The sequence below is a fragment of the Bombina bombina genome, chromosome 6, assembly GCF_027579735.1.
Source record: "Bombina bombina isolate aBomBom1 chromosome 6, aBomBom1.pri, whole genome shotgun sequence".
NCBI classification, from domain to species: domain Eukaryota; kingdom Metazoa; phylum Chordata; class Amphibia; order Anura; family Bombinatoridae; genus Bombina; species Bombina bombina.
In genome coordinates this window covers 520,702,316-520,774,404 of record NC_069504.1, presented here as the reverse complement: position 1 = coordinate 520,774,404, position 72,089 = coordinate 520,702,316, and positions in this window count along the sequence as shown.

Below are 72,089 nucleotides of genomic sequence, written 5' to 3'. Positions count from 1 at the left end.
GTCGTGAAGCTCCTTTGGAACTGCTAACAGTCATACAATAATATTTTTAAATAGGATATTGTCGTCTTTATGTCAATTACCTATTAATGAGAGGTGTATGAGATCACTTACTGTAAAACTGAGTGTATGAGATCACTTACTGTAAAACTGAACTTATGGACACTCTGTGATCTAAAAGGAAATCCTCCTCCCTATCAAATCATTCCCTGGTGCATAATGGGGGCAGGTGAACACTATTATGATCTAAATCACCTGATAGAGAGGCATGCGACCCCCTCATTAGAAAAAGGAGAATCCCCTCTTACAAATGACATTTCATATACCTCTAATGAAATCACTGTCCCTGTTTATCAATAGGATACCTTTTTTATGATCACCTACATCATAGAGGGACAAGTGATTCTCCTTTCAAATGAGGGGTTACTTGTCCCACTATCACAAAGAGGGAGGCTATAGGGCACTTACACATCTTATTGATCCATTTTTGGTATGTCTATATCATATAGACTAACTCCCCAGTTTTATATAATTGACAGGTACAAGCCTAAAACTAACTGGCAGAAATCTATCAGGTGACACATGATTTGTAATTTACTATCTAATGATATTTCTACTGAATTCACCATTAAAGTCTTAGGGACTTTTGAAGCAAAATCATCTAATAAACTTTTCTAAAGGACTGTGAATGACCCCTTGAAGGTGAATTAGTGCACAATTGTGTATATAGAAACTAACATACAAATTACTATACATATTATTTTATAATTATTGCAAATTATTAATTTTGGTTATAGATTTTTTATACAAATAATAAGCAAGCAGGCGTGTAAGCTGAAAAAAGAAAAACTACAATGCATATATTTTCTGTAATAGGTGTAAATACTATAATTATCTTGTGACTACATACAATGTAAGGACATTTATGAGACTGAATCACTCGGTGTGTTTTGCAGCAGATAGACCCAGAAAGCCCCTACTGATGCTTTAAAAACATGTGAGGTATGTGTATGACAGGTTCCTACCCATCCTGTAATGTGTCAGAGTGCATCTTTTTGTGGTGCATGGTCAATGGAAAAACTTGTAAGGGGCAGCTATGTCCCTATATTGGCGAAAACGGGCTTCCTGGGACATCCTACCCCCTGTAGATGTGGTTTCCTCTGCATCTTTCATTTTTTGTAGTAACAGTTTTTGTGTCCTTATCAGATCCTGTTTCCCTCACTTGTGCACTAGCATTCAGTTGGCTACAAATCCCTTGAACATTTAAGGTGGACTAGAAAAGTTGCTGTCTGTTTTTATCAATAAGTGATTTTGAAGAACAGTCTAGCTAAAGCTGAAATGTACATCAATGCATTTCAATTTTGATTCTAATACATTTTGCAATACACTTTTCTTAGCAAAAATTGCTCTAGTAAAATCTATCACTGTTTCTGTACACAGCTTTTGCTTTGCACATGCTTATTGCATCTTTTCAGAGAGCCTGTGTTGACACATCGTTGCCCACTTATACCGCCGTCTGTAGCAGATACCATTGTTGAATATGAATGCATGTAAGCCGCGGCAGAATGCTCTGCACACAATAAAAGCTTTTATGTTAGATTTTTTTTCTTTACCCTTCACATTGATTAATCCTCAACCTCTATACAGTACTCCATGTTTAATTTGACCTATATCTTTGACCAAATAGCTCATAGCATACTGAACCTAGGACCCTTGAAGCACAACAACTTGTTAAAGAAACACCAACAATATGGGACTATGAGCCAATTGATCTAAATTTGTCAGCCTGGCAAGAAATATCAAGCCGACCCTCGCATGGGCAGACCTCACAGAATGATCTAAGAAAAAGGGTTGAAATAGGAATTTTCTGCAAGTTGAAAGCTCACTTCCATAGAAAGTTATGGCACTCACTAGAATGCAGATTCTTGCAGGGGAGAGTGAATATGACAGGAAGCACCCAGCACTGATTTTTTTTGAAGCACATACAAATCATATTACACTATTTTCACTTTGTATTAGTTTTGCTAACATGTCTTTTTTCTTCACTTACATAAACACAATGCATATTTTGAAACAAACACTCTGGCATTCACTAACCACAAGACTTTCAGGCGTAATGTGCTTAGATAATTTCGATACAAATGGTGAAGAAATTATATACACGCCATGGAACAGCCAATTCAACCCCCTCGCCAATGTTGAAGACTCATTTCACAATAGAAATATAAGAAACCATTCAAATATTGACATGTTTAAAATGTAAAATATGTTTCGTAAATGACTGTGTACCTTACATACAAGTTTTACCTTTTAAATTGGATATGATTTTTTCTGTGTAATTTAACCCCTTAACTGCTGAGCAATTTTCACCCATGTGCTGAGCTGTTTTGGAGTTTTAGATGCTGCTCACATTTAATCCCCATTGTAGGCCATTTTTCAGTGAGAAACCCACACATATATATTGTATTTTTTTGTGTGAGAACTGCACAAAAAAGGTGTATTTTTTTGTATATGTATTAAAATTTAAAAAAATAAGGTTACAACCAATAGTGTGTGTTTTTAAAACTCTATAGTCAAAAGGAAAAAAGGGGGTATTCGCATATAAATAAGGGCATTTTGGTATAGCTATGTAACTTTGATCTGTACCTAGGGGCTCTATGCATATAAATGTACATTTATTCATGCCAGGTGATCACTATTACCACAGTGAATATCTTGCTATCATAACTTATATATGTGCTTTATTGTAAAGAGGGGCTTCTGGGCTTCAAAACAAAGGGGTCCTGGTGGTCTCTAGGCCTTTTTAATGACCTGTTATAAGTACCTAGAGACCCCTCATTACAAAAATGTATTCACATTTTAATAAGCAGGGTTGTAAACAAAAGTCTTTTGCTTTTTTCTAAACTGTATAGTGAAAAGAAGGGTTATTTTCATATAAATTAGCGCCTATATATATATAAAACTTTCATATTCACGAGGCAGCTCCATGAGCCTCTGCTCAAATAAATGCACATTTATTTACAGCGGTTGATCACTATTAACCACAGTGATTACCTGGCTATTAAAACTGATTTTGGGGCTTTATTATAAAAAGGGACCTTTAGGCTTTAAAATAAAAGGACATGTGGGTCTCTAGGCCTTTTTGATGGCCTCTAATAATGTGATTAAATATGTTTATTTTATTTATTAATTTTTATTTTACTTATATGTTATACCCCCAAGAGACTCACACTGTTTGAAAGAGCAAGCAATTATCTTTCAAATGGTTGGGGATCTCTATGGCTTAAAGGGACACTGAACCCAAATTTTTTCTTTCGTGATTCAGATAGAGCATGGAATTTTAAGGAACTTTCTAATTTACTCCTATTATCATTTTTTTTCCGTTCTCTTGCTATCTTTATTTGAAAAAGAAGGCATCTAAGCTGACAGCACTTTTTTTATTGGTGGATGAATTTATCCACCAATCAGCAAGAACAACCCAGGTTGTTCACCAAAGATGGGCTGGCATCTAAACTTACATTATTGCATTTCAAATAAAGATACCAAGAGAATAAAGAAAATTTGATAATAGGAGTAAATTATAAAGTTGCTTAAAATTTCATGCTCTATCTGAATCACAAAAGAAAAAATTATTTTGGGTTCAGTGTCCCACCTCTTTTTTTTCTTTTTTTTTTTTTTAATTGAGGTATCATCAAAATAAAATGACATTGCTTCATGTTAATTTCACAAACAGGCGTGCTATATTCAAAACAAAGAACAATTCAGAATATTTAACATAATATAATGCCTGGAGCACTTACAATGATGCTGTTAGAAGACTTTAGAGACCTAAATACTTGAATACTTTATTTTTAATATTATTAAATATTAATGAAGCCCTCTGATAAAATAAATCAGCCACTGTTGGGCTTCATAAAATCTCTGTTGAGAGGATTAGAGGGGTTATAAAAACCAGAAAATTAGAAAGAAAACCCCCAAGATTGTAAAAACAGGTCTCTCATGAACCTTCAATGAAATCGTTAAAGAAATATATGGGGGAAACTGCCCTACACGCTTTGTAAGGGAAATATAGAGTCACTTTTGGACTCCCTGTTGTTCTATGCAATGATAAAATGAAGTATAACAGTAATGATAAAATGAAATTAACCATTAGAATACAAGTGAAAGGAAATAAAAAAAGAAAAGCTCCTCAAAATGCATATATTGTGTCAATGAGGTGAAGCTGGGTAGGGGTAATCTAAGTATATTGGGTCTATAAAACTAAAGAAGCTTTTTTAAAAAAACATGAAGAAAATGTTTTAAGTCACATCTGTGTTCTCACATGCAAAGAAATACACACACTTACATAGCTAAAACTAAGTGATGACATAGGATCCCAAAACTAGCAAACTTCTAATTGGATATAGGGTGCCTATTGTTTAAGCTGGTGCTACAGAGCAGATATATACTATGTGATATTACTTAGAAGGAAACTTGTAAACGCAGAACGAATTAGAGAATTTGCTTGCTGTCTCAGAAGCTGATCACAAGGTTATATAGTTAGTGTCTATAACACGTAAGCTAATAATAGTTCACTTCTCTAGTTGATAGGTGTACTTATTGGGTCCTGAAAACATAATAACTAAACAGGTTGTCATTGGTGAGTGAAATTTAATTGATATATATATATATATATCTCAACATATAATATATTTAATACTTCAATATTATATGAAACCATTGCTAAATTCAAATCCATTTTGTCAAGATTCTGAAGCTAGACTCAGAAATCAAACCCCCCTCTTTCTGACCAAATACACATCTCAGAGTACAAAGGAGCAGACATTTGTTTAGCTAGGAAGATAGGTCACTTCAAAGGGATTTTAGAACATGGTATTCTCAGGTTTGTGTTTCCTTATAAGGAGTTTCCTGTCTTTAGGAGTGGGCGATCCGTCTGCAAGAATAATGAAAGTTACTTAGCGAATATAGCTCTTATCATCAAAGAGTTAATTACCTTATGCTGAGTTCAAATACAATTGTCAGGGTATTTAAAATTACCATATTCCAAGGGCCAATGAGAGATAAGCTCAGAAGCAAAGGGCGTACCCAGAGAATTCCATTGGGTGATTTAGAAATTAAGGTGAAATTGGTCTCAGACGAAAAGAGTATGCAAAGAAGGGAAAAGACACAAAAACACACTTTGGTTTGGGGCCTGACTTGGAATAACTCTCTGTTGAAAATAGAGAAACATCTCTGTGTTTGTGATACTGTTTGCAAAAATACCTTCACGTATGACTTTGGAAAACTCTGAACTCTCATACTGGTTACTGGTACTGTATTAGCGGTTGTTTTATATTTTTAATGTTTTAAATCAAAGGTATTCTATAATTATAGTTAAATTGTAGCTGTGATTTGTAAGTGTAATTTATAGTTATAATTTACATTTTAGAGACCTGTGTAGTCTATAAATAATCATTATTATTATCGGTTATTTGTAGAGCGCCAACAGATTCCGCAGTGCTATAAACAAATGCGGGGTACAACAAATCAATTATATGGATTAAATTGGTAGAGGGCCTTGCCAAGAATTGCACTTTTGTAGTCAGCTCTTAAGAAGGTGATCTACAAACAGCTGGACTCTTAGGCTTACATGCTAAGGGGGTTCAGGGGATAGCAATGGAGGAGAGGAACTGGTATAAAGAAAGGTTAGCGTAGGTTGTATGCATCCCTGAACAGTAGAGTCTTTAGGGAGTGCTTGAAGCTTTCAAAACTAAGGGAGAGTCTTGTGGAGCGAGGCAGAGAGTTCCACAAGATGGGAGCCAGTCTGGAGAAGTCCTGTAAACGGGAGTGTGATGAGGTAACAAGAGAGGAGGAGAGTAGGAGGTCATGAATTGAGTGAAGGGGACGGGAGGGGGAGTATCTGGAGACAAGGTCTGAGATATAGGGGGGAGCAGTGCAGTTGAGGGCTTTGTATGTCAGAGTGAGAATTTTGTGTTTGATCCTAAAGGCAAGAGGAAGCCAGTGAAGAGATTGGCAGAGAGGTGCAGCAGATGAAGAGCGACATTTAAGGAAGATGAGCCTGGCAGAGGCATTCATTATGGATTGTAAAGGAGCTAGGCGGCAGGTGGGGAGACCAGAGAGGACAGAGTTGCAGTAATCGAGACGGGAAAGGATGAGAGAGTGGATTAAAATCTTAGTTGTGTCTTGTGTAAGGAAGTGTCTAATTTTAGAGATGTTTTTAAGGTGGAAGCGGCAGGCTTTAGCCAAGGACTGAATGTGAGGAGTGAAAGAAAGATCTGAGTCAAATGTGACCCCGAGACATCGGCAATGCAGGGTAGGGGTAATGATGGAGTGGTCGACAGTTGTAGAGAGATTGGGGGTGAAGATTTTTGAAGAAGGGGGGAAAATAAGTAGCTAAGTTTTGGAGAGATTTAGCTTGAGGTAGTGAGAGGACATCCAGGAAGAGATGTGAGAAAGACAGTTAGTGACACGGGTTAGCAAGGAAGGAGATAGGTCTGGTGCAGAGAAGTAGATTTGGGTGTCGTCGGCATACAAATAATATTGGAAACCGTGGGACTTTATTAGGGAACCTAGTGATGACATTTAGATTGAAAAGAGAAGGGGACCAAGGACAGAGCCTTGCGGTACTCCGACAGAAAGTGGTGATGGGCAGAGGAGGCTCCAGAGAAGACTATACTAAAGGTACGGTTTGACAGGTAGGAAGAGAGCCACGAGAGGGCTGTGTCACAGATGCCGAAGGATTGGAGGGTTTGGAGCAAAAGAGGGTGGTCAACAGTGTCAAAGGCTGCGGACAGATCAAGGAGGATCAGCAGAGAAAAGTGGCCTTTTGATTTTGCTGTAAGTAGGTCATTGGTAACCTTAACAATTGCTGTCTCTGCGGAGTGATGGGGACGAAATCCAGATTGCAGTGGGTTAAGGAGGGAGTTTGATGTAAGGAAATGGGATAGGCGTGCATATACTAGTTATTCAAGAAGCTTTAAGGCAAGAGCAAGGAGGGAAATAGGGCTGTAGTTGGATGGCGAGGTAGGATCAAGGGAAGTTTTTTTGAGGATAGGTGTGACTAGTGCATGTTTCAGAGACGAGGGAAATATACCGGTGCTGAGGGAGAGGTTGAAAATGTGTGTGAGTATAGGGGTAATGGTAGCAGAGAGGGAGGGGAGTAGCTGTGAAGGGATAGGGTCAAGGGGACAGGTAGTGAGGTGAGAGCACAGTATAAGTGCCGAAACTTCTTCCTCAGTAACAGGGGAGAATGAGCTAAGTTTAAGGTTATGTGGGTTGTGGTTGAATGAGAGCATTTGAGGGGGTGAGAGAATGGAATTATGTTGAGAGCTGATTTTGTTTCTGATGGAGTCGATTTTGTAAATGAAGTGGCTGGCAAAGTCTTGAGCTGACAGAGAAGTTGTATTAGGAGGTGGGGGAGGGCGGAGAAGAGTATTGAAAGTGGAGAACAGACGTTTTGGGTTTGAAGAAAGATTAGAGATAAGAGTAGAGAAGTAGTGTTGCTTATAGAGATTAAGGGCAGAATAGTAGGAGTTCAAGATGAATTTGTAATGAAGAAAATCAGCTGAACTCCGAGAATTTCTCCAGTGCTGCTCAGCAGTACGGGAACATCTGCGTAGGTACCGTGTCAGAGGAGTATGCCAGAGCTGAGGATGAGTGTGTGATTTCCGATCTATAGTAAGAGGGGCCAGATTGTCAAAGACGGATGTAAGGGTGGAATTATAGTGACAGATAGATTGGTCAGGGCAGGAAAAGGAGGAGAAAGATGAGAGGAGAGGTTCGAGGGAATTAGCAAGCTGTTGCTGATCTAATGACATAATTCTTCTGTGAAGTTTGGTGTGAGGAGTAGAAGGAGGGAGAGTTGTAGGGAGGGATGATATGTTGCAAGTAAGGAGATGGTGGTTAGAAAGAGGAAAGGGGGAGTTTGTGAAGTTTGAGAGAGTACATCGATAGCTAAAGATCAGGGAGTGACCGTCTGTGTGAGTGAGAGAATCAGTCCATTGTGACAAACCGAAAGAGGAAGCGAGTTGCAGAAGTTGTTTTGCAGATGAGGCAGTGGGATTGTCAAGAGGGATGTTAAAGTCGCCAAGAATGAGGGCAGGGGTGTCTGAAGAAAGGAAATAAGGTAGCCAGGCAGCCAAGTGATCTAGAAATTGAGTTGAGGAACCAGGAGGTTGGTATATGACTGCAACACATATAGAAAGAGGAGAGAATAAGTGAATCATGTGGGTTTCGAATGAGGAAAATGTGAGGGAAGAGATGGGTTTTATTTGTTGAAAGGTGCAACGAGAGGAAAGTAAAATACCTACACCACCTCCTTGTCTATTACCAGACCTAGGAGTGTGGCTGAAGTGGAGACCCCATGTGACAGAGCAGCAGTGGATGCTGTGTCTAGGGAAGAGAGACAGGTTTCTGTTAGGGCCAGAAGGTTGAGTGAGCGAGAGATAAAGAGGTCATGTATAGAAGTGAGCTAGTTGCAAACAGAGCGAGAGTTCCAGAATGCACAAGTGAAAGGGGTAGTGGCTTTTGATGCAAAAGGAATGTGAGTAAGGTTGGCAGAGTTTTGTTTTCTGAGTCTATGGGACGGTACACATGGATGTGCATGGCTAGGCAGTTGTTGGGGACCAGGATTAGGGGAGATGTCACCAGCAGTTAGTAAAAGCAAGAGGGAGAGTGACATGAGATGAGATACAGATTTGCAGTAATGAGACTGTTTTTGAGACGAGGTACAGGGGGGAGAGAGAGTGTTTAGGAGTAGGTAAAGTTCATGAGTACAAAAGTAAGGTGAGTTTAAGAGAGATGTGCTAATGAACAGTGCAGGTGGAGAGGGAGAAGGAGTCATTGAATAATGTATTTTGTTATAGAAACAAGAGGCAGCAAAAAGCATATGTGAATATATTGAGCATTTTTACAAAAGTGGGAACCAATTAATCACATAAGACACAATATTACAGTAGCAGTTACATAAGGAAACAATGAGGAACATAAAACATAATATTACAGAAGTACTTGCCTTGTGTCTTGCCCCTTGCCCAATCCTTGTTCAATCATATCTAGCATCAAGCAATTTACTGTTGAGGGGAAAGGTTTTGTATTCCATATTGATAAATTCATTTTTATTTACTGTAAACTCTCTTAAGATGTGCACATAAATTGGCTATTGTGTTGAATGATAATTGTATAATAATCTCTGGGTTTAAGTGAAGTATATTAGATTATATTGGGTTGAAAATAATGAATTATATTTCCCTGGAAATTCCATTAGATTGTGGGAGCTAAGCTAAGATTTCATTGTGAGATTTGAACATTGGTGAGTACAAGCGTTGTTATATAAGCTATATATATTGATTTGGTTAAACTTTCTGGCTATTTATAAATTGTTCTAGTATAATTCCTGTGTGATATTTAAAAAGCAATTCATTTTGAGTTAAGGTTAATTTATAGAAATATTTAATCCATTCATGGGTTAATAGACAATTATCTACTGAATAGTAATTTAATCTAAATATCTCTATAGCCTGCTTTATGTTCTTATATTGTATTGATCAATTGATAAATATATGCGTCATAGGTGATATTCAGTTACTACATAAATATTATCAATGTGTATATAAGAATTAACTGATCAGAATTTAGGAATATTTTATATTGAGATTAAATATTAATTTTTAATGATAATAGTGTTGTCAAATTTATAAATGTTTCAATAGTTTTATTTTGGAGTATACTACAGAGATTTAACATTTTACTGGAGTGTATTGACAAAAATTCTGCTATATTAATTGCAAACGTCGCTGACATTGTTGAGGGAACAGATTGTACTTCTATTGCTTCTCGCCATAGTTGAGAGTGTCCCTCATGTTAGTCCTGTGACGATGTTCCTATTTCGCACATTAGAGAGCCGGATAATTCTATCATGTCAAAGTTCCATAGTGGTTTTGCAGACCAAAGATTTGCCACATCAGTAGTGAGATCCAGGCTGGAATTTATACACATAGTTGTCAATGGCATGTAAGATCGATCTTCTAGAAAGTTATATCTGGAGAGAGAGTTCCATGTTGAAGATCCGCTGTAGTCAGCAAGAAGGGATATCTTGATTGCAGAATTTTTAATTCTATTTTCAGACTGAGTGTCTGCGAGAGTGATATCTTCATAGGTTTCGGAAGCTGTCTGTTGTGGCATATCAGTGGGGCTTTGAAGCAGCAGTCTCTCAAAAAGGGATTGCAGGCATGCCTCAATTCTTGAAAAGTGCTCATCAATGCGCTGGAGCAGATCTTCAATGATCGGTAGCAAAACAGTACTGAAAACGGTTGGAATATGAGTGTAGAGTTTCAAGATAAAACAGGTCAGAGGAGGATGAGTGACCCAGTCTCCTGAATCATGAACAAAGCAATTTAGGTATATGAAAGCTTGTCTAGGTATGGAGGGTAAAAAAACAAAAAAATATTTTGCTGATGCTGTAAATAAACGATAATAATCGGCGTATTATTAAGGTTTCCTCAGGAGCTCATAGGAATGCGACCTCTCATGATCGCTGCTAGGACACGCCCCCCATCCACCTCTTTTAAGTCATGTGCAGCTGCTGTACACTATCGGGGTTCTGGGGCTTGTTGACATAACCACACCCATATGTAGTGAAGCCAACGGCATCACCAGATTTCCCTTGTAATGCAGGGCCACTTGACCACCTCTTTGTCCCTGGTAAGAGCATAGGGGGGCTGCAATTAGCCATGAAAGTAGCCCACCCCCGCACAACAATACATGGTTGTCATCCGAGCTGAATACATTTTGTGGATGATTATAAATAGGTATAGCTACATACAGGTATATATTTAGGAATATCTGTTTATAAATACTTAGAACAGTTTCTGCTATGTGCAGAACATTGGAATGTGAAATACATTTACTATGAGGTATATGGAGTATGGCATAATGGAAAATCATTATGATGGGTAGATTGCATCTTTTTATATTTTACCTGTTATCAAAGATAAGACATAGCTCTCCAGATTATAGTTTCATATTGCTCACATTTTATTGTATATACGATTGCTGTTCATACATATAGCTTGCTTAACTGACTCCTTCTATAGCTCCCATTTATGTTGTTGCTTGTGCATATTATGTTATACTGTGCTGTTACTGGTTACCGAAATTACGAGACCTTTCAGTTTGACATTGTAAATATACAGTATGTTACTGATTTGTATTACTATTTGAAAAGCAAAAGAGCCCTATACATTAAATTACTTAACTATATTTTGCTATTTGTAATTAACCAGACACTAATTTTATTGCTAAACCTTTACAAGCTCTTGAATTTGTATGCCCCTATTATATTTACAAAATGGAACCATTAGATGCTGGAAATGGGATTCATTTTATATTGTATGAACATTTGTATGTTATAGCATTTGTCTTAGTTAGGAAGGTCCAAGACTGGCCAAACTTTTATATAATCCTCCTGTTAACTATTATCTTTCCTGTGGTCCAAAAGCGGAATCATTTGTGTTGGGAGGTTAAAAAATTAGGGCTGTTCATTCTTATAACTGTATTAATTTTCAGATGTATTATGGATTCCAAATTTAGGACTTCCTCTTTGTATCACTTGATCGAATAGTCCTACTGACTGACTGTCTTATGTGCCTCTATACTTTTTCTTTAAACTTCAATAAAAAACTTAAGAGATTTTTGAAAGTTAAAATAAAAGTTTAATTATGTGTAGTTAAAAAATCTTGCAATGTACTTTCATCATTAATTTTCCTTCTTTTTCCTATAATTTAACTCTGAAAATTGTTATGTTTCTAATTTCCACTGAATCTGTATAAAGTAATGGGCACTGCAATGACTGGACTTAAAGGGACAGTCTAGTCCAAAAAAAACTTTCATGATTCAGATAGGGCATGTAATTTTAAACAATTTTCCAATTTACTTTTATCACCAATTTTTCTTTGTTCTCTTGGTATTCTTAGTTGAAAGCTTAACTTAGGAGGTTCATATGATAATTTCTTAAACCTTGAAGGCCGCCTCTTAAGAATGCATTTTAACAGGTTTTTCACCACTAGAGGGTGTTAGTTCATGTTTTTCATATAGATAACACTGTGCTCGTGCACGTGAAGTTACCTGGGAGCCATCACTGATTGGCTAAACTGCAAGTCTGTCAAAAGAACTGAAATAAAGGGGCAGTCTGCAGAGGCTTAGATACAAGATAATCACAGAGGTAAAAAATATATAAATATAACTGTGTTGGTTATGCAAAACTAGGGAATGTGTAAACAAGGGATTATCTATCTTTTAAAACAATAATAATTCTGGTATAGACTGTCCCTTTAAAGGGACAGTAAAGTCAAAATTAAACTTAAATGGATTGGACAGACAGAGCATGACATTTTAAACAACTTTCTAATTTACTTTTATTATCAAATTTACTTTGTTCCCATGATATTCTGTGTTGAAGAGATCCCTAGGTAGAGGTCTAGAGCAGTACATGGCAGGAAATAGTGCTACTGCCATCTAGTGCTCTTACAAATGGATAACATTTTTTAAAAATCTGCTGCCATCTAATGCTCCAGAAATGGGCCGTACACTAAACATACGTCCCTGCTTTTCAACAAATGAAACCAAGAGAATGAAGAAAAATTGATAATAGAAGATAATTGGAAAGTTGTTGAAAATCAATGCTCTATCTGAATCATGAAATAAAAAGTTTGGGTTCGATGTCCATTTAATATAAAAAAGCGTAATAGTGTGAGGAATTCTATATTATATAGAACGCGAAACAATTTTGCAATATACACTCTGCTTTGTCTTTTAAAAGATTATTTACCTGCTTATTAGCCAAAACTTGTACTTGAATCATACACAACATTACAAAGTTGTGTTACTCAGGATATTAGCACAATGGGCATAAAAATGGTGTTGATCAGTGTTTAGTAAAAAAAAAAAATGCTAGGTAAACTTTTTAAATGGAGTTTATATTATACACTAGTTGGTAAGCCTGACCAGATTGCAGTCTATGTGTTGTAAATACAAAAAATACAAAAATAGAACTACAGAAAAAAATAAACACATTATCCAAAATAAAAATATTCTACCTAATCCCTATGATAATAAAAAGCCTCCCCAAAATAAAAACACCCCCTAATCTAATGCTAAACTGCCAATAGCCCTTAAAAAGACTTTTTGTAGGGCATTGCCCTAAGGTAAACAGCTCTTTTGCAGTTACAAAAAATGTTAAGCCCCCCTAACAGTAAAACCCACCACCCATCAAACCTACCAAAATAAATAAACCTAACACTAAAAAACCTAAACTACCCATTGCCCTGAAAAGGGCATTTGTATGGGCATTGCCCTTAAAAGGGCATTCAGCTCTTTTGCTGCCTATCCCTAATCTTAAAAAAAACAAATCCCCCCCCCAAAAAAAAAACTAAGTATAACACCCAAAAATTAAAAAATGAAACCTAAATTTAAATTAAGCTTAAATTACAGAAAATTAAAAAACCTAATATTACAGAAAAAAAATTGATCAAACTTTAAAAAATTAAACCTAATCCCTATGAAAATAAAAAAGCCCCCCCAAATAAAAACACCCCCTAATATAAGAATAAACTACCAATAGCCCTTAAATTACTTTTTGTAGGACATTGCCCTAAAGAAATCAGCTCTTTTACATTAAAAATAAACAAAGTCTCTCCTAACAGTAAAACCCACCACCCACCAAACCCCCCAAAATAAAAAAACCTAACACTTAAAACCTAAACTATCCATTGCCCTGAAAATGGCATTTATATGGGCATTCAACTCTTTTGCTGCCCATTCCTAATCTAAAAAAAAAAAAATGTTTTAAAAAAACCTAAGTCTAACCTCCAGGTTGGTACTCACGGTTGCTGAAGTCCGGCGAATAAGGTCCTCTTCTAGGCATTGAAGTCTTCTTCCAAGCGGCCGACATCTTCTTCCAAGCGGCAACATCGTCTTTCTTCATCCAGGACAGCAGAACTGAAGACCGTCAACTGCGGAACTGAAGACCGGGACGGCGGAACTGAAGACCGGCAACCGCGGAGCCATGGAGCGTGGAGGATCCTCTTCTTCTGGTCGCCACCGTACACTGAATAGTGAATTCAAGGTACACGATTAAAGATGGTGTCCCTTGAATTCCTATTGGCTGATTTGAATTTGAAGGATGAGAGCTACTGAAATCCTATTGGCTGTTCAAATTATCCAATAGGAATTTCAGTAGCTCTTATCCTAATGGATGATTTTAATTTGATGAATCAAATCAGTCAATAGGAATTCAAGGGACGCCATCTTTAATCGCGTACCTTGAATTCACTATTCAGTGTACGGCGGAGATCGTACGAAGAGGATCCTCCATGCTCCATGGCTCCGCGGTTGCCTGTCTTCAGTTCTGCCATCACCGCTCTTCAGTTCCGCGGTCATCAGTCTTCAGCTCTGCCCTCCGCTTCGTGCTGGCTTGTTCCTGGAAGAAGAAAAAAGAGGTCGCCGCTTGAAAGACTTCCCTGCCTGGAACAGGACCTTCTCTGCCGGACTTCAGGAACCGCGAGTACCAACATTGGGGTTAGACTTAGGTTTTTTTAAATTTTTTGGATGGGTTTGTTTTATTTAGATTAGGGATGGGCAATTCTTAAAAGAGCTAAATGCCCATTTAAGGGCAATGCCCATACAAATGCCCTTTTCAGAGCAATGGGTAGTTTAGGTTTTTTAGTGTTTATTTATTTGGGGGGTTTGGTAGGTGGTAGGTTTTGCTGTTAGGGGGGACTTAGAATTTTTTGTAACTATAAAAGAGCTGTTTAACTTAGGGCAATGCCCTGCAAAAAGCCATTTTAAGGGCTATTGGTAGTTTAGCATTAGATTAGGGGGTGTTTTTATTTTGGGGGGGCTTTTTTATTTTCATAGGGATTAGGTTTAATTTTTAAATTTTTGATAATTTGTTTATTATTTTCCAATAATGTTAGACTTTTTATTTTTTTGTAATCTTAGTTTAATTTAATTTTATTTTTTAATTATTTTTAAAGTAATGTTAGTTTTTTTTATTTTAATTGTAATTTTGTATTTTTAATTTAGGTAATTGTTTTTAATTTAGGGGGTGTTAGGTTAGGGGGCTTAGTAATTTAATTAGTTATTTGCGTTGTGGGTTTTGGCGGTTTAAGGGGTTATTAGGGTCATTAGGTTTATTGCAATGCGGGGGTTTTGCGGTTTAGGGGTTAATAGGGTAATTAGGTTTATTGCGATGTGGGGTTTTGCAGTTTAGGGGTTAATAGGGTAATTAGGTTTATTGCGATGTGAGTTTTTTGCGGTTTAGGGGTTAATAGGGTAATTAGGTGGATTGCGATGTAGGTGGTTGACGGTTAAGCGATTAATATGTTAGGTTATTTGCGGATTAGGGGTTAATTACTTTATTATTTTGCGATGTGTGGGTTTGTGGTTTAGGTGTTAATACTTTGTGTGAGGTTAGGGTTTGTTTTTGTTATCAGGAGGTGTTTTTTGTTGTTGTTGCAATGCTCCATTTGCCTTCGCTGCATCCCAGTGGATTCCGAAAATGGCAGTGGATTCTTTCACCACCCTGCCATTTTCGGAATCCACCTGGATGCAGCTTTGCTGCATCCAGGTGAATTCTTTTGGCATGAGCGTGCAGTCAACATTCTGTTGGCTGCCTCATGCTGCCAACATTCCTTTGAGCATGCGTGCACAACTGCCGACGGACATTGCAAACGCAATTATAGTATAGATGTGCTCTCATGTCCTATTAAAATGTTATTTATTTTTATGACACAACCAAATCTTCAGCTGCGCTAACTGAAAGGACAATAATAGACACAAAGTGTGGTAATAATTAATTTTAATTAATAATAGGCAGCGAAATAGCTACTCCAATCAATGGAAATGAGTGTAACAAATATTAATGTCAATAATAATGGTAATATTGCAGTCTTGAGTATATTTACATACAAACTCAATAATAAAATAGGTGGTCTCGCTATATACGGCGCCCTTATTTATTTATTATGATTATTCTTCAGATATCAAAGTCTTATAATAAAGATCCACTAACCGCAACTTGCATTCGTGGTTCTGGGAGTATGGCTAGATTACTTAGGTGTGCTGTCTTAGCATCCAAAGGATAGCTCTTCCATTATGGTAAATCAATGGTGCAGCTTCCACATTCACAGAGCACTAATGGGTGCTCAGGCAACGATACCCTGGAATAGAAGAACAGAAGAGCACATCCACGACTCAAGGTAAAAAGTATAACATCTTTAATACGAGCACATAATCAATTGCACTTACAAGAAGTTAAAATTAAAATCTCCTTAATTTACAATCAACATACCTGTTATACTTTTACCTTGTCGTGGATGCGCTCTTCTGTTCTTCTATTCCAGTTATTTATTTTTATCTGTTTGTTTCTTTAAATCTTTTTATTTGTTTTCCGTATAGAATCTGATCTTTTTTTCTGATCATCCATCCTCTGTCTTGTTTATTTTGAAGAACAGATAAAAAGTTAATTGATGATTCTATGCACATTTATTTTAATAATAAACAAGCAAGCTCTGTTTTGTCCCAATCCAATCAATTAAAACTTTTGGCACCAAACAATGTGACCTAAGGATATTTCCGTTTATGTATATGTACACATTGCTAAAAAAAATTAATTCAAAATTATATTAACCAATACAGTTTTAATAAATTTAAAAACATCTCACCCGCAAACATTATTACCAGAAGTATTTAAAACAAGAACATTTCCCTTATGCCCTGAGGCAATAAATTGTACAAGATGTAATCTAGATTTAAAGTGAATGTAAATTTTGATGCTAAAGTGACCGGGTTTTTAAAAATTTGATTAAAAACAGGGGCAATTTAATTAATCAAAATTTACATTTCACTCATGTTGTGAAAAAATACTTACCTTTTAAACATGACAGCCGCTCCAGCTTCCCCCCGTCGTCGCAAGCCATTTCTGACGTCAGAAATGATGGATCGGTCATCCTCCAATCACGGCTCCCCCCCGAGGGATCAGTGTCTGATTCAACGCCGTGATTGGAGGAAGCCAGATTCCTCATTTTAGACCCAGTAAGAGGCTTTGTGGCGGGCGGAGGATGCTGGAGTGGCTGTCAAGATTAAAAGGTAAGTATTTTTTCACAACACGAGTGAAATGTAAATTTTGATGAATTAAAGTGCTCCTGTTTTTAATCGAATTTTTAAAAAACGGGCACTTTAGCATCAAAATTTACATTCACTTTAAATCTAGATTACATCTTGTACAATTTATTGCCTCAGGGCATAGGGGAAATGTTCTTGTTTTAAATACTTCTGGTAATAATGTTTGCGTGTAAGATGTTTTTAAATTTATTAAAACTGTATTGGTTAATATAACTTTGAATCAAAATTTACATTCACCTTAATAGAGAACCTGACTCATATGCCTTTGATTTTACTACTTCAGGTAAAGAGGAGTAAAGCCTGACCTCAGACTCTGTTGGAATTCCCTGTTCTTACAAAGGCAGGAAAATGTCTAAAGACCACCTCAGCCGGGTTAGCCCCCCAAAACAAAATTTTAAAAGAAACCTTATTCAAGGCTAGATTACGAGTGGACCGGTAGTTTGTGCTCCGCTTGTGATTTAACACCACTAGACTTCGGCTTTTTGAGTGCGTTAGGATAACGTGCGTATTACAGGTTTAAAGTAAAAAGATTTCGCTCACACGCTAATCCAACACGCGCAAAAAGTCCAACTTGAAATATAGCAACCACATTAAAGGGGCGCGAAAAGTTGAAAAAACCCTAACACTTTTACTAGCGTGCAAACCCGATCACATTTTTTCAAGTGTGCTAACTCGACATGAAATATAAATATTTCACATTCCATTGTTCTTTGCATAGAAGAATATGTTCTATATTTCTTTATATATTTGATGGTATTTTGGTACAATATAAATATATATATATATGTATATATATATATATATATATATATATATATATATATATATATATATATGATTATATATACAGGTGGCCCTCGGTTTACACCGGTTCAATTTTCGCCATTTCAGAATAACAACCTTTTTTTTTCAGTCATGTGCAGTAATTAAAATAGCCAGAAGCTGGAGCTGTCCGCTTGTTTTGCAGTAAAGTTATGCAGCTTAACAGGTCTGAAATTGATCTGTGTACACAGAACAGACATTAGCTATCGAGCAGCCCCTTCCCTATTATCTTCCTGTCCAGCTGCTTGAGGTGAAGGTGCCTAACTGCCTATTAATCACTGCAGATTGAAATGCATAGAATAGGTGCAGACCCAATATTATCTAACATGCTAACAATGCAGAGAACTGTTTGCAGAAAAATGCAAGTAAAAAAAGGTTTTTATTCATTAAACTTAGTTTGATGATGATGCAGTCTGTTGTGTGATTATTTTATTAGGTACTGTTAGCAAATGTTTTTGCTCATTAAACTTAGTTTGATGATGATACAATCTATATTATTAGGTTTATAATGCTGTTTAGGATTTAAAGTCTTCATTTCAAAGCTTTAAAAATAATCACCTAGATTACGAGTTTTGCGTTAGCCTTAAAAAGCAGCATTGAGAGGTCCCAATGCTGCTTTTTAATGCCCGCTGGTATTACGAGTCTGGCAGGTACAGGACACCGCTCACTTTTTTTCCGCAACTCAAGCATACCGCAGTCCATCTTCAAGACATCTGACGCCGAGCATCCTCTTCCTTCCGATGACTAACACTAAATGACGGTACCTTTAAGTGACGTCATCCAAGATGGCATCCCTTCAATTCCGATTGTCTGATAGAATTCTATCAGCCAATCGAAATTAAGGTAGAAAAAATCCTATTGGCTGATCCAATCAACCAATAGGATTGAGCTTGCATTCTATTGGCTGATCCAATTAGCCAATAGAATGCAAGCTCAATCCTATTGGCTGATTGGATCAGCCAATAGGATTGAAGTTCAATCCTATTGGCTGATTGAATCAGCCAATAGGATTTTTTCTACCTTAATTCCTATTGGCTGATAGAGTTCTATCAGCCAATCGGAATTGAAGGGATGCCATCTTGGATGACGTCACTTAAAGGTACCGTCATTTAGTGTTAGTCGTTGGAAGACGAGGATGCTCCTCGTCGGATGTCTTGAAGATGGACCCGCTCCACTCCGGATAGATGAAGATAGAAGATGCCGCCTGGATGAAGACTTCTGCCCGTCTGGAGGACCTCTTCTGCCAGGATAGGATGAAGACTTCAGACCCTCTGGAGGACCACTTCTGCCCGATTGGGTGAAGACGTCTCAAGGTAGGGTGATCTTCAGGGGGTTAGCGTTAGGTTTTATTAAGGGGGGATTAGGTGGGTTTTAGAGTAGGGTTGGGTGTGTGGTCAGTAGGTTGTAATGTTGGGGTGGGTATTGTCTTTTTTTTTACAGGTAAAAGAGCTGATTACTTTGGGGCAATGCCCCGCAAAAAGCCCTTTTAAGGGCTATTTGTAATTTAGTATAGGGTAAGGATTTTTATTATTTTGGGGGGCTTTTTTATTTTATTAGGGGGATTAGATTAATTGTAATTAGTTTAAAAAAAATTTAATTATTTAATTTTTTTCTGTAATTTAGTGTTTAGTTTTTTTTCCATAATTTAGTTTATTTAATTGTAATTAATTATAGTTAATTTAGGTAATTTATTTAATGATAGTGTAGTGTTAGGTGTAATTGTAACTTAGGTTAGGATTTATTTTACAGGTATATTTGTATTTATTTTAACTAGGAAGTTATTAAATAGTTAATAACTATTTAATAACTATTCTACCTAGTTAAAATAAATACAAAGTTGCTTGTAAAATAAAAATAAACCCTAAAATAGATACAATGTAACTATTAGTTATATTGTAGCTATCTTATGGTTTATTTTACAGGTAAGTATTTAGTTTTAAATAGGAATAATTTATTTAATAATAGTATTTTTATTTAGATTTATTTAAATTATATTTAAGTTAGGGTTAGGGTTAGACTTAGGTTTAGGGGTTAATAACTTTATTATAGTGGCGGCGACGTTGGGGGCGGCAGATTAGGGGTTCATAATTGTAGGTAGGTTGCGATGACATTAGGGGCGGCAGAATAGGGGTTAATAACTATAATGTAGGTGTCAGCAATGTTGGGGGCGACAGATTAGGAGTTCATAAGTAAAATGTAGGTATTAATAACATAATGCAGGTATCGGCGATGTCGGGGGAGGCAGATTAGGAGTTAATAAGTGTAAAATTAGGGGTGTTTAGACTTGGGGTTAGGGTGTTAGGTGTAGACATAAAATGTATTTCCCCATAGGAATCAATGGGGCTGCGTTAGGAGCTGAACGCTGCTTTTTTGCAGGTGTTAGATTTTTTTTTCAGCTGAATCAGCCCTATTGATTTCTATGGGGAAATCGTGCACGAGCACGTTTAGCCAGCTCACCGCTACCGTAAGCAGCGCTGGTATTGAGGTGAGATGTGGAGCTAAATTTTGCTCTCCGATCACTTTTTTGCGGCTAACGCTGGGTTTAAAAAAAAACTGTAATACCAGCGTTGTTTTTAGGTGAGTGGTGAGCATAAACTGTGCGTTAGCCCCGCAAGCCTTACCGACAAAAACTCGTAATGTAGCCGAATGTATTAGGTGTTACTTATGACAATTTTGAGAGGGGCCTGGAACCTAACTCCCTCACTTCCCATTGACTTACATTATAAACTGGGTTTCAATTTACAACGGTTTTGATTTACAACCTTTCCTGCTGGAACCTAACCCCGGCGTAAACTGAGGGCTACCTGTATAGGTATAGATATATATACAGATATTTATATAGGAATATATATTTATAAAGACATAGAACATATTGCCCTATGTGAAGAGCATTGGAATGTGAAATATTTACAGTAAATACAAAGTTAAACACTTTATTAAATAGGAATATTGAATTAATATGATTTTACATGTGTTCAGCTACTTGACTGCAAAGGGCTCCAATGCGCTGATTTATATATGTATACATATGTATTTATGTGATTATATGTACACACACACATATATATATATATATATATATATATATATATATATATATATATATATATATATATATACACACACACATACATATCCATATTAAACATGCATACGTATGTATCTCTATGTTAAAGCCCTTTCCAGACCTTTTTTCCCTAACATCTGAGTCCTCATATCTTTGAGCCCTTATATCTTTTTTATGCAATTTAAAACATTTTTTAAAAAAATGAGTTATTATGAGGGTAACTGTACTTTTTAAATGTAATGTTTTTTGTGCAACTTTTTTGTCTCACTTAACGGTTAACCAGAACTCTGAAGTTGCGCTATCCCGACATGCAATAAATTCAACTGCGCTTGAGTGAACGCGTTAAAGGGACAGTCAACACCAGAATTTTTGTTGTTTTAAAAGATAGATAATCCCTTAATTACCAATTTCCCAGTTTTGCATAACCAACACAGTTATATTAATACACGCTTTACCTCTGTGATTACCTTGTATCTAAGCCTCTGCAGACTTCCCCCTTATTTCAGTTCTTTTGACATACTTGCATTTTAGCCAATCAGCGCTCACTCCTTTGTAAATTCACGTGCATGAGCTCAATGTTATCTATATGAAACACATGAACTAATGCCCTCTAGTGGTAAAAAAAACTGTCAAATGCAGAGGTGGCCTTCAAGGTCTAAGAAATTAGCATAGAAACCTCCTAGGTTTAGCTTTCAACTAAGAATACCAAGAGAGCAAAGTAAAATTGGTGATAAAAATAAATTGGAAAGTTTTTTAAAATTACATGCCCTATTTGAATCATGAAAGGTTTTTTTGGACTTGACTATCCCTTTAACTTTCAACTTGTAATACAGCTATACAAACCAGTTGGGGCACTATCGTGTCCAACTCTAGGGAGCGCTTAGAGAGCTAAAAAATATTGTGAATATATATACACAAATGTAGTGACTACTGTGATCACTAAATCTGCACAATTGCAAAAGAGTACTCAATAATACAAATGATGTGATATAAATATACACTATATGGTGCTAATAATCACAATGTGCAATTGGCAATTATTATAAAGTCTTATCTGAGTCCTTAATGGATAACACTGTGTGGGTCAGATAAATCCCAGATGGTAGAGTCATGCTCCAGCAGTTGAAGCTAATGTTATCGTCTCAGCAGCTCCTCTCCAAACAAAAAGTAAGGAATCCGGATATCTGTGAATGGGAATTACAAAAAAGAGGGCGCCTCCTAGTGTAATACTGCGAGTATAACCAACAATAGCAGATCTTGAGAGAGAAAATATACTCACAAAATGATCAGCACCAATGTGCTAAGTGACGCAGGCTGAGATATCACAGTTTCCCAGCAAACTGATCCTCAGGAGGATGTAGGAGCTCAGGGGTGCCAAAATGAGGTACAGGTAAGACTCAGGCTTCCATAAGAAAACTTTTTATTAAAACCAGTAATATAAAACCAATGGGTGTGTACAATCCACAAAGTATATAAAAACAAGGTTTCAAACAGATTGCAACGCGTTTCTCAGCTGTGCTGGCTGTTTCATCAGGCATCACATGCGTTGCAATCTGTTTGAAACTTTGTTTTTATATACTTTGGGTATTGTACACACCCATTGGTTTTATAACTTGCAATACAGGCACTACTTCTGACACGCGCAAAGAGCCGCGATAAACCACTTATCATTTGCGCGCAACAGTTATCATGCCACTCGGAATCTAGCCCTCAGTTTGCTAGATCTTTGTTGGATCAGGTTAGATGTATTGTTTGTTTTGGTTAGATCTAACATGCAAACGCTGGTAATAACAATAATTTGCTGGGAGTGCTAACCGTCATCAGCCCCCTTAAAAAGAATTGGGCTACACATTATATAATTTGATTGATATTTGTTAGATCAAACATAATTACAGAGATATTGGGGTAGATTTACTTTGCTGCGAATGCAACTGTTTCCGCGCAAGCCTTCAAGCTTGCCGGAAAAAAAAGTTAAGAAGCAGCGGTCCTTAACTCATCCACCATCTCTGAGATGATGGGCAGCAATCGATTGGCCGTGACTGTGCAGGGGTGTCATTGCACAAGCATTTCTTGTGAAATGCTTGTGCAATGTTAAATGCCGACAGCATATGCTGTCGGCATTTAGCAATGTCGGGTGGAAATTATCTGCTACAGCTACATAGAGTGCTAAATTAGGGGGGCAGCCCCCCTCAAATTTCAGGCAGAAAAGCATTCAGGCTAATGGATCGTTGTTAGATTACGTTAGGTCAAATGTTTATTACATTAGAACTAACATTCAAACAATGATATTAACAATTATTTGGTGGGAAAATTTTGGACAAAAAGTTATTTATATTTGATAAATATTTGTTAGATTAGGACTGATCAGTTAGTTAGACTAAAAGAATCATACAGGCTAATCGACCTTTGTTAGATCAAGTGTTTATTATGTTAGATCTAACAAGCAAAAGCACATATTATTAATCATATTATGGGAGCCTCTATGTATTAAATATAAGGACAAAAAAGTTATATAATTTGTTAGATCTAACATAATTACAGAGATACAGGGAGTGCAGAATTATTAGGCAAGTTGTATTTTTGAGGATTAATTTTATTATTGAACAACAACCATGTTCTCAATGAACCCAAAAAACTCATTAATATCAAAGCTGAATAGTTTTGGAAGTAGTTTTTAATTTGATTTTAGTTATAGCTATTTTAGGGGGATATCTGTGTGTGCAGGTGACTATTACTGTGCATAATTATTAGGCAACTTAACAAAAAACAAATATATACCCATTTCAATTATTTATTTTTACCAGTGAAACCAATATAACATCTCAACATTCACAAATATACATTTCTGACATTCAAAAACAAAACAAAAACAAATCAGTGACCAATATAGCCACCTTTCTTTGCAAGGACACTCAAAAGCCTGCCATCCATGGATTCTGTCAGTGTTTTGATCTGTTCACCATCAACATTGCGTGCAGCAGCAACCACAGCCTCCCAGACACTGTTCAGAGAGGTGTACTGTTTTCCCTCCTTGTAAATCTCACATTTGATGATGGACCACAGGTTCTCAATGGGGTTCAGATCAGGTGAACAAGGAGGCCATGTCATTAGATTTTCTTCTTTTATACCCTTTCTTGCCAGCCACACTGTGGAGTACTTGGACGCGTGTGATGGAGCATTGTCCTGCATGAAAATCATGTTTTTCTTGAAGGATGCAGACTTCTTCCTGTACCACTGCTTGAAGAAGGTGTCTTCCAGAAACTGGCAGTAGGACTGGGAGTTGAGCTTGACTCCATCCTCAACCCGAAAAGGCCCCACAAGCTCATCTTTGATGATACCAGCCCAAACCAGTACTCCACCTCCACCTTGCTGGCGTCTGAGTCGGACTGGAGCTCTCTGCCCTTTACCAATCCAGCCACGGGCCCATCCATCTGGCCCATCAAGACTCACTCTCATTTCATCAGTCCATAAAACCTTAGAAAAATCAGTCTTGAGATATTTCTTGGCCCAGTCTTGACGTTTCAGCTTGTGTGTCTTGTTCAGTGGTGGTCGTCTTTCAGCCTTTCTTACCTTGGCCATGTCTCTGAGTATTGCACACCTTGTGCTTTTGGGCACTCCAGTGATGTTGCAGCTCTGATATATGGCCAAACTGGTGGCAAGTGGCATCTTGGCAGCTGCACGCTTGACTTTTCTCAGTTCATGGGCAGTTATTTTGCGCCTTGGTTTTTCCACACGCTTCTTGCGACCCTGTTGACTATTTTGAATGAAACGCTTGATTGTTCGATGATCACGCTTCAGAAGCTTTGCAAGATATCTCACTATTTTTGACTTTTCTGAGCCTGTCAAGTCCTTCTTTTGACCTATTTTGCCAAAGGAAAGGAAGTTGCCTAATAATTATGCACACCTGATATAGGGTGTTGATGTAATTAGACCACACCCCTTCTCATTACAGAGATGCACATCACCTAATATGCTTAATTGGTAGTAGGCTTTCGAGCCTATACAGCTTGGAGTAAGACAACATGCATAAAGAGGATGATGTGGTCAAAATACTCATTTGCCTAATAATTCTGCACTCCCTGTAATGGGTATTAAATTACCCTCTGCACTAAAAGATTTCAGAAAAAAAAACATTCAGGCTAATAGACCTTTGTTAGATCAGGTCAGATCTTACTTGCAAAAGTTGGTATTAATAATCATATTTGTTGAGCCTCTATGTATTTATTATGGGTTTTGCCAAAACAATTAAAATAAAGTAAAAGGATAAAGTTTAATCCCGCAGGTTGATATTTCTTACAGATTCTTTTGACTGCTGGGTTAATCCTAGAAATAGACCTGAGGGGAAAAAAGGAAAACAGTCAATAGTGAAGTCTGTTTTAACAAACTAACAGCTAGATTACAAGTTTTTCGTTTTAAGCTGTACGGTGCTAACGAGCAGTTTTCTCTCCACGCTCACTTACCTGCAGCGCTGGTATTACGGGTTTTTACAAACCCGGCGTTAAAAAACAAGAAGTGAGCGTTGAGCAAGATTTTGCTCCTTACCGCACTCCAATACCAGCGCTGCTTAAGTCAGCGGTGAGCTGCTCGTACGTGCTCGTGGACGATTTCCCCATAGGAATCAACGGGGAGAGCCGACTGAGAAAAAAAAAAACACCTGCAAAAAAGCAGCGTAAAACTCAGTAACGCAGCCCCATTGATTCCTATGGGGAAATAAAATTTATGTTTACACCTAACACCCTAACATGAACCCCGAGTCTAAACACCCCTAATCTTACACTTATTAACCCCTAATCTGCCGCCCCCGACATCGCTGCCACCTGCATTATATTTATTAACCCCTAATCTGCCGCTCCGGACACCGCCGCCACCTACATTATACTTATGAACCCCTAATCTGCTGCCCCCAACATCGCCGACACCTACATTATATTTATTAACCCCTAATCTGCCGCCCCCAATGTCGCCGCAACCTACCTACACTTATTAACCCCAATCTGCTGCCCCCAACGTCGCCGCCACTATAATAAACATATTAACCCCTAAACCGCCGCACTCCTGCCTCGCAAACATTAGTTAAATATTATTAACCCCCAATCTGCTGTCCCTAACATCGCCGCCACCTACCTACATTTATTAACCCCTAATCTTCCGCCCCCAATGTCGACGCTACTATACTAAATGTATTAACCCTTAAACCTAAGTCTAACCCTAACCCCCCCTAACTTAAATATAATTAAAATAAATCTAACAAAAAATTCCTATAATTAACTAAATTATTCCTATTTAAAACTAAATACTTAAATAATAGTTACATTGTAGCTAGCTTAGGGTTTATTTTTATTTTTACAGGCAAGTTTGTATTTACTTTAACTAGGTAGAATAGTTATTAAATAGTTATTAACTATTTAATAACTACCTAGCTAAAATAAATACAAAAGTTCCTGTAAAATAAAACCTAACCTAAGTTACAATAACACCTAACACTACACTATAATTAAAAAAATTAACAACAATTAAATACATTAAATAAAATTAGCTAAAGTACAAAAAAAACCCCCACTAAATTACAGAAAATAATTAACAAATTACAAGATATTTAAACTAATTACACCTAATCTAATAGCCCTATAAAAATAAAAAAGCTCCCCCAAAATAAAAAAAACCCTAGCCTAAAATAAACTATCAATAGCCCTTAAAAGGGCCTTTTGCAGGGCATTGCCTCAAAGTAATCAGCTCTTTTACCTGTAAAATTTTTTACAAACAACCCCCCCAACAGTAAAACCCACCACCCACACAACCAACCCCCCAAATAAAATACTATCTAAAAAAACCTAAGCTCCCCATTGCCCTGAAAAGGGCATTTGGATAGGATTTGCCCTTAAAAGGGCAGTTAGCACTTTTGCGGCCCAAACCCTAACCTTAAAAATAAAACCCACCCAATACACCCTTAAAAAAACCTAACACTAACCCCCTGAAGATCGACTTACAGTTCTGAAGACCGGACATCCATCCTCAAGAAAGCGGCAGAAGTCTTCATCCAACCGGGCTGAAGTCCTCAAGGAAGCCGGGAGAAGTCTTCATCCAAGCCGGGCGAAGTGGTCCTCCAGACGGGCAGAAGTCTTCATCCAGACGGCATCTTCTATCTTCATCCATCCAACGCGGAGCGGCTCCATCTTCAAGACATCCGACGCGGAGCATCCTCTTCATCCGACGACTAAAGACGAATGAAGGTTCCTTTAAGTGACGTCATGCAGATGGCGTCCCTTAAATTCCGATTGGCTGATAGAATTCTGATTGGAACAGCCAATAGAATGCAAGCTCAATCCTATTGGCTGATTGCATCAGCCAATAGGATTTTTTCTACCTTAATTCCGATTGGCTGATAGAATTCTATCAGCCAATCAGAATCTAAGGGACGCCATCTTGGATGTCATCACTTAAAGGAACCTTCATTCGTCTTTAGTAGTCGGAAGAAGAGGATGCTCCGCGTCGGATGTCTTGAAGATGGAGCCGCTCCGCATCGGATGGATGAAGATAGAAGATGCCGTCTGGATGAAGACTTCTGCCCGTCTGGAGGACCACTTCGCCCGGCTTGGATGAAGACTTCTCCCAGCTTCGTTGAGGACTTCGGCCCGGTTGGATGAAGACTTCTGCCGCTTCCTTGAGGATGGATGTCCGGTCTTCATAACTGTAAGTCGATCTTCAGGGGGTTAGTGTTAGGTTTTGTTAAAGGTGTATTGGGTGGATTTTATTTTTAGGTTAGGGTTTGGGCCGCAAAAGAGCTAACGCCCATCCAAATGCCCTCTTCAGGGCAATGGGGAGCTTAGGTTTTTTTAGATAGTATTTTATTTGGGGGTTGGTTGTGTGGGTGGTGGGTTTTACTGTTGGGGGGTTGTTTGTATTTTTTTTTACAGGTAAAAGAGCTGATTACTTTGGGGCAATGCCCCGCAAAAGGCCCTTTTAAGGGCTATTGATAGTTTAGTTTAGGCTAGGGTTTTTTTTTATTTTGGGGGCGCTTTTTTATTTTGATAGGGCTATTAGATTAGGTGTAATTAGTTTAAATATCTTGTAATTTGTTAATTATTTTCTGTAATTTAGTGGGGGTTTTGTTGTACTTTAGCTAATTTTAATTTATTTAATTGTTGTTAATTTAGTTAATTTATTTAATTATAGTGTAGTGTTAGGTGTTATTGTAACTTAGGTTAGGTTTTATTTTACAGGTACTTTTGTATTTATTTTAGCTAGGTGGTTATTAAATAGTTAATAACTATTTAATAACTATTCTACCTAGTTAAAATAAATACAAACTTGCCTGTAAAATAAATAATCTAGATACAATGTAACTATTGGTTATATTGTAGCTAGTTTAGGGTTTATTTTATAGGTAAGTATTTAGTTTTAAATAGGAATACTTTAGTTAATTATAGGAATTTTTAGTTAGATTTATTTTAATTATATTTAAGTTAGGGGGTGTTAGGGTTAGACTTAAGTTTAGAGGTTAATACATTTAGTATAGTGGCGGCGACATTGGGGGCGGCAGATTAGGGGTTAATAAATGTAGGTAGGTGGTGGCGATGTTAGGGATGGCAGATTGGGGGTTAATAATATTTAACTAATGTTTGCGAGGCGGGAGTGCGGTGGTTTAGGGGTTAATATGTTTATTATAATGGAAACGACATTGGGGCGGCAGATTAGGGGTTAATAAGTGTAGGTAGGTTGTGGCGACATTGGGGACGGCAGATTAGAGGTTAATAAATATAATGTAGGAGTCGGTGATGTCAGGGGCAGCAGATTAGGGGTTCATAAATATAATATACAGGGAGTGCAGAATTATTAGGCAAGTTGTATTTTTGAGGATTAATTTTATTATTGAACAACAACCATGTTCTCAATGAACCCAAAAAACTCATTAATATCAAAGCTGAATATTTTTGGAAGTAGTTTTTAGTTTGTTTTTAGTTTTAGCTATTTTAGGGGGATATCTGTGTGTGCAGGTGACTATTACTGTGCATAATTATTAGGCAACTTAACAAAAAACAAATATATACCCATTTCAATTATTTATTTTTACCAGTGAAACCAATATAACATCTCAACATTCACAAATATACATTTCTGACATTCAAAAACAAAACAAAAACAAATCAGTGACCAATATAGCTACCTTTCTTTGCAAGGACACTCAAAAGCCTGCCATCCATGGATTCTGTCAGTGTTTTGATCTGTTCACCATCAACGTTGCGTGCAGCAGCAACCACAGCCTCCCAGACACTGTTCAGAGAGGTGTACTGTTTTCCCTCCTTGTAAATCTCACATTTGATGATGGACCACAGGTTCTCAATGGGGTTCAGATCAGGTGAACAAGGAGGCCATGTCATTAGATTTTCTTCTTTTATACCCTTTCTTGCCAGCCATGCTGTGGAGTACTTGGACGCGTGTGATGGAGCATTGTCCTGCATGAAAATCATGTTTTTCTTGAAGGATGCAGACTTCTTCCTGTACCACTGCTTGAAGAAGGTGTCTTCCAGAAACTGGCAGTAGGACTGGGAGTTGAGCTTGACTCCATCCTCAACCCGAAAAGGCCCCACAAGCTCATCTTTGATGATACCAGCCCAAACCAGTACTCCACCTCCACCTTGCTGGCGTCTGAGTCGGACTGGAGCTCTCTGCCCTTTACCAATCCAGCCACGGGCCCATCCATCTGGCCCATCAAGACTCACTCTCATTTCATCAGTCCATAAAACCTTAGAAAAATCAGTCTTGAGATATTTCTTGGCCCAGTCTTGACGTTTCAGCTTGTGTGTCTTGTTCAGTGGTGGTCGTCTTTCAGCCTTTCTTACCTTGGCCATGTCTCTGAGTATTGCACACCTTGTGCTTTTGGGCACTCCAGTGATGTTGCAGCTCTGAAATATGGCCAAACTGGTGGCAAGTGGCATCTTGGCAGCTGCACGCTTGACTTTTCTCAGTTCATGGGCAGTTATTTTGCGCCTTGGTTTTTCCACACGCTTCTTGCGACCCTGTTGACTATTTTGAATGAAACGCTTGATTGTTCGATGATCACGCTTCAGAAGCTTTGCAATTTTAAGAGTGCTGCATCCCTCTGCAAGATATCTCACTATTTTTGACTTTTCTGAGCCTGTCAAGTCCTTCTTTTGACCCATTTTGCCAAAGGAAAGGAAGTTGCCTAATAATTATGCACACCTGATATAGGGTGTTGATGTCATTAGACCACACCCCCTCTCATTACAGAGATGCACATCACCTAATATGCTTAATTGGTAGTAGGCTTTCGAGCCTATACAGCTTGGAGTAAGACAACATGCATAAAGAGGATGATGTGGTCAAAATACTCATTTGCCTAATAATTGTGCACTCCCTGTAGGTGGTGGCGGTGTCCGGAGCGGCAGATTAGGGTTAATAGGAGTTTCTATGGGGATATGTTTTGTTTGATGATCTGACATTTGACAAAGGTGTTAATATAACACCAAAACGTTATGTCTTTTTGATATGTGCTTGAATTGGAATTAAAAAATTGGAATTGTGCCAAGTCCAGTGAGTGCCTTTTTTCTACGATGGGAATTGTCTACACTAACAAGAAGTGCGCCCTGGCAGCTGTGATAAATTTGTAAGACTGTGCTTATCCTTCTGGGAAATTTATATATATATATATATATATATAAAATATATACAGTATATTGTTATCTATATGGTACACATGAACTAATGCTCTCTAGTTACGAGTAAAATGCATTCAGATAAAAGGCGGCTTTCAAGGGCTTAGAAATTAGCAATGCATATGAGCCTATCTAGGGTTAGCTTTCAAGTAAGAATACCAAGAGAACAAAACAAAACTGATTATAAAAGTAAATTGGAGAGTTGTTTAAAATTACATGCCCAATCTGAATCATGAAAGTTTATTTTTGACTTGACTGTCCCTTTAACTGTAATGTATACTATTGCATGTCATACTCAGTCCCATACAACTGAAATACTGTGTAATTTATCTTTATTGAAAACATATTAAAGAATTGAGCCAAGTTCACACCTTGAATTCCAAACACCTTTAATTCCATTGCATGGGAAATCTTTTGAGACCATTCCATAAAACCACACCATCCACTTCCATGTTATACATACATGAGCATTTTATTGCACTTACTGCAAATGCTTAGAACATTTTTCCCCTTTGATATACTCAATACACTTCTGTAGGGTTTCATTTAGTGCACATATTACAATGCAGTGTTTTTAAGGATAGTTATAAATTAATACCAATATTTCTCAGCGCTGTGCAATCTGTTGGCGCTCTACAAATAACCGATATTAATAATAATTTCTCAGTCAATGCTGATTTATTTAATACCCAGTTTCTTCAAACTCCTTCCGGTATAGAAAAAAAAAACTGTCTATAAAAGCATACAGTTGTACTGTAAATTTTGCAAGTGTCATCATAAAAGCAGTCAGATGGTTTCATGTGAACGCACTAAAAACAGCAAGATCCTAGAATCTGCTTATGAAAGAGCGCCACACGTGGTATATAAAATGTTTAGTGATATAGATTATGTAATATGCAACCAAGATGTAAAAAATATATATTGTATAAAAATTATATTATCCAAAAATGTAGATAAATAAATACCAATATGTATAGAACAAATATAAACTCCTTTCAATTAATATATCTACATATGCATCGACACATATCCAAAAAAACTTATATACATAGGTGTCCGAATGTTAATATTTAATAGCACCCAAAAAAAGGATATGTAGTGTGCATAGATATCCATTCCTCGTTTCTTCAGTCCACACTGCAGCTCCTGCGAAAACACACCGGCAGGATAGGGTGGTGCTGGATAACAAACAAACAGAAAAAAGAGAACAGGAGCGCAAGGGACTGATCTAAGAGTAGTATTGTTAAAAAATTATATTTAATAGATGTTTGTACAAAAACTCACTCACACATTTTTACCCTCAAACATATGAGGTATGATACAGGCACAATCGTAAGGGGACCAAACGTTTGGCTCAGTACGAACCCTTGGTGTTAGTGTCTTTTTCAGATCACCTTCTGTCAGGACTGCAGCTGCAAGCCAAGCTGTGCTGAACTCTCCAGTTTGTCCGTAGCCACTATCACAGGTTAGTGTTCAACTGTCCCAAAGTCTGTGTACCGCACGATTGTGTCTGTATCATACTGTATCATACCTCATATGTTTGAGGGTAAAAAGTGTGAGTGAGTTTTTGTACAAACATCTATTAAATATAATTTTTTAACAATACTACTCTTAGATCAGTCCCTTGCGCTCCTGTTCTCTTTTTTCTGTTAGATGGTTTCATGTGCATGTTGCTTAAAAGGACACTGAACCTAAATTGTTTATTTTGTGATTCAGATAGAGCATGCAATTTTAAGCAACTTTCTAATTTACTACTGTTATCAATTTTTCTTCATTCTCTTGCTATCTTTATTTGAAAAAGAAGGCATCTAAGCTTTTTTTTTTTGGTTCAATACTCTGGGCAGCACTTTTTATATTGGTGGATGAATTTACCCACCAATCAGCAAGGACAACCCAGGTTGTTTACAAAAATGGGCCGGCATCTAAACTTACATTCTTCCATTTCAAATAAAGATACCAAGAGAATGAAGAAAATTTGATAATAGGAGTAAATTAGAAAGTTGCTTAAAATGTCATGCTCTATCTGAATCACGAAAAAAAAAAATTGGGTTCAGTGTCCCTTTAAGAAGAGGTGGTAGATTTACCAAGCTTTGTCCCATATTAGTAAAACAGCATTTGTGCATATTTAACATTTTAGGTTTCTTCGAATATAACCTGAAACACTGTTTATGGACATATGAAATTAAAAGCATTTAACAATTCAAGAAATGCAACAAAAACCAGAATTTATGCTTACCTGATAAATTTCTTTCTCTTGTGATGTATCGAGTCCACGGAATTAATCCATACTTGTGGGATATTCTCCTTCCTAACAGGAAGTGGCAAAGAGAGCACCCACAGCAGAGCTGTCTATATAGCTCCTCCCTTAGCTCCGCCCCCAGTCATTCGACCGAAGGCTAGGAAGAAAAGGAGAAACTATAGGGTGCAGAGGTGACTGAAGTTTTTAAAATAAAAATATACTACCTGTCTTAAACAGACAGGGCGGGCCGTGGACTCGATACATCACAAGAGAAAGAAATTTATCAGGTAAGCATAAATTCTGTTTTCTCTTGTAAGATGTATCGAGTCCACGGATTCATCCATACTTGTGGGATACCAATACCAAAGCTTTAGGACACGGATGAAGGGAGGGACAAGACAGGTACCCTAAACAAAAGGCACCACTGCTTGTAAAACCTTTCTCCCAAAAATAGCCTCCGAAGAAGCAAAAGTATCGAATTTGTAAAATTCAGAAAAAGTATGAAGCGAAGACCAAGTCGCCGCCTTACAAATCTGTTCAACAGAAGCCTCATTTTTAAAACCCCATGTGGAAGCCACTGCTCTAGTAGAATGAGCAGTAATTCTTTCAGGAGGCTGTTGGCCAGCAGTCTCATAAGCCAAACGGATGATGCTTTTCAGCCAAAAGGAAAGAGAGGTAGCCGTAGCCTTTTGACCTCTCCGTTTACCAGAATAAACAACAAACAATGAAGATGTTTGACGGAAATCTTTAGTTGCTTGTAAGTAGAACTTTAAAGTACGAACCACATCAAGATTGTGCAACAGACGTTCCTTCTTTGATGAAGCATTAGGACACAGAGAAGGAACAACAATCTCCTGATTGATATTCCTATTAGAAACAACCTTAGGAAGAAACCCAGGTTTGGTACGCAAAACCACCTTATCTGAATGGAAAACAAGGTAAGGTGAGTCACACTGTAAAGCAGATAACTCAGAAACTCTTCGAGCCGAAGAGATGGCTACTAAAAACAAAACTTTCCAAGATAGAAGCTTAATATCTATGGAATGCAAAGGTTCAAACGGAACCCCTTGAAGAACTTTAAGAACCAAGTTTAGGCTCCATGGCGGAGCAACATGTTTAAATACAGGCTTGATCCTAACCAAGGCCTGACTAAACGCTTGAACGTCTGGGACATCTGCCAGACGTTTGTGTAAAACAATAGACAAAGCAGATATTTGTCCTTTTAAGGAACTAGCTGATAATCCCTTCTCCAATCCTTCTTGGAGAAAGGACAATATTCTAGGAATCCTAATCTTACTCCATTAGTAACCCAAGGATTCACACCAACAAAGATATTTGCGCCAAATCTTATGATAGATTTTCCTGGTGACAGGCTTTCTAGCTTAAATCAGGGTATCAATGACCGACTCAGAGAACCCACGCTTTGATAGAATCAGGCGTTCAAGCAGTCAGACGCAGAGAAATTAGATTTGGATGCTTGAATGGACCTTGGATTAGAAGGTCCTGCCTCATTGGCAGAGTCCACGGTGGAACAGCTGACATGTCTACCAGGTCTGCATACAAAGTCCTGCATGGCCACGCAGGCGCTATCAGAATCACCAAAGCTCTCTCCTGCTTGATTCTGGCAACCAGACGTGGGAGAAGAGGAAACGGTGGAAATACATAAGCCAGATTGAAGGACCAGGGCACTGCTAGAGCATCTATCAGTACCGCCTGGTGATCCCGGGACCTGGACCCGTAACAAGGAAGTTTGGCGTTCTGTCGGTACGCCATCAGATCCAATTCTGGTGTGCTCCATAGCTGAATCAGCTGGGCAAATACCTCCGGATGGAGCTCCCACTCCCCCGGATGAGAAGTCTGACGACTTAGGAAATCCACATCCCAGTTCTCTAACCCTGGGATATGGATTGCTGAGAGATGGCAAGAGTGATCCTCTGCCCATCGTATTATTTTGGTTACCTCCATCATCGCTAGAGAACTCCGTGTTCCTCCTTGATGATTGATATAAGCTATAGTCTTGATGTTGTCCGACTGAAATCTGATGAATTTGGCCGCAGCTAGCTGAGACCGCGCCTGAAGCGCATTGAATATCGCTCTCAATTCTAGAATGTTTATCGGGAGGAGAGTTTCCTCCCGAGACCATAAGCCCTGTGCTTTCAGGGATTTCCAGACTGCACCCCAGCCTAGCAGGCTGGCATCTGTCGTTACTATGAGCCACTCTGGCCTGCGGAAACGCATTCCCTGAGACAGGTGGTCCTGAGACAACCACCAGAGAAGAGAATCTCTGGTCTCCTGGTCCAGATGCAGTTGAGGAGATAAATCTGCATAATCCCCATTCCACTGTTTGAGCATGCATAGTTGCAGTGGTCTGAGGTGTAGGCGGGCAAAAGGAACTATGTCCATTGCCGCTACCATGAGTCCAATTAACTCCATACACTGAGCAACTGATGGCCGAGGAATGGAATGAAGAGCTCGGCAAGTGATTAAAAGTTTTGATTTTCTGACCTCCGTCAGAAATATTTTCATTTCTACCGAGTCTATCAGAGTCCCTAGGAAGGAAACTCTTGTGAGAGGGATGAGAGAACTCTTTTTTATGTTCCCCTTCCACCCGTGAGATCTCAGAAAAGCCAACACGATGTCTGTGTGAGACTTGGCTAGCTGGAAAGTCGACGCCTGAATTAAGATGTCGTCTAGATAAGGCACCACTGCTATAACCCGCGGTCTTAGAACCGCCAAAAGGGACCCTAGCACCTTTGTGTTAATTATGGGAGCCGTGGCCAACCCGAAGGGAAGGGCCACAAACTGGAAATGCCTGTCCAGAAAGGCGAATCTGAGGAATTGATGATGATCTCTGTGAATAGGGATGTGTAGATACGCATCCTTTAAGTCCACGTAGTCATATATTGACCCTCCTGGATCAGAGGAAGAATAGTCCGAATAGTCTCCATCTTGAAAGATGGTACTCTGAGGAATTTGTTTAGAATTTTGAGATCCAAGATTGGTCTGAAAGTTCCCTCTTTTTTGGGAACTACAAACAGGTTGGAGTAAAAACCTAGCCCTTTTTCCGCTCTTGGAACTGGGCGGATCACTCCCATGGTATGTAGGTCTTCTACACAGCGTAAGGACGCCTCTCTCTTTGTCTTGTTTGCAGACAATTGAGAAATGTGAAATCTCCCCCTTGGGGGGGAGTCTTTGAAGTCCAGAAGATATCCCTGGGACACAATTTCTAAAGCCCAGCAATCGTGAACATCTCTTGCCCAAGCCTGAGTGAAGAGAGAGAGTCTGCTAGTCCTACTAGATCCGGTCCCGGATCGGGGGCTACCCCTTCATGCTGTCTTAAAGGCAGCAGCAGGCTTCTTGGCCTGTTTACCTTTGTTCCAAGCCTGGTTAGGTCTCCAGACTGACTTGGATTGGGCAGAATTCCCCTCTTGCTTTGCTGCAGGGGAAGCTGAAGCGGGACCACCCTTGAAGTTCCGAAAGGAACGAAAATTATTTTGTTTGGTCCTCATTTTATTTGTTTTATCCTGAGGGAGGGCATGGCCTTTCCCTCCAGTGATGTCTGAGATAATTTCTTTCAGTTCAGGCCCGAATAGGGTCTTTCCTTTGAAAGGGATGTTCAACAGTTTAGATTTTGATGACACATCAGCAGACCAGGACTTAAGCCATAACGCCCTGCGTGCTAAAATGGCAAAACCTGAATTCTTTGCTGCTAATTTAGCCATTTGGAAAGCGGCATCTGTAATGAAAGAATTAGCCAACTTAAGGGCCTTAATTCTATCCATAATATCCTCTAATGGAGTCTCCATCTGGAGAGCCTCTTCTAGAGCCTCGAACCAGAAAGCAGCTGCAGTAGTTACAGGAACAATGCACGCAATAGGTTGGAGAAGAAAACCTTGATGAACAAAAATTTTCTTTAGGAGACCCTCTAATTTTTTATCCATAGGATCTTTGAAAGCACAGCTGTCTTCGATAGGTATAGTTGTAAGCTTAGCAAGAGTAGAAATAGCTCCCTCCACCTTAAGAACCCTCTGCCACGAGTCCCACATGGTGTCAGATATGGGAAACATTTTCTTAAAAACAGGAGGGGGAGCGAACGGAATACCTGGTCTATCCCACTCCTTAGTAACAATATTCACCATCCTCTTAGGGACTGGAAAAACATCAGTGTAAACAGGAACCTCTAAGTATTTGTCCATTTTACACAATTTCTCTGGGACCACTATAGGGTCACAATCATCTAGAGTCGCTAATACCTCCCTGAGCAATAAGCGGAGGTGTTCAAGCTTAAATTTAAAGACCGTCATATCAGAATCTGTCTGAGGGAGCGTCTTTCCTGAATCAGAAATTTCTCCCTCAGATAACAAATCCCTTACCCCTACTTCAGAACATTGTGAGGGTATATCGGATACCGCTACTAAAGCGTGAGATGGCTCAGCATTTGTTCTTAACCCAGAGCTGTCACGCTTTCCTTGTAAACCAGGCAGTTTAGAGAAAACCTCTGTGAGGGTTTTATTCATAACTGTGGCCATGTCTTGTAAAGTAAATGAATTTGACGCACTAGAGGTACTTGGCGTCACTTGTGCGGGCGTTACTGGTTGTGACACTTGGGGAGAGCTAGATGTTAAACCCTCATTTCCTTCTGTCTGAAAATCATCTATTGCAATATTTTTAAGTGCTAAAATATGCTCTTTATAATTTATAGACATATCAGCGCAAGTGGGACACATTCTAAGAGGGGGTTCCACAATGGCTTCTAAACACATTAAACAAGGATTTTCCTTGGTGTCAGACATGTTAAACAGGCTAGTAATGTAACAAGCAAGCTTGGAAAACACTTTAATCAAAGTAAATAACACTTAGAAAAAAACGGTACTGTGCCTTTAAGAGAAAAAAAGCTGCACAAACTCTGCAAAACAGTGTAAAAAAGCAGCAAACAAAACAAAATTTTTACAGTAGCATCATAAAGCCTTAGTAACTTTGCACAACTATGCAAATAAACAATTTACCCCTTAATGTAAAAACCGGATTGACAAAAACGTCAAAACCGGTAAAAAAAAATGTTCAGCACCTTGCCACAGCTCTGCTGTGGCGCCTATCTGCCTTTTAGGAACGATTTGTGGGGGAAAAAACTTCTTTACAGCCCTCAAACACAGTAGGAACCTCTGGAGAAGTAGCTGGATGTTTCTGAGGAAAAGAAACTGCGCAACTGAAGCGCGAAAATAGGCCCCTCCCACCTCACTCAATGTTATGGGGCCTAAAAGAAACACAACAGAGTGTTTCTTAAACTAGCCATGTGGGTTAATAACCCTTAAACAAGCTACAATGACCCCTTAAAGTCCCTCAAAAAACGTTATATTTGCAATAAAACCAAAACGTTTTTTCCTATCAGTGTCACCAGAAACTAATGAGCCCTTTATGCAAGCTTGGATTCCTCTTTTTCTGAATACAGCTTACCTTTCCCTCATGGGGATATTGCCAGCCTTTTCTAGAAATAATACAGTCTGTCTAGAAAAAAATAGACTGAACATACCTCAATGCAGTTTAGCCTGCAAACCATTCTCCCAACTGAAGTTTTCCTGTACTCTTCAGCACTTGTGAGAACAGCAGTGGATCTTAGTTACAAAGTGCTAAGATCCACATCCTCCTTGCAGAAATCTTCATCCCTTTTCTGCCAGAGAGTAAATAGTACACACCGGTACCATTTAAAATAACAAACTTTTGCTTGAGAAAATAAAAACTAACATTTTTGTCACCACACTCACTTTACCCTTCCTAGCAGTTAAGCAGGCAAAGAGAATGACTGGGGAGGAGCTAAGGGAGGAGCTATATAGACAGCTCTGCTGTGGGTGCTCTCTTTGCCACTTCCTGTTAGGGAGGAGAATATCCCACAAGTATGGATGAATCCGTGGACTCGATACATCTTACAAGAGAAATACTGCTAGTTTTGCAAAGCTAATGTAATACAGGCATTTCAGCAGAGCATTAAACCCAGTAAAGACTGAATACTTTCACATACCTACTCCCAGTTGCCTCACAGTACTGCTTTCATGTGGCTAGAGGCAGAGGGGAGGTGCCAAAGATCTGCATCACACAAGAGGGGGAATAATTGTGTGTCCTGCAGCAGATACTCCTCCAGCTGTACGCTGCTGTGCTGTAAAAGTGTACAGAAGTGTGAAATACACATGTACTGCAACTTTTCCTGCTGTTCATCCTTCCCATTTTTATGTCCTGTGCAAGTCTAAAAGAAATTAAGTATTTTCTGCCCAATGAATGAAGAGGTGTACTCACTCTGAAGGGGTGAACTATCAAGCAGCACTGAATAGGTGCCTGGCTGGGTGCATATTTTCTGCAATATGGATCAGGCTTGTGTCCCATTCTGATACTTATTTCCCAGTAAGCAAATTTCCTCACTGACAGCTATCTCAACAGCTGCGGCTGTCAGTCATGATGAGACCATTTATGTCTGCCTACTACTCACACCGCTGCATAACACTGTATAGCTATCTGGTGAAATATTAGAATATCACAGGCTTTTAGACACACAGAATTCTAAATTTTATTTTAAAAAGCAATAGTTCATTCTGGTACATTTTTACTTTAAAGGGATAATGTAGTCAAAAATAAACTGTCATGATTCATATAGAGCATGCAATTTTAACCAACTTTCTAATTTACTCCTGTTATCATTTTTTCTTGGTTCTCTTGGTATCTTTATTTGAAAAAGCAAGAGTGTAAGCTTAGGAGCCGGCCCATATTTGGATCAGCACCTGGGTAGCACTTGCTGTTTGGGTGCCACATTTAGGTATTGAGGTTTTTTTTGGTTGTATTGAGTAGACATGTGCAACCCTAAAAATTTTGTTTCGTTTTCATTAGTTAAATAAATAATTTTCGTTTCGGCAAATTAGTTTAGTTAAGTTTAAAAAAAAAAAAATAGTTTTGGCAAAATTAAAGGGACACTGTACCCAAAAATTTTCTTTTGTGATTCAGATTGAGCATGAAATTTTAAGCAACTTTCTAATTTACTCTTATTATCAAATTTTCTTCATTCTCTTGGTATCTTTATTTGAAATGCAAGAATGTAAGTTTAGATGCCGGCCCATTTTTGGTGAACAACCTGGGTTGTCCTTGCTGATTGGTGGATAAATTCATCCACCAATAAAAAAGTGCTGTCCAGAGTACTGAAACCAAAAAAAAGCTTGGATGCCTTCTTTTTCAAATAATGATAGCAAGAGAACAAAGAGAATTTGATAATAGGAGTAAATTAGAAAGTTGCTTAAAATTGCATGCTCTATCTGAATTACAAAAGAAAAAAATTGGGTACAGTGTCCCTTTAAATAGTTTGTTCGGATCCGTTCGTTTTTCGGATCCATTCTTTATTCATATGCATTATTCTGTTCTGAAGTTTAGAATAGAATAATGCATATGAATAAAGAATGGATCCCAAAAAACGATTTAAATTAACATAATTAATATGCCGACAATTGCCGAATTTTTTTAAAATCTAAAACTGCTGCCACCGCCACCCACATCGCAGACATGAAATAAAACTATTAACCCCTAAACCACCGTCCCCCCACATTGCCAACACTAACTAAACCTTTTAACCCCTTTAACCGCCATTCCCAAACATCGCCAACACTAACTAAAACACTAAATAGACCTATTAACCCCTAAACTGCCGTTCCCAAACATCGCCAACACTAACTAAACCTATTTACCCCTAAACCGCAGTTCCCCGACACTAACTAAACCTATTAACCCCTAAACCGCAGTTCCCCTCCATCGCTGACACTAACTGAAACACTAAATAAACCTATTAACCCCTAAACCACCGTTCCCAATTAATGTTAAAGTTAGGTTTTTTATTTTTAGTAATGCAAGGTTTTATTAGTTTAAGCTTAGGTGTTATTTTTATTTCACAGGTAAGTTTGTATTATTTTAACTAGGTAGTTAGTAAATAGTTATATTATAGCTAGCTTAGGTTTATTTTTATTTCACAGGTAAGTTTGTATTTATTTTTAAATAGGTAGCTAATAATTGTAACTTTAATTTAGGTCTATTTTAATTATGTTAAAGTTAGGGGGTGTTTAGGGGTTAATAGTTTTATTTAGGTTGTTGCGATGTGGGGGCCGGTGGTTTAGAGGTTAATAGGTTTAGTTAGTGTTGGCAATGTTTGTGAACGGCGGTTTAGGGGTTAATAGGTTTAGTTAGTGTTGGTGATGTTTGGGAACAGCAGTTTAGGGGTCAATAGGTTTAGTTAGTGTTTCAGTTAGTCTCAGCGATGTCGGGGAACTGCGGTTTACGGTTAATAGGTTTAGTTAGTGTTGGCGATGTTTGGGGATGGCGGTTTAGGGGTTAATAGGTTTAGTTAGTGTTGGCGATGTCGGGGAACTGCGGTTTAGGGGTTAATAGGTTTAGTTAGTGTCGTCGATGTCGGGGAATGGCGGTTTAGGGGTTAAAAGATTTATTTAGTGATTTTGTTAGTGTCGGCAATGTCGGAGAACGGCGGTTTAGGGGTTAATAGCTTTATTTAGTGATTTTGTTAGTGTTGGTGATGTCTGGGAACTGCGATTTATATTATAACAATATAATATTCCGAATATGAAGAAAGAATTGATCCGAAAATTCGGAAACTGATTTATTCATTTTCGGGAATTTTTCGGGATTTTAGTTATGATGCAGATTTGGAAATTCTGATGCCTTAGAATCTCTGAATCAGCCAAAATCCGTCCAAAAACTAAATTCGGCTGAAACAAATCACACATGTCTAGTATTGAGTCAATGCTGCCCATATTTTCAATAATCCACGGATCCATATCTATATATATTCATGTAGATATATAGCTATAGATATCTATTTTAAATATATATACATAAATATATTTAATTAAATTAAAAATAACATTTTCTTCTAAGTAAAGAACAAAAGTATTTAAGAATTTATTAACACACCTTCGGCTTTAGCCCAATAGTCCTAGAGCAGGTTAGTGCGCGAGCAGAAGCCAGAACAGACTTTTGTAACATGCCCCATGAAAGACTATGGGGAAAAGGAGTTAGTGTGGACGGGCTGTTCTGCCTTTAGATGATAGCGAGTCTGAGTATTTAGCTCATGCATTAACATTTACTTTCAACTTGTAATACAAGCACAAGCATAGGAGCACTATTGAGTTAACTAAGCAGCTCTCAATAGCGATAATATTTTTTGTGTTCCACTTGTAATCTAGCCCACAGTGTTTTCTGCTGTTATTGCAAACAAAAAACATACATAGTAAACAGATATATACCTTAACAATCTGGTCACAGAGTCAGAGTGTAAGCAGAAAGTGTTGATGTGACACCTGTTCTGAATGGAAGGAAAAATCCTTCACAGAAGACTTCCTTCTATATCAGGAAGTCATTCACATAAGGTATTAAAGACCTACCAGGCCGCTACCAGCAGAAGAGATAAATACCCACTACCCCCAAAGTCTCCATAAATAATCACAGGACAACTTCTTTGGGAGTAATAACAAGACCATCACTGTATTCAACATAATACATTTAACAGGATGGTGGTAATTGAGATGCTAAACTCACCAGAACCACAAGAGATCAGGAACCTCTAATAAGCCTTTTTTCTAACACTATAGGCTGCCACGAATGAGCTCATGTATCTCCACCTGCGTCTACCTATAATGCTAGACCAGCCCACAATCAATCCCAAGAACCAAGCCCTAAGCCAGCCGACATCGGATTTTTATCATTTTAATTAAGTCCAATGCTGGCAAGCCCCTAAGTCATTACCTCACACTTCCTTTAATCCTCCCTTTACACACCTGGTAACTCATGTCAACACATTCCCCTATGCCCTAGCCAACTAATTGACACTTTAGAAGAGGGAAAACCTAAATTCTGATCCCCTGGTAGAGCCAGGGCATGAATGGAGGCCGCCCAATGGACAAATGAAATGTCCCAGTATTCAGATTCTGGTGGCACCATGGTGATTTCCTGCAAGAACAAATAGAATTAGCAAATACAAAACCATAAACAAAACCTGGTGCTACCCCAGGAAGCAAGAAATAATGAAACCTGGTAAAACCTCAAACAGCAAATTAACTGTGCCCTTCTAACACAGGGCAATCATACAATACGCTGTATCCTATCTCCAGAAGAGCCCTGAAGTGCAGCTTTGGTAGCAGCACCAATTCTAAATGAATTAGGCACAATTCTAGATCCATCAAGAACTGCCTTTCCTAGCTGCCTGATCAGGTCTCGAAGGCCAGGGCTGCAAAAATTCCCTAATCAAAGAAACTGGGCATCAGCCACTACCCTCCATAGCAGGCAATGTCAACCAAGCCACTTTTGTCTACTGATCAGACAGCGGGATAAAAAGTAAAATTGCACTTTGATAAAACCATGATAAAGCTGCACCCCTCTACCAACTTGTGTACTTTCTGGGGCCACCAACTTCCCAATTCTTAAGAAACCAGAGGAAGCCAGAACAAATGCTGCCTTAAACAGTAGCGCCTCATAGGAAGAGAAACATTAGGTGAAACAGAAACCAGCCGCTCAAGATGGTCAAGCGTAGAATGGTTCTCACAGCCCCAACACTTCACCACTTGGTAAACAAAAAGGAACTAGTAGGGTCTGGTATATCAAGGAGCCTATTCTTTTTCCTATTCTTGGGCAACCCCCGAAAGCCCGACCCATGGCCTACACTGGGACCTGAACACAAACATAATTGTATGTCTGTAGAACCGAAAGTTAGAACCATCTTCCACCTAAACTCAGAGTTATACTCCAGCTAAGCACAAGTGAATGGTAGCCATATATTTCAATATGACATGCGCCTGATCTGGATATTTCTATAAATAGCAAGACGACAGGACTCTAAAACAACTAAGCCATTCATAAAAAATATCTGGTCTCTTTACTCGTTTAGAACCTGTCCTATCAGAACTCTCTCGCTGCCTATACGCTTCCACTGACAGCTCAAAGACGTTCACATACTTGCCTTCCTGTAATTTCTTCACTACCTTAGGTTTTAAATGTGTGTGTGAAGTGAAACATAGTAACATATATTGACGGCAGATAAGAGACATAGGCCCAGCATATCTGCCTGATATTTCCTAAAAGTGTAAACTTATCTAGTTTGTAGGATAGTCTTATGCTTGTCACAGGCATTCTTAAAGTCCCCCACAGTGTTTGTCATTACTACCTCTTGTGGAAGTTTATTCCATGAATCAATTACCCTTTCTGTAAAGACGTGCTTCCTCAAATTACTCCTGAATATACTACCCTTCAGCTTGAGATCATGACCTCTTTTTGTTGAATTTTCCTTTTTATGTAAAATACTCACTGGCTCAGTTTTACTAAGCCCTTTAATATACTTGAAAGTTGCTATCATATCAACTCTTTCCCTTCTCTCCTCTAAGCTATGCATATTTAGGTAATTGAGCCTCTCCTGTAACGTTTTATTTTTTAGACTATGTACCATTCTGGTAGCCTCCTTTGCGCATATTCAAGTTTGTTTATATTCTTCTGAAGAAGAACTGCACACAATACAGCAGTGAGCTCACCTGATCCAAAAGATGATGCCATAGCCCCACTTGTACCAGCCGATGTAGAAAGAATAGGGTTCTTAAACAATCAAGCAGCACCATCTGATGTTTCTCCTTATTCTGACCTGGACTCACCAGAGGACATAACTAGAACCTTGTTACCTGACTGTAGTGCGTCCTGTAAAAGAGATAACATATTGCAAGCACTTTGTACAGAAGCCCCCCACTAGCACTGCCATAGTCACCCCCAACATGTGAACTCATCTGCTGAGATCTCTGATTGACACCACACACACCGGGCTATCCTGCACTTGCAATGGGCCCCTAGACACCGCACCCACACCTGAAGCCTGAAACTCACTATGCATAGCATGGCAGAGGAAAGGGAATTCTGCACACACACATCCTGCTCAGTGATCCTTTGAAGAGATGCAACATCTACCCCTGTATGTGGTAAAAAATCACTCTTTGGAGCAGACACAGCCACACTAACACCCTCATGAGCAACTGGGAATACATATGCAATCTCACGATTGGATTGAGAAATAACAACAGTCACATCATCATTATTGAGACAAATAGGACCCTGAGGTGACACATTCATGGGTTTTTGCTGATGAGGGACCACAGTCATATCACCATTCATATTGCACACAGATACCCTAAGACCCCCATGACACATGTCCCTACTTGAGAGAGAACCCATTCCAATTATCTGGCAATACCCAGAGATGTACCCCTAAGGTGACTCGCAGGGCTGCCTCTTGACAACACCCGCTTATGGTGCTTACCTGCATTCTGGACAGTCTCATGCTGCACCACCGACTATCCATAATGAATGGAGGATCCAAAATGACTGCCAGTGATGTCACCAGAAGTGGCCACACTTGCAACTGACGTCGAGGGAAAGCCGCAATTAGAAGGAGGAAGGCCCAGCAATGAAGCAGATTCCACTACCATCACCAAGGACTCCAATCACAGAGGGAAAGGACACTGCCACCGAAGGTCCCAGAAGAGCCAATGAAGCGGGCCAGAAGCGGGATGAAGGCCAATACCCACTTGAAGCCACCGACCCAGACACTGCCACCATCAAAGAAGACAGCAGTGATGCCACAGCTTAAGCAGCTGCAGGAGGGAGGCCCAAGAAATATCTATCAAACTATATAGCAAAAAGCTAGCAAATAATATAACTTTTTGTCCTGTTTTTTTTTTTGTCATGGGGGCTGGCACTAAATAATGAATCCATAGAGGCTTTTGCCTGTTAGGTCTAACATAAAAAAAACACTTGATCTAACCTGATCTAACAAAGCTCTATTATGATTTTTTTTGTCTGAATTTTTTAAGTCGGGGAGCTGCCCCCTTAATTTAATGGTGCTCTGACAAAATGCAGAAGGACATTTGGCAGAAGGACATTTGGCAGACGGACATTTGGCCGACGGACATTTGGCTGACAGACAGAAAGCTAAAGAATGTTCCGATTTCGGCCGAGGGCAGATACGTTCCAGAGTGCTCTGTTCTAATCAGAGCCTCGGGCGCCGCAACTGCCTCTGGGAACCTTACCATGGGTCACAGGCCGCACGTTTTGTAATTCTCTGTCTGGGAAATTATCTATCTATCAAATCTATCTATTTATCTATCAAATCTATCTATCGTATCTATCAAATGTATCTATTGCATCTATTGATCTATCTAATCTATGTATCTATCTATCTATCTATCAAATCTATCTATCTCGTGCCGGACTGTTATCTGACAGCCACTTGTGTTTCAGCCAAATGTCCGTCAGCCAAGTGTCCGTCAGCCAAGTGTCCATCGGCTAAAAGTCCGGCCACGTAATTTAATACCTATTATCTCCCTAATTATGTTAGATCTAACAAAACTGACTGATCATACATGATATAACAAATATCTATGAAACTGTATAACTTTTTGTTCAATATTTGTTAAAGGGGGCTGATAAAGTGTTAGCCCACTCCACCAAATAATTGTTAATATCCGTGTTTGCATGTTAGAGCTAACAAAAAATAACAATTGTCATAACCTGATCTAACAAAGGTTTGTTTAAAAATTTTGATGGGGGCGGGGGTTGCCTGATGATATAACTTTCAGATGTGAAAAAACCTTGCTGACACTCGCAGGGGCTGTCCTCAGGAAATTCTCTAAAAAAGGGTTTGTCCCTGTGAGTTTGCAAGATACCTCCCATAGACCCAGATTACAAGTTGTGCGGTATAGCCGTAGCATACACACCGCGCAAAACAAGGCTGTATCGCTATTTTTATACCGCTGGTATTACAAATCACCCTAAAACTTTCTTTTGTTGTGCATTATGGTGTGGTAAGCCGCATACTGCACACAAAAAAAATTAGACTTTGCATGCTCGTGCACGTTTTTCCCCATAGAGATTAATAAAGAAAAGATGTAGAAAAAAAAACTAACACCTGCGATTGCGAAATGGCAATCGTATTAACATATTCCCCATTGAAGTCTATGGAGAAAAGACAGTTTTGTAACAACCTAACACCCTAACATAAGCCCCTAGTCTAATAACCCCTTAACTGATGTCCCCCCACATCACCAACACTAAATAAAGCTATTAACCTCCAAACCGCCACCCCATAACATTGCAACTCCCTAAATAAACCTATTAGCCCCTAAACCGCCGGCCCCCAACATTGCTACAAACTAAATTAAACTGTTAACCCCTAAACCTAACAACCCCTAACGTGACATGTGCAACGCTAAAAATTTTGTTTTGTTTTGTTTTGTTTTCATTAGTTAAATAAATATTTTCATTTTGGCAAATTAGTTTAGTTAATAAAAAAAAATTAGCTTTGGAAAATTAGTTATGTTAAGTTAAATACGGCTAGATTACGAGTTGTGCGTTACACTTAAAAAGCAGCGTTGGCCGGTCCTAACGCTGCTTTTTAACGCCCGCTGGTATTACGAGTCTTGCAGCTACAGGTGTACCGCTCACGTTTTTGGCCAGACTTGGAAATACCGCAAATCCACTTACGTATATTGCGTATCCTATTTTTTCAATGGGACTTGCATAGCACCGGTATTACGAGTCTGATAAAAAGTGAGCGGTAGACCCTCTCCTGTCAAGCCTGGTACCGTATTTTAAAGTCAGTAGTTAAGAGTTTTATGGTACAACGCCGTAGCATAAAACTCTTAACTAAAGTGCTAAAAAGTACACTAACACCCATAAAATACCTATTAACCCCTAAACTGAGGCCCTAAAATTCAATTTTTAACCCCTAATCTGCCGAACCGGACATCGCTGCCACTATAATAAATATATTAACCCTTAAACCGCCGCACTCCCGCCTTGCAAACATTAGTTTAATATTATTAACCCCTAATCTGCCGCCCCCAACGTCGCCGCCGCTATACTAAAGTTATTAACCCCCAAATCTAAGTCTATCCCTAACCCTAACAACCCCTAACAAATATAAATTAAATAAATCTAAATAAAATGTCTATAATTAACTAAATAATTCCTATTTAAAACTAAATACATACCTGTAAAATAAACCCTAAACTAGCTACAATATAACTAATAGTTACATTGTATCTAGCTTAGGATTTATTTTTATTTTACAGGCAAGTTTTTATTTATTTTAACTAGGTAGAATAGTTACTAAATAGTTATTAACTATTCAATAACTACCTAGCTAAAATAAATACAAAGTTACCTGTAAAATAAAACCTAACCTAAGTTACAATTACACCTAACACTACACTATAATTAAATTAATTCCCTAAATTAAATACAATTAAATAAAATTATCTAAAGTATGAAAAAAACAAACACTAAATTACAGAAAATAATAAACAAATTACAAGATTTGTAAACTAATTACACCTAATCTAATCCCCCTAACAAAATAAAAAAGCCCCCCCAAAATAAAAAAAGCCCTACCCTACACTAAATTACAAATAGCCCTTAAAAGGGCCTTTTGCGGGGCATTGCCCCAAAGTAATCAGTTCTCTTACCTGTAAAAAAATTTACAAATCCCCCCAACATTAAAACCCACCACCCACACAACCAACCCTACTCTAAAACCCACCCAATACCCCCTTAAAAAAAACTAACACTAACCCCTTGAAGATCACCTTACTGGGAGAAGTCTTCACCCAACCGGGCCAAAGTCCTCATTCAAGCCAGGGCGAAGTGGTCCTCCAGACGAGCAGAAGTCTTCATCCAGATGGCATCTTCTATCCTTATCCATCCGGCGCGGAGCGGGTCCATCTTCAAGACATCCAACTCGGAGCATCCTCTTCAATCGACGGCTAACACAGAATGAAGGTACCTTTAAGTGACGTCATCCAAGATGGCGTCCCTTCAATTCCGATTGGCTGATAGAATTCTATTAGTCAATCGGAATTAAGGTAGACAAAATCCTATTGGCTGATGCAATCAGCCAATAGGATTGAAGTTCAATCCTATTGGCTGATCCAATCAGCCAATAGAATGCGAGCTCAATCCTATTGGCTGATTGGATCAGCCAATAGGATTGAACTTCAATCCTATTAGCTGATTGGATCAGCCAATAGAATTTTTTTCGACCTTAATTCTATCAGCCAATCGGAATTGAATGGACGCCATCTTGGATGACGTCACTTAAAGGTACCTTCATTCTGTGTTAGCCATCGATTGAAGAGGATACTCTGCGTCGGATGTCTTAAAGATGGCCGTAACTATTAGTTATATTGTAGCTAGCTTAGGGTTTGTTTTACAGGTAAGTATTTAGTTTTAAATAGGAATAATTTAGTTAATTATAGTAATTTTATTTAGATTTCTTTTAATTATATTTAAGTTAGGGGGTGTTAGGTTTAGGGTTAGACTTAGGCTTAGGGGTTAATAACTTTAAAATAGTGGCGGCGACGTTGGGGGCGACAGATTAGGGGTTAATAAATGTAGGTAGGTGGCATCGATGTTAGGGCCAGCAGATTAGGGGTTAATAATATTTAACTAATGTTTGCAAGGCAGGAGTGCGGCGGTTTAGGGGTTAATATGTTTATTATAGTGGTGGCGGCGATGTGGGACAGCAGATTAGGGGTTAATAAATGTAGGTAGGTGGCGGCGACATAGGGGGTGGCAGATTAGGGGTTAATAAATATAATGTAGGTGTTGGCGATGTTGGGGGCAGCAGATTAGGGGTTCATAAGTATAATGTAGGTGGCGGCGGTGTCCGGAGTGGCAGATTAGGGGTTAATAATATAATGTAGGTTGCGGCGATGACGGGGGTGGCAGATTAGGGGTTAATAAGTGTAAGATTAGGGGTGTTTAGACTCGGGGTTCATGTTAGGGTGTTAGGTGTATACATAAAATGTATTTCCCCATAGGAATCAATGGGGCTGCGTTAAGGAGCTTTACGCAGTTTTTGGCAGGTGTTCGACTTTTTTTCAGCCGGCTCTCCTCGTTGATTCTTATGGGGAAATAGTGCATGAGCACGTTACACCAGCTCAACGTAAGCAGCGCTGGTATTGGAGTGCGGTAAGGAGCAAAATTTTGCTCAATGCTCACTTCTTGTCTGGGTTGTAAAATCCCATAATACCAGCGCTGTCTGTAAGTGAGCGGTGAGCATAAACTGCTCGTTAGCACCGCACAGCCTCTAACGCCAAACTCGTAATCTAGCCGATAGTTTTTTAGATCAGTTATTTTTTTCTAAACCATTCTTTATTCATACGCATAATTCTATTCTGAAGTTTAGAATAGAATAATGCATATGAATAAAGAATGGATCCGAAAAAATTAAAGGTTCCAAAAAAACGATTTAACTTAAAATAACTAATATGCCGGCGATTGCCGAAACGAAATGAACTAAAACTGCCATCGCTGGCACCTACATCACCGACACTAAATAAAGCTATTAACCCCTAAACCGCCGCCCCCATATCGCCAACACTAACTAAACCTATTAACCCCTAAACCGCTGTTCCCAAACATCGCCAACACTAACTAAACCTATTAACCCCTAAACCGCAGTTCCCGACACTAACTAAACCTATTAACCCCTAAACCGTTGTTCCCAAACATCGCCAACACTAACTAAACCTATTAACCCCTAAACCGCAGTTCCCCGACACTAACTAAACCTATTAACCTCTAAACCGCAGTTCCCAAACATCACCAACACTAACTAAAACACTACATAAACCTATTAACCCCTAAACCACCATTCCCAAACATCACCAACACTAACTAAACTTATTAACCCCTAAACCGCAGTTCCCCGACATTAACTAAACCTATTAACCCCTAAGCCGCCGTTCCCAAACATCGCCAACACTAACTAAACCTATTAACCCCTAAACTGCAGTTCCCTGAAATCGCAGACACTAACTGAAACACTAAATAAACCTATTAACCCCTAAACCACCGTTCCCAAACATCGCCAACACTAACTAAACCTATTAATCCCTAAACCGCTGTTCCCAAACATCGCCAACACTAACTGAACCTATTAACTCCTATACCGCCAGCCCCCACATTGCAACAACCTAAATTAAACTATTAACCCCTAAACCTAACACCCCCTAACTTTAACATAATTAAAATAGACCTAAATTAAAGTTACAATTATTAACTAACTACCTTTCTTTCATGTAATTGGCAAGAGTCCATGAGCTAGTGACGTATGGGATATACAATCCTACCAGGAGAGGCAAAGTTTCCCAAACCTCAAAATGCCTATAAATACACCCCTCACCACACCCACAATTCAGTTTTACAAACTTTGCCTCCTATGGAGGTGGTGAAGTAAGTTTGTACTAAGATTTCTACGTTGACATGCGCTTCTCAGCATTTTGAAGCCCTATTCCTCTCAGAGTACATTGAATGTCAGAGGGATATGAAGGGACTATCACCTATTGAATGCAATGGTTTTCCTCACGGGAGATCTATTTCATAGGTTCTCTGTTATCGTCGTAGAGATTCATCTCCTACCTCCCTTTTCAGATCGACGATATACTCCTATATACCATTACCTCTACTGATAACTGTTTCAGTACTGGTTTGGCTATCTGCTATATGTGGATGGGTGTCTTTCGGTAAGTATGTTTTTTTATTACTTAAGACACCCCAGCTATGGTTTGGCACTTTATGCATTTATATAAAGTTCTAAATATATGTATTGTACTTATATTTGCCATGAGTCAGGTTCATGTATTTCCTTGTGCAGACTGTCAGTTTCATATTTGGGGATAATAAACATATTAAGAAATATTTTTTCTTACCTGGGGTTTAGTCTTTTTCAGATTGACTACATTTTTCTTGCAAATTGCGGGCAGTACTAGGCCCGTGGGTGCGCCAAATGCTAGACTTTATTGCGTCATTCTTGGCGGGAGAATTTTTTGGTGCGAAAGTACGTCCGTTGACGCAAGTTCTTTATTTCCAGCGTCGTAGTTGATGCTGAGTCCTTACACAGGGTTACGTCGTTAGTGACGCAAGTGTGTAATTTCCGGATGTTGTTGGCGCCAAAAAAATTTCAGTTGCGTTGTATATATTACCCCATTGCTATTTGCCTCTTGCCTTTTTCTATGTTAGAGGGCTATGCTATTTGCATTTTTTTCCCATTCCTGAAACTGTCAGATAAGGAAATTGATAATTTTGCTTTATATGTTGTTTTTTCTTTTACATTTTGCAAGATGTCTCAATCTGATCCTGTCTCAGAAGTATCTGTTGGAACTTTGCTGCCTGACATCGGTTCTACCAAAGCTAAGTGCATTTGTTGTAAGATTGTGGAAATTATATCTCCGAATGTCATTTGTAATAGTTGTCATGATAAACTTTTACATGCAGATAATGTGTCCATCAGTAATAGTACATTACCAGTTGCAGTTCCTTCAACTTCTAATGTACATGATATACCTATGAATTTTAAAGAATTTGTTACTGATTCTATTCAGAAGGCTTTGTCTGCATTTCCGCCTTCTAATAAACATAAAAGGTCTTTTAAAACTTCTCATAAAGTTGATGAAATTTCAAATGACTGACAACATAATGATTTATCCTCCTCTGATGAGGATCTATCTGATTCAGAAGATCCTTCCTCAGATATTGACACTGACAAATCTACTTATTTATTTAAATTAGAGTATATTCGTTCTTTGTTAAAACAATTGTTAATCACTTTCGATATTGAGGAAGCCAGTCCTCTTGACGTTAAAACTAGTAAACGTTTAAATGCTGTTTTTAAACCTCCTGTGGTTACTCCAGAGGTTTTTCCTAATCCTGATGCTATTTCTGATATGATTTCAAAGGAATGGAATAAGCCAGGAACTCCTTTTATTCCTTCTTCAAGGTTTCAAAAATTGTATCCTTTATCTGCAATTTCTATAGATTTTTGGGAAAAGATCCCCAAAGTTGATGGGGCTATTTCTACTCTTGCTAAACGTACCACTATTCCTATGGAAGATAGTACTTCTTTTAAAGACGCTTTAGATAGGAAACTTGAATCTTATCTAGGGAAAGCCTATTTATATTCAGGTCATCTTCTTAGACCCTGCAATTTCTTTAGCTGATGTTGCGGCTGCATCAACTTTTTGGTTGGAGAATTTAGCACAACAAGAATTGGATTCTGACATATCTAGCATTGTTCGCTTACTGCAACATGCTAATCATTTTATTTGTGATGCCATTTTTGATATTATCAAAATTGATGTTAGATCCATGTCTTTAGTTATTTTAGCTAGAAGAGCTTTGTGGCTTAAATCTTGGAATGCTGATATGACATCTAAGTCTAGATTATTATCTCTTTCTTTCCAAGGTAATAATTTATTTGGTTCTCAGTTGGATTCTATTATTTCAACTGTTACTGGGGGAAAGGTAGTTTTTCTGCCTCAGGATAAAAAACCTAAGGGTAAATCTAAGGCTTCTAACCGTTTTCGTTCCTTTTGTCAAAATAAGGAACAAAAATCTAATCCTTCCCCCAAGGAATCTGTTTCCAATTGGAAGCCTTCCTCAAACTGGAATAAATCCAAGCCTTTTAAAAAACCAAAGTCAGCCCCTAAGTCCACATGAAGATACGGCCCTCATTCCAGCTCAGCTAGGGTTTTTCAAGGATATTTGGATAAATTCTGTCCAAAATCAATGGATTCAGAGCATTGTCTCTCAAGGGTATCGAATAGGATTCAGAGTAAGACCTCCTGTGAGAAGATTTTTTCTCTCACGTATCCCAGCAAATCCAGTAAAAGCTCAGGCTTTCCTGAAGTGTGTTTCAGACCTGGAGTCTTCAGGGGTAATCATGCCAGTTCCTTTTCAGGAACAAGGTCTGGGGTTTTATTCAAATCTATTCATTGTCCCAAAGAAGGAAAATTCATTCAGACCAGTTCTGGATCTGAAAATTTTGAATCGTTATGTAAAAGTACCAACTTTCAAGATGGTGAATATAAGAACTATTCTGCCTTTTGTTCAACAAAGACATTATATGTCTACAATAGACTTGCAGGATGTATACCTTCATATTCCGATTCATCCAGAACATTATCAGTTTCTGAGATTCTCTTTTCTAGACAAGCATTACGGATTTGTTGCTCTTCCATTTGGCCTAGCAACAGCTCCAAGAATCTTTTGAAAAAAGGTTCTAGGTGCCCTACTCTCTGTAATCAGAGAGCAGGGTATTGCAGTGTTTCCTTATGTGGACGATATCTTGGTACTAGCTCAGTCTTTACGTTCTGCAGACTCTCACACAAATCAACTAGTGTTGTTTCTTCAAAGACATGGTTGGAGGATCAGTGTCCATGACTCTGTCTCTAACAGACAAGAGACGTTTGAAATTGGTTGCAGCCTGTCGGCACCTTCAGTCTCATTCCCTTCAGTGGTTATGTGCATGGAAGTTTTAGGCCTCATGACTGCAGCATCGGACGCGATTCCTTTTGCTCATTTTCACATGAGATCTCTCCAGCTTTGTATGCTGAATCAATGGTGCAGGGATTATACCAATATATCACAATTAATATCCTTAAATCCCAATGATCGACACTCTCTGACGTGGTGGTTAAATCACCAGCGTTTAGTTCAAGGGGCTTCCTTTGTTTGGCCATCCTGGACTGTGATCACTACAGATGCAAGTCTTTCAGGTTGGGGAGCTGTTTGGGGATCTCTGACAGCGCAAGGGGTTTGGAAATCTCAGGAGGCGAGATTACCAATCAATATTTTGGAACTCCGTGCGATTTTCAGAGCTCTTCAGTTCTGGCCTCTTCTGAAGAGAGAATCGTTTATTTGTTTTCAGACAGACAATGTCACAACCGTGGCGTATGTCAATCATCAAGGTGGGACTCACAGTCCTCAGGCAAGTATCTTGGATACTTGCTTGGGTGGAATCCAGCTCCTGTCTAATCTCTGCGGTGCATATCCCAGGTGTAGACAATTGGGAGGCGGATTATCTCAGCCTTCAGACTTTACATCCAGGGGAGTGGTCCCTCCATCCAGATGTGTTTTCTCAGATTGTTAAGATGTGGGGTCTTTCAGAGATAGATCTGATGGCCTCTCATCTAAACAAGAAACTTCCCAGATACCTGTCCAGGTCCAGGGATGTTCAAGCGGAAGCAATGGATGCGCTGACACTTACTTGGTGTTATCATCCTGCTTACATTTTCCTGACTCTAGTTCTTCTTCCAAGAGTGATATCCAAAATCATCATGGAACAATCGTTTGTATTGCTGGTGGCTCCAGCATGGCCACACAGGTTTTGGTATGCGGATCTTGTTCGGAGTTCGGATGCCCAGTTGCCAACCTTGGCCACTTCCGTTAAGGCTGGACCTACTGTCTCAAGGTCCTTTTTTCCATCAGGATCTCAAATCATTAAATTTGAAGGTATGGAAATTGAACGCTTAGTGCTAAGTCATAGAGGTTTCTCTGACTCAGTGATTAATACTATGTTACAAGCTCGTAAATCTGTCTCTAGAAAGATTTATTATCGAGTTTGAAAGACCTACATTTCATGGTGTTCTTCTCATAAATTCTCTTGGCATTCTTTTAGAATCCCTAGAATTTTACAGTTTCTTCAGGATAAGGGTTTGTCTGCAAGTTCCTTGAAGGGACAAATCTCTGCTCTTTCTGTTTTATTTCACAGAAAGATTGCTAAACTTCCTGATATTCTGTTTTGTACAGGCTTTAGTTCGTATTAAGCCAGTCAAAAAATCAATTTCTCCTCCTTGGAGTCTTAATTTGGTTTTGAAGGTGTTATAGGCTCCTCCATTTGAGCCTATGTATTCTTCGGACATTAAACTTCTTTCTTGGAAAGTGTTGTTCCTTTTGGCTATCTCTTCTGCTAGAAGAGTTTCTGAGCTATCTGCTCTTTCTTGTGAATCTCCTTTTCTGATTTTTCATCAGGATAAGGCGGTTTTGCGGACTTCATTTCAATTTTTACTTAAGCTTGTGAATTCCAACAACATTAGTAGAGAAATTGTTGTCCTTTCCTTGTGTCCTAATCCTATGAATTCTTTGGAAAGATCCTTACATTCTTTGGATGTGGTGAGAGCTTTGAAATATTATGTTGAAGCTACTAAAGCTTTCAGGAAGACTTCTAGTCTATTTGTTATATTTTCTGGTCCTAGGAAAGGTCAGAAGGCTTCTGCTATTTCCTTGGCTTCTTGGTTAAAGCTTTTGATTCATCAACCTTATTTGGAGTCGGGTCAGACCCCGCCTCAGAGAATTACAGCTCATTCTACTAGATCAGTCTCCACTTTGTGGGCTTTTAAGAATGAAGCTTCAGTTGATCAGATTTGCAAAGCGGCGACTTGGTCCTCTTTGCATACATTTACTAAATTCTACCGTTTTGATGTATTTGCTTCTTCAAAAGCAGTTTTTGGTAGAAAAGTTCTTCAGGCAGTTGTTTCAGTTTGATTCTTCTGCTGATGTTTTAAGTTTTTCTTGTCATTAAAGAATAAACTTATAATTTGGGTTGTGGATTATTTTTTCAGCGGAAAAACAGAATTTATGTTTACCTGATAAATTACTTTCTCCAACGGTGTGTCCGGTCCACAGCGTCATCCTTACTTGTGGGATATTCTCTTCCCCAACAGGAAATGGCAAAGAGCCCAGCAAAGCTGGTCACATGATCCCTCCTAGGCTCCGCCTTCCCCAGTCATTCGACCGACGTAAAGGAGGAATATTTGCATAGGAGAAATCATATGATACCGTGGTGACTGTAGTTAGAGAAAATAAATCATCAGACCTGATTAAAAAACCAGGGCGGGCCGTGGACCGGACACACCGTTGGAGAAAGTAATTTATCAGGTAAACATAAATTCTGTTTTCTCCAACATAGGTGTGTCCGGTCCACGGCGTCATCCTTACTTGTGGGAACCAATACCAAAGCTTTAGGACACGGATGATGGGAGGGAGCAAATCAGGTCACCTAGATGGAAGGCACCACGGCTTGCAAAACCTTTCTCCCAAAAATAGCCTCAGAAGAAGCAAAAGTATCAAATTTGTAAAATTTGGTAAAAGTGTGCAGTGAAGACCAAGTCGCTGCCTTACATATCTGATCAACAGAAGCCTCGTTCTTGAAGGCCCATGTGGAAGCCACAGCCCTAGTGGAATGAGCTGTGATTCTTTCAGGAGGCTGCCGTCCGGCAGTCTCATAAGCCAATCTGATGATGCTTTTAAGCCAAAAAGAGAGAGAGGTAGAAGTTGCTTTTTGACCTCTCCATTTACCAGAATAAACAACAAACAAGGAAGATGTTTGTCTGAAATCCTTTGTAGCCTCTAAATAGAACTTTAGAGCACGAACTACATCCAAATTGTGCAACAAACGTTCCTTCTTTGAAACTGGATTCGGACACAAAGAAGGCACAACTATCTCCTGGTTAATATTTTTGTTAGAAACAACTTTCGGAAGAAAACCAGGTTTAGTACGCAAAACCACCTTATCTGCATGGAACACCAGATAAGGAGGAGAACACTGCAGAGCAGATAACTCTGAAACTCTTCTAGCAGAAGAAATTGCAACCAAAAACAAAACTTTCCAAGATAATAACTTGATATCTACGGAATGTAAGGGTTCAAACGGAACCCCTTGAAGAACTGAAAGAACTAAGTTGAGACTCCAAGGAGGAGTCAAAGGTTTGTAGACAGGCTTGATTCTAACCAGAGCCTGAACAAAAGCCTGAACATCTGGCACAGCCGCCAGCTTCTTGTGAAGTAAAACAGATAAAGCAGAAATCTGTCCCTTCAAAGAACTTGCAGATAATCCTTTCTCCAAACCCTCTTGCAGAAAGGATAGAATCTTAGGAATTTTTACCCTGTTCCATGGGAATCCTTTTGATTCGCACCAACAGATATAATTTTTCCATATTTTATGGTAAATTTTTCTAGTTACAGGCTTTCTAGCCTGAATAAGAGTATCAATGACAGAATCTGAGAACCCACGCTTTGATAAAATCAAGCGTTCAATCTCCAAGCAGTCAGTTGGAGTGATGCCAGATTCGGATGTTCGAACGGACCTTGAACAAGAAGGTCCCGTCTCAACGGTAGCTTCCATGGTGGAGCCGATGACATATTCACCAGGTCTGCATACCAAGTTCTGCGTGGCCACGCAGGAGCTATCAAGATCGCCGAAGCCCTCTCCTGATTGATCCTGGCTACCAGCCTGGGAATGAGAGGAAACGGTGGGAACACATAAGCTAGGTTGAAGGTCCAGGGCGCTACTAGTGCATCTACTAGAGTCGCCTTGGGATCCCTGGATCTGGACCCGTAGCAAGGAACCTTGAAGTTCTGACGAGACGCCATCAGATCCATGTCTGGAAAGCCCCATAATTGAGTTATTTGGGCAAAGATTTCCGGATGGAGTTCCCACTCCCCCGGATGAAATGTCTGACGACTCAGAAAATCCGCTTCCCAATTTTCCACTCCTGGGATGTGGATTGCAGACAAGTGGCAGGAGTGAAGCTCCGCCCATTGAATTACTTTGGTCACTTCTTCCATCGCCAGGGAACTCCTTGTTCCCCCCTGATGGTTGATATATGCAACAGTCGTCATGTTGTCGGATTGAAACCTTATGAATTTGGCCTTTGCTAGTTGAGGCCAAGCCTTGAGAGCATTGAATATCGCTCTCAGTTCCAGAATGTTTATCGGGAGAAGAGATTCTTCCCGAGACCATAGACCCTGAGCTTTCAGGTGTTTCCAGACCGCGCCCCAGCCCACCAGGCTGGCGTCGGTCGTTACAATGACCCACTCTGGTCTTCTGAAGCTCATCCCTTGGGACAGGTTGTCCAGGGTCAGCCACCAGCGGAGTGAATCTCTGGTCCTCTGATCTACTTGGATCGTCGGGGACAAATCTGTATAATCCCCATTCCACTGTCTGAGCATGCACAGTTGTAATGGTCTTAGATGAATTCGCGCAAAAGGAACTATGTCCATTGCCGCAACCATCAAACCTATTACTTCCATGCACTGCGCTATGGAAGGAAGAAGAACAGAATGAAGTACTTGACAAGAGCTTAGAAGTTTTGATTTTCTGGCTTCTGTCAGAAAAATCTTCATTTCCAAGGAGTCTATTATTGTTCCCAAGAAGGGAACTCTTGTTGACGGGAATAGAGAACTTTTTTCTACGTTCACTTTCCACCCGTGAGATCTGAGAAAGGCTAGGACAATGTCCGTATGAGCCTTTGCTTGAGGTAGAGACGACGCTTGAATCAGTATGTCGTCCAAGTAGGGTACTACTGCAATGCCCCTTGGCCTTAGCACCGCTAGAAGGGACCCTAGTACCTTTGTGAAAATTCTTGGAGCAGTGGCTAGTCCGAATGGAAGTGCCACAAACTGGTAATGCTTGTCCAGAAAGGCGAATCTTAGGAACCGATGATGTTCCTTGTGGATAGGAATATGTAGATACGCATCCTTTAAATCCACCGTGGTCATGAATTGACCTTCCTGGATGGTAGGAAGAATTGTCCGAATGGTTTCCATCTTGAACGATGGGACCTTGAGAAATTTGTTTAGGATCTTGAAATCCAAAATTGGCCTGAATGTTCCCTCTTTTTTGGGAACTATGAACAGATTGGAGTAAAACCCCATCCCTTGTTCTCCTAATGGAACAGGATGAATCACTCCCATTTTTAACAGGTCTTCTACACAATGTAAGAATGCCTGTCTTTTTATTTGGTCTGAAGACAATTGAGACCTGTGGAACCTTCCCCTTGGGGGTAGTTCCTTGAATTCCAGGAGATAACCTTGAGAAACTATTTCTAGCGCCCAAGGATCCTGAGCATCTCTTGCCCAAGCCTGAGCGAAGAGAGAGAGTCTGCCCCCCACCAGATCCGGTCCCGGATCGGGGGCCAGCATCTCATGCTGTCTTGGTAGCGGTAGCGGGCTTTTTGGCCTGCTTACCTTTGTTCCAGCCTTGCATCGGTCTCCAGGCTGGCTTGGTTTGAGAAGAATTACCCTCTTGCTTAGAGGATGTAGAATTTGAGGCTGGTCCGTTTCTGCGAAAGGGACGAAAATTTGTTTTATTTTTAGCCTTAAAAGACCTATCCTGAGGAAGGGCGTGGCCCTTTCCCCCAGTGATGTCTGAAATAATCTCTTTCAAGTCAGGGCCAAACAGCGTTTTCCCCTTGAAAGGGATGTTAAGCAATCTATTCTTGGAGGACACATCCGCTGACCAAGACTTCAGCCAAAGCGCTCTGCGCGCCACAATAGCAAAACCTGAATTTTTCGCCGCTAATCTAGCTAATTGCAAAGTGGCGTCTAAGGTAAAAGAGTTAGCCAACTTAAGTGCTTGAACTCTGTCCATAACCTCCTCATAAGAGGATGCTTGATTGAGTGACTTTTCTAGTTCCTCGAACCAGAAACACGCTGCTGTAGTGACAGGAACAATGCATGAAATTGGTTGTAGAAGGTAACCTTGCTGAACAAACATCTTTTTAAGCAAACCCTCTAATTTTTTATCCATAGGATCTTTAAAAGCACAACTATCTTCTATAGGGATAGTGGTGCGTTTGTTTAGAGTAGAAACCGCCCCCTCGACCTTGGGGACTGTCTGCCATAAGTCCTTCCTGGGGTCGACCATAGGAAATAATTTCTTAAATATAGGGGGAGGGACAAAAGGTATGCCGGGCCTTTCCCATTCTTTATTTACAATGTCCACCACCCGCTTGGGTATAGGAAAAGCTTCGGGGGGCACCGGGACCTCTAGGAACCTGTCCATCTTACATAATTTCTCTGGAATGACCAAATTGTCACAATCATCCAGAGTAGATAACACCTCCTTAAGCAGAGCGCGGAGATGTTCCAATTTAAATTTAAATGTAATAACGTCAGGTTCAGCTTGTTGAGAACTTTTTCCTGAATCTGAAATTTCTCCCTCAGACAAAACCTCCCTAGCCCCTTCAGACTGGTGTAAGGGCATGTCAGAACCATTATCATCAGCGTCCTCATGCTCTTCAGTATCTAAAACAGAGCAGTCGCGCTTTCGCTGATAAGTGGGCATTTTGGCTAAAATGTTTTTAATAGAATTATCCATTACAGCCGTTAATTGTTGCATAGTAAGGAGGATTGGCGCACTAGATGCACTAGGGGCCTCCTGAGTGGGCAAGACTGGTGTAGACATAGAAGGGGATGATGCGGGATTCTTTAAAAAATGGGAGATTTTTGTTAGATCCCTACCTCTCTTACAGCAAAAAAAAGCTTATTAAGCCATTTAGAAATCTGGAATTTGTCCAGATGAACATATTAGCAGGCCATTTTCCCATAGAATGGGCGGAGACCAGTGACTGAGTATCTGTCGGGGGAGGAGGGGGGGGGAGAGAGGGGGAGGAGAAATCCAGGTGCCCTTTTTTTCTTTTTTTTTTTTTTTTTGTTTTTTTTTTTTTTGTTTTGCATTGTTTTTTCTTTTTCCTTGCATTGTCTTGTTTTACACTGTTTTGTTTTGCATTGTTTTGTTTTGTATCGTTTTGTTTTGCATTGTTTTGTTTTGTTCTTGTTTGTCTGGTTTTGTCTAATTGTCCAATGGTTGTAGCTGTTCGTGGGGGGGGGGTGATATAGAAGAAAACAACAAAGATGTAGGAAATAACCCACTGATAAAAGTTATGTGTTCACTATACGCACTTTTCTTTTATGCATATATATGCCCGACTTAAAGATTTTGGAATGACTTGAATGGATGTACGGGCCTTTTAAATATTAACCCACTTATTTATCCATTTGTATATTTGCATCTACTGTTGTTAATTAACTATGTTTGTATTTTCTTTTTTGTTGCTCATCTGATATAATGGGACACCTACTGGTTAAAGGGGATAACAAATGTTACTGTAGTGAATTCCTATGTCTTTGATATAAATAAATATTTAAAAAAAAAAAAAAAGAAGGGGATGATGCAGTACCATGCTTACTCCCCTCACTTAAGGAATCATTTTGGGCAACATTATTATCAGTGGCATCATTGTCCTTACTTTGTTTGTCACATACATCACATATATTTAAATGGATAGGAACCTTGGCTTCCGAACATACAGAACATCGTCTATCTGATAGTTCAGACATGTTAATAGGCATAAACTTGATAACAAAGCACAAAAAACGTTTTAAAATAAAACCGTTACTGTCTCTTTAAATTTTAAACTGAACACACTTTTTTACTGAATATACACAAAAGTATGAAGGAAATGTTCAAAATTCACCAAATTTTCACCACAGTGTCATAAAGCCTTAAAAGTATTGCACACCAAATTTGAAAGCTTTAACTCTTAAAATAACGGAACCTGAACCGTTTTTACATTTAACCCCTATACAGTCCCTGGTATCTGCTTTGCTGAGACCCAACCAAGCCCAGAGGGGAATACGATACCAAATTACGCCTTCAATAAGCTTTTTCAGTGGATCTGAGCTCCTCACACATGCATCTGCATGCCTTGCTTCTCAAAAACAACTGCGCATTAGTGGCGCGAAAATGAGGCTCTGCCTATGACTAGAAAAGGCCCCCAGTGAAAAAGGTGTCCAATACAGTGCCTGTCCGTTTTTTTAACAAAATTGCCAAGATTAAAATAACTCTCCAAAGTTATAAACCATTAAATATGCTTATATAGTAATCGTTTTGGCCCAGAAAAATGTCTACCAGTCTTTAAAGCCCTTGTGAAGCCCTTTTATTCTTATATTGAAAATTAAGAAAATGGCTTACCGGATCCCATAGGGAAAATGACAGCTTCCAGCATTACCAAGTCTTGTTAGAAATGTGTCATACCTCAAGCAGCAAAAGTCTGCTCACTGTTTCCCCCAACTGAAGTTAATTCCTCTCAACAGTCCTGTGTGGAAACAGCCATCGATTTTAGTAACGGTTGCTAAAATCATTTTCCTCTTACAAACAGAAATCTTCATCTCTTTTCTGTTTCAGAGTAAATAGTACATACCAGCACTATTTTAAAATAACAAACTCTTGATTGAAGAATAAAAACTACATTTAAACACCAAAAAACTCTGAGCCATCTCCGTGGAGATGTTGCCTGTGCAACGGCAAAGAGAATGACTGGGGAAGGCGGAGCCTAGGAGGGATCATGTGACCAGCTTTGCTGGGCTCTTTGCCATTTCCTGTTGGGGAAGAGAATATCCCACAAGTAAGGATGACGCCGTGGACCGGACACACCTATGTTGGAGAAATGGCTGCTTTTTATTTTATCCCTCCCTCTCTAGTGACGCTTGCATGGAGTTCCACATCTTGGATATTGATATCCCATACGTCACTAGCTCATGGACACTTGCCAATTACATGAAAGAAAACATAATTTATGTAAGAATTTACCTGATAAATTAATTTCTTTCATATTGGCAAGAGTCCATGAGGCCCACCCTTTTTATGGTGGTTATGATTTTTTTGTATAAAGCACAATTATTTCCAAATTCCTTTGTTGATGCTTTTTACTCCTTTCTTATCACCCCACTACTTCGCTATTCGTTAAACTGAATTGTGGGTGTGGGGAGGGGTGTATTTATAGGCATTTTGATGTTTGGGAAACTTTGCCCCTCCTGGTAGGATTGTATATCCCATACGTCACTAGCTCATGGACTCTTGCCAATATGAAAGAAATGAATTTATCAGGTAAATTCTTACATAAATTATATAAGAGATAATTGTGTAGAGAAATTGTTGTCCTTTCCTTGTGTCCTAATCCTATGAATTCTTTGGAAAGATCCTTACATTCTTTGGATGTGGTGAGAGCTTTGAAATATTATGTTGAAGCTACTAAAGCTTTCAGGAAGACTTCTAGTCTATTTGTTATATTTTCTGGTCCTAGGAAAGGTCAGAAGGCTTCTGCTATTTCCTTGGCTTCTTGGTTAAAGCTTTTGATTCATCAACCTTATTTGGAGTCGGGTCAGACCCCGCCTCAGAGAATTACAGCTCATTCTACTAGATCAGTCTCCACTTTGTGGGCTTTTAAGAATGAAGCTTCAGTTGATCAGATTTGCAAAGCGGCGACTTGGTCCTCTTTGCATACATTTACTAAATTCTACCGTTTTGATGTATTTGCTTCTTCAAAAGCAGTTTTTGGTAGAAAAGTTCTTCAGGCAGTTGTTTCAGTTTGATTCTTCTGCTGATGTTTTAAGTTTTTCTTGTCATTAAAGAATAAACTTATAATTTGGGTTGTGGATTATTTTTTCAGCGGAAAATGGCTGCTTTTTATTTTATCCCTCCCTCTCTAGTGACTCTTGCATGGAGTTCCACATCTTGGATATTGATATCCCATACGTCACTAGCTCATGGACACTTGCCAATTACATGAAAGAAAACATAATTTATGTAAGAATTTACCTGATAAATTAATTTCTTTCATATTGGCAAGAGTCCATGAGGCCCACCCTTTTTATGGTGGTTATGATTTTTTTGTATAAAGCACAATTATTTCCAAATTCCTTTGTTGATGCTTTTTACTCCTTTCTTATCACCCCACTACTTTGCTATTCGTTAAACTGAATTGTGGGTGTGGGGAGGGGTGTATTTATAGGCATTTTGATGTTTGGGAAATTTTGCCCCTCCTGGTAGGATTGTATATCCCATACGTCACTAGCTCATGGACTCTTGCCAATATGAAAGAAATGAATTTATCAGGTAAATTCTTACATAAATTATGTTTTTTTAAAATAAATACAAACTTAACTGTGAAATAAAAATAAAACCTAAGCTAGCTACAATATAACTATTAACTACCTAGTTAAAAATAAATAAAAACCTAAGCTTACACTAATAAAACCTAACATTACTAAAAATAAAAAAAAACTAACGCCTAGATTTAGAGTTTTGTCGGTAAAGACCCGCGGTGCTAACAAGGCTTTTTTTTCCAGCGCACCCTTAAGACAACGCTGGTATTACGAGTTGTCTGAATGGCTGCGTTAGCCTCAGAAAAGGGAGTGTTGAGCATAATTTAGCTCCACTTCAACCCTCAATACCAGCGTTGCCTACGGTAGCGGTAAGCTGGAAAAACATGCTCGTGCACGATATCCCCATAGAATACAATGGGGCTGAGCTGGCTGAAAAAAACCTAACACCTGCAAAAAATCTACGTTCAGCTCCTAACGCAGCCCTATTGGTTCCTATGGGGAAACACTCTCTAAGTCTGCACCTAACACCCTAACATGAACCCCCGAGTCTAAACACCCCTAACCTTACACTTATTAACCCCTAATTTGCCGCCCCCGCTATCGCTGACACCTGCATTATACTATTAACCCCTAATCTTCCACTCCGGACACCGCCGCCACCTACATTATAGCTATGAACCCCTAATCTGCTGTCCCTAACATCGCCAACACCTATATTATATTTATTACCCCCTAATCTGCCCCCCCAACATCGCCGCCACCTACCTACACTTATTAACCCCTAATCTGCCGACCAGACCTCGCTGCCACTATAATAAATGTATTAACCCCTAAACCGACGCACTCCCGCCTCGCAAACACTATAATAAATTGTATTAACCCCTAATCTGCCCTCCCTAACATCGCCGCCACCTACCTAAAATTATTAACCCCTAATCTCCCGCCCCCAACGTCGCTGCTACTATAATAAAGTTATTAACCCCTAAACCTAAGTCTAACCCTAACCCTAACACCCCCCTAAGTTAAATATAATTTAAATAAAACAAACTAAATTTACTATAATTAAATAAATTATTCCTATTTAAAAATAAATACTTACCTATAAAATAAACCCTAATATAGCTAGAATATAACTAATAGTTACATTGTAGCTATTTTAGGATTTATATTTATTTTACAGGCAACTTTGTATTTATTTTAACTAGGTACAATAGCTATTAAATAGTTAATAACCTAAGTTACAAATACACCTAACACTACACTATCAATAAATTAATTAAATAAATTACCTACAATTAGCTAAAATAAAATACAATTAAATAAACTAAACTATAACACAAAAAAACAAACATTAAATTACAGAAAATAAAAAAAAATTACAAGAAGTTTAAACTAATTACACCTAATCTAAGCCCCCTAATAAAATAAAAAGCCCCCCAAAATAATAAAATGCCCTACCCTATCCTAAATTACAAAGTAATCAGCTCTTTTACCAGCCCTTAAAAGGGCTTTTTGCGGGGCATTGCCCCAAAGTAATCAGCTCTTTTACCTGTAAATAAAAATACAATACACCCCCCCAACATTACAACCCACCACCCACATACCCCTACTCTAAAACCCACCCAACCCCCCTTAAAAAAACCTAACACTAACCCCCTGAAGATCTCCCTACCTTGAGTCGTCTTCACTCAGCCGAGCCGAATTCTTCATCCAAGCGGGGCAGAAGAGGTCTTCCATCCGATTGAAGTCTTCATCCAAGCGGGGCAGAAGAGGTCTTCCATCCGATTGAAGTGTTCATCCAAGCAGCATCTTCTATCTTCATCCATCCAGAGCGGAGAGGCAGCATCCTGAAGACCTCCGACGCGGAACATCCATCCTGGCCGACGACTGAACGACGGATTCTATCAGCCAATCGGAATTAAGGTAGGAAAAATCTGATTGGCTGATGTAATCAGCCAATCAGATTGAAGTTCAATCCGATTGGCTGATCCAATCAGCCAATCGGATTGACCTCGCATTCTATTGGCTGATCGGATCAGGATGGATGTTCGCCGGCCAGGATGGATGTTCCGCATCGGAGGTCTTCAGGATGCTGCAGCTCCTCTCCGGATGGATGAAGATAGAAGATGCCGCTTGGATGAACACTTCAATAGGATGGAAGACCTCTTCTGCCCCGCTTGGATGAAGACTTCAATCGGATGGAGGACCTCTTCTGCCCCGCTTGGATGAAGACTTCAATCGGATGGTGGACCTCTTCTGCCCCGCTTGGATGAAGAATTTGGCTCGGCTGAGTGAAGACGACTCAAGGTAGGGAGATCTTCAGGGGGTTAGTGTTAGGTTTTTTTAAGGGGGGTTTGGGTGGGTTTTAGAGTAGGGGTATGTGGGTGGTGGGTTGTAATGTTGGGGGGTGTATTTTATTTTTATTTACAGGGAAAAAAGCTGATTACTTTGGGGCAATTTTATTATTTTGGGGGGCTTTTTTATTTTATTAGGGGGCTTAGATTAGGTGTAATTAGTTTAAACTTCTTGTAATTTTTTTTATTTTCTGCAATTTAGTGTTTTTTTTGTATTATAGTTTAGTTTATTTAATTGTATTTTATTTTAGCTAATTGTAGGTAATTTATTTAATTAATTTATTGATAGTGTAGTGTTAGGTGTATTTGTAACTTAGGTTAGGATTTATTTTACAGATAATTTTGTAATTATTTTAACTAGGTAGCTATTAAATAGTTATTAACTATTTAATAGCTATTGTACCTAGTTAAAATAAAAACAAAGTTGCCTGTAAAATAAATATAAATCCTAAAATAGCTACAATGTAACTATTAGTTATATTGTAGCTATATTAGGGTTTATTTTATAGGTAAGTATTTATTTTTAAATAGGAATAATTTATTTAATTATAGTAAATTTATTTTGTTTAATTTAAATTATATTTAACTTAGGGTTGTGTTAGGGTTAGACTTAGGTTTAGGGGTTAATAACTTTATTATAGTAGCGGCGACATTGGGGGTGGGAGATAAGTGGTTAAAAAAAATTATTACAGGGTTTGCGATGTGGGGGGCCTCGGTTTAGGGGTTTATAGGTAGTTTATGGGTGTTAGTGTACTTTATAGCACAGTAGTTAAGAGCTTTATATTCCGGCGTTAGCCCATAAAACTCTTAACTACAGACTTTTTTTTGCGGTTGGAGTCTTGTCGGTAGAGGCTCTACCGCTCACTTCTTCCAAGACTCCTAATACCAATGTTAGCCAAATCCCATAGAAAAGATAGGATATGCAATTGACGTAAGGGGATCTGTGGTAGCCTCGAGTCGCGGAAAGAAAGTGAGCGGTAGACCCTTTCCTGTCTGACTCTAAATACCAGCGGGTGTTAAAAAGCAGCGTTAGGACCCCTTAACGCTGCTTTTTAACCCTAACGCAGAACTCTAAATCTAGGCGTAAGATTACTAAAAAATAAAAATTACAATTACAAAAAATAATAAACACTAAAATTACAAAAAATAACAAACAAAACTATAAAAAAAAAGATTCCTTTTCTAATCCCCCATTTTTTTTTTTTAAAAAAACCCCAAAATAAAAAACCCTAAACTTTAATAAAAAGGGCCTTTTGTAGGGCATTGCCCTAAAGTTAAAGGGGCAGTCAAGTCCAAAAAAAACTTTCATGATTTAAATAGGGAATGTAATTTGGCACAACTTTCCAATTTACTTTTATCACCAATTTTGCTTTGTTATCTTGATATTCTTAGTTGAAAGCTAAATTCTTAGACCTTGAAGACTGCCTCTAATCTGAATGCATTTTGACCACTAGAGGGCATTAGTTCATGTGTTTCATATAGATAACATGCACGTGAAGTTGAGTGAGTACTGATTGGAAAATGCAAATCTGTCAAAAGAACTGAAATAAGGGGGCAGTTTGCAGAGGCTTAGATACAAGGTAATCACAGAGATAAAAAGTGTATTTCTATAACAGTGTTGGTTATGCAAAACTAGGGAATGGGTAATAAAGGGATTATTATTATTTCTTTTTAAACAACAACAATTCTGGTGTTGACTGTACCTTTAACAGCTGTTTTGCAAAAAAGTAAAAACAAACACCCCCTGACATTACAAATCCCCACCCCCCAAACCCACAAAATAAAAATAAACCTAATCTACCCATTGCCTCGAAAAGGGCATTTGTTTGGGCATTTAGCTCTTTTTCTGCCTATTAAAAATAAAAAATGCCTAATCTAAAAAAAAAAAAACACACCCCAAAAATAAAAAAAATCCTATTACAAAAAATTGCAAACGAAATTATCCAAAATAATAAAAATTATTCCTATTCTAATACCCAGTTTAAAAAAAAACCCCACCCAGAAGAAAAAAAACCCTAATTTATAATAAACTACCAAGAAGGGCTTTTGTAGGTCATTGCCCTAAAGTTAACAGCTCTTTTGCTAAAAAAATTACAACAAACACCCCCTAACATTACAAAACCCCACCCCCCAAACCCACAAAATAAAAAAAACCTAACTAAAAAAACCTAATCTACCCATTGCCCTGAAAAGGGTATTTGTATGGGCATTCAGCTCTTTTTCGGCCCATTAAAATAAAAAAAGCCCTAATCTAAAAAAAAAACACCCCCAAAAAAAACAACCTAACACTAACCCCAAAATTGGTACTCACAGTTGCTGGAGCCCGGCGAAAGATCTTCATCCCAGCGGCGAAACATCTTCATCCAGACGGCTCCATCTTCATCCATTGCGGGACGGCATCTTCTTCATCCCTGTGGAGGCGGAGCGGTCGATGCGTGGAGGTCCAGGCGGAAGTGCAGCCAGAGGTCCATCGGTCGGCCGTGGAGGTCCTCTTCATGCGATCGTCCGCAGCACACTGAGGATTCAATACAAGGTACCCCTTTTATATTGGGGTACCGTTACATTCCTATTAGCTGAAAAATTTAAATCCGCCAATAGGAATGAGAGCTACTTAAATCCTATTGGCTGATTTGAAAAGCCAATAGGATTTAGGCAGATCTCATTCCTATTGGCTGATTCAAATCAGCCAATAAGGAATGAGAGCTGCTTAAATCCTATTGGCTGTTTAAATACTTTTACTGTCCACGAAAATAAAAAAACATCCCTTATCTAAAAAAAAAAATGACCCCAAAACACGTACTTACCATTACTGAAGTCCGGACAACCATCTTCTTCCAGACAGAGAAAAGTATTCATCCAGCCGGATCTATCTTCATCCATCGTGGGACCATCTTCTTTCTTCTTGTCAGTGGTGGTCCTCCTCAGCGGCGGCGGTCCTCAGCAACGTGGATGTCCTCTTCATGCGATTGTCCGCCGCACACTGAAGATTGAATGCAAGGTACCACTTTTATATTGGGGTACCTGGCATTCCTATTGGCTGAAAATTTCAGATCAGCAAATAAGAGGAGAGCTGTTTACATCCTATTGGCTGATCAGAGCAGGGGCATTAAAACTCATTTTACAATAAGGAAAACAATATGTTTTATATTTTACTTATATGTTCAACATTTGACAGAGGTTTTTGCATCTGTGTAGTTTAATTACAAGTTCTACTGTGTGCCTTGGGATACTGAACCCAAATTTTTTCTTCCATCGTTCAGATAGAGCATGCAATTTTAAGTAACTTAGTAATTTATTCCTATTATTAAATTTTTTTCGTTCTCTTGGTATCTTTATTTTAAAAAGCAGGAATGTAAGCATAGGAGCCGGCCCATTTTTGGTTCCGCACCCTGGATAACGCTTGCTGATTGGTGTCTACATTTAGCCACCAATCAGCAAGCACTACTCATGTGCTGAACTAAAGATGAGCCGGCTTCAAAGCTTTCATTCCTGCTATTTCAAATAAAGATATCAAAAGAACGAAGAAAAATTGATAATAAGAATAAATTACAAAGTTGCTTAAAATTGTGTGCTCTATCTGAATCGTGAAAGAAAAAATTTGGGTTCAGCATCCCTTTAACCCCTTCAACCAATCCGACGTATATATCGAGGCATTACTACAATACCCTGGAAGCGGCTAGAAGCAATCACAATCACTTCCAGCACTTCAAACCCTAGAGGACGTGTCGGGCACGTCCGTGGTCATTAAGGGTAGTATTTTGTAGGACGTACCTGCACCTGGCACGTCCTCAGTCATTAAGGGGTTAAAGGGACGCTAAACCCAAACATTTTCTTTCATGATTCAGGTAGAGAATACAATTTTAAACAATATTCCAGTTTACTTCTATTATCTAATGTGCTTCATTCTTTAGATATCCTTTGTTAAAGAAATAGCAATGCATATGAGTGAGCCAATCACACGAGGCCTCTATGTGCAGCCACCAATAAGAAGCTACTGAATCTATCTAGATATGCTTTTTCAGCAAAGGTTATCAAGAGAATTAAGCAAATAAGATAATAGAAGTAAATTAGAAAGTTGTTTAAAATTCTATGGCCTAGATTTAGAGTTGGGCGGTAGCCGTCAAAACCAGCGTTAGAGGCTCCTAACGCTGGTTTTTACCGCCCTCTGGTATTTGGAGCCAGTCATTAAAGGGTCTAACACTCACTTTCCAGCCGCGACTTTTCCATACCGCAGATCCCCTTACGTCAATTGCGTATCCTTTCTTTTCAATGGGATCTTTCTAACGCCGGTATTTAGAGTCGTGGCTGAAGTGAGCGTTAGAAATCTAACAACAAAACTCCAGCCGCAGAAAAAAGTCAGTAGTTAAGAGCTTTCTGGGCTAACGCCGGTTTATAAAGCTCTTAACTACTGTGCTCTAAAGTACACTAACACCCATAAACTACCTATACCTAAACCGAGGTCCCCCCACATCGCCGCCACTCTATTAAAATTTTTTAACCCCTAATCTGCCGACGCACGCCGCTGCCACCTACATTATCCCTATCAACCCCTAATCTGCTGCCCCTAACACCGCCGACCCCTATATTATATTTATTAACCCCTAATCTACCCCCCTCAAAGTCGCCTCCACCTGCCAACACTTATTAACCCCTAATCTGCCGACCGGACCGCGCTGCTATTATAATAAAGTTATTAACCCCTAATCCGCCTCACTCCCGCCTCAATAAACCCTATAATAAATAGTATTAACCCCTAATCTGCCCTCCCTAACATCGCCGACACCTAACTTCAAACATTAACCCCTAGGTTTATTTATGGGGGGTTTGGGTTAGATTAGGGGTATGTGGGTGGTGGGTTGTAATGTTGGGGGGGTATTGTATGTTTTTTTTTACAGGCAAAAGAGCTGAATTCTTTGGGGCATGCCCCGCAAAGGGCCCTTTTAAGGGCTGGTAAGGTAAAAGAGCTTTGAACTTTTGTAATTTAGAATAGGGTAGGGCATTTTTTTATTTTGGGGGTCTTTGTTATTTTATTAGGGGGCTTAGAGTAGGTGTAATTAGTTTAAAATTGTTGTAATTTTTTTCTAATGTTTGTAAATATTTTTTATTTTTTGTAACTTAGTTCTTTTTTATTTTTTGTACTTTGGTTAGTTTATTTAATTGTATTTATTTGTAGGAAT